Source organism: Neolamprologus brichardi, chromosome 15, assembly GCF_056152115.1.
Source record: "Neolamprologus brichardi isolate AB-2024 chromosome 15, ASM5615211v1, whole genome shotgun sequence".
Lineage (NCBI taxonomy): Eukaryota > Metazoa > Chordata > Actinopteri > Cichliformes > Cichlidae > Neolamprologus > Neolamprologus brichardi.
In genome coordinates, this window is record NC_142118.1 from 30320723 (window position 1) to 30392811 (window position 72089).

The following is a 72089-nucleotide window of genomic DNA, read 5'->3' on the forward strand; positions in this document are numbered from 1 at the left end:
TTCAGTGATGTCACAGAGGCTTAAAGGCACATGGGAAAAGGAGTTAGGTATAGCAATTGATGATGAAGAGTGGAAAGATGTCTGGAGTTATGCCAAATCAATCTCAGTTTGTAATCGTACCAAAGAAATACAGTTAAAAATCATACACAGAATGCATATATCCATATTTCGCAGACATCAATATAATCCTACCCTTTCACCCATGTGCCTCAAATGTAAGACAGAAATTGGTACCCTAACTCACAGCTTCTGGTCATGTTTGAAATTGCAAGAATATTGGTCTAATGTGTTATCTGAAATGGAGAAGATTTTCGGTTGTGAATTGGAGATGGACCCTGTGTCTCTTATACTGGGCCTCCCCAGCCCGCAATTAATATCCAAGAATAATAGGAGATTGTACTGTGTTCTCACCTATGCGGCAAGGAAGAATATACTACTCCAATGGATTTATGAAAAAGCACCAACTATTAAAGGTTGGCAAAGAGTAGTGTTGGATCTAGTGCCATTGGAATATCTTACATGTATACTGCACTCAAAAACAGATCAATTCTTTAAGGTGTGGGAACCATACTTGAATTATGTGGAACCTGATGTTTCTAATATTATGTTACAAGGATTCTCTTGAGGGTTCAAACTGCAACGTACTACTGGGACCACAGTTATTGTACTGTATTGTATTCTCTTTATTTATTTATTTATTTTTTAGATGGAACTGAGCTGGTGTTCTGTGCTTAGTTATCAGTCTGTTTGTTTTTGTTTTGTTTATTTGTTTTTGTTTTTTGTTTGTTTATTTATTTATTTTTGGTTCTGAATTGTACACTTTATTATGTTATGTAATTATGTACTATTTGTGAAAACAGAAAAACTAATAAAAATATATATTAAAAAAAAAACATTATAACAAATACTTGAAATACCTCACTTTGTATGTAATGAGTCAGTATTGCTAATTTCACATTTAATTTGAATTACTAAAATAAATAAACTTTTGCACATTACTCAAATGTTTTAAATTTTTGCCTGTATGCAATCCCTTTCAATAGAAAACATTTAAGCTGACTGGAATCTATATGTGATTCAGTTAAAATAAACTGTAAAGTGCCATGCGATGACTGTTGTGAAACGATGCCATGTAAACAAACTAAACTATTTCTAAACAATTTTTTTTAACAATTTCTGCAGGGCTCAGTTTTGGTTGGAGCTGTTTGCGGATCTTCGAGACGCTGGACACTTCAATGGAAGTTGCGAGCATCAGTGCCTTTTGAGATTTTGCTTCACTGACATTGTTCAGAAGGATCTTGATGAATGTGTGAAGCTGTGGAACACTCATCGGATTCGTCCCTCAAGAACAGCTTCATGTCCAGGAGGTGTGCCAAATGAACTGTACTACCTACCCCACAGGTAATGGATAATAATGATCAAATAATTACTTTGTGTAAACCTATATCGTGGCTCAAGAGTTGGGAGTTCGCCTTGTAACCGGAAGGTTGCCGGTTCGAGCCCCGGCTTGGACAGTCTCGGTCGTTGTGTCCTTGGGCAAGACACTTCACCCGTTGCCTACTGGTGGTGGTCAGAGGGCCCGGTGGCGCCAGTGTCCGGCAGCCTCGCCTCTGTCAGTGCGCCCCAGGGTGGCTGTGGCTACAATGTAGCTTGCCATCACCAGTGTGTGAATGTGTGTGTGAATGGGTGGATGACTGGATATGTAAAGCGCTTTGGGGTCCTTAGGGACTAGTAAAGCGCTATATAAATACAGGCCATTTACCATTTACCATTTATATTAATGCAATTGTCTTCCATTGACCACAGATATGGCTCCAGGGACTGTGGATTCCTGATTCAACAATCTGAACTGGATGCTTTTCCTGAGTCTAGGCTGTCAGTAGTTGTTGTGACAGTGATGTTAGCCCAGTTGCAAACATCAGAACAGCAGTTTGTGATTCTGCAAAAAATAAAAATAAATTAAAAAAATTATATATGTATATGTGAATTCAACACATTGTCTTGTAATGAGTACTAAAAGAAATACCTTCACAGCCTTCACAGTCAAGCAGATAGTCTGACCAGTAACCCACAGTTTGACTTTCCAGACGTCTCCTGTTACTTCCAGATGGGCTGAAGTCAGGTTTGAAAAGTCTCTCAAGTTCAAGAGCTGTGAGTTTCTTTTCCATGTGACACAGGACCGGGAAAAGCAAAGTAGGGTGTTGCTGGAGTGCACTCGGGAAATTAAGTGCTGAAAGACCTTCTTTAAATCTAAAGAACGAGGAGAACTTTGTGTCATTTACCAGTTCATAGTACATGCACAAACTATGGACACACTTTGAACTTTGGAAACCTTGGAGAATGTAAAACATTTCAGTCGGAAATTATGCACAACACCGTCATAACAATAATTCTATAGTCTCTCCTATAATAGTCTCACCTGTCAATTACAGATGCGTTTCGAGCAATTATATACCACCGGAGACAGTCAGACACAATGTCTTTCTTTTCTTCAACTGTGGAAACATGCCTTAGACCAGCGGTCTTCAACCTTTTTTGCGCCACGGACCGGTTTATGCCCGACAATATTTTCACGGACTGGCCTTTAAGGTGTCGCGGATAAATACAACAAAATAAAACTAGTACCGGTACCGAAAAAAAGAAAATTTATTCATAACACATGTGAAAAGACCCAGGAAAACCGAGTTAACGATAAAAACGATAACAAAATAACGCTGAAAACCGATAAAAACCCTGAAAACCATACATTTCACACCTGAGCCTCAACTCTCGCTGCCCGGTACCAAACGACTCACGGACCGGTACCGGTCCCAAAAATGTCTTTAAATTAAATTTATCAAACATCTGATCATTGCATACCCTTTGCATTGTAGACGAGGAATCGATGTCCTTCTGGTCCATCAAAAATGGGACGATCTTTCATGTGTTTCATTAGCAGACTCAAAAACTCTCGTTTTGGGCCACCTACATCAAGTCCTTCTTCTAGAATGCCAGCATCATCAGTAAATTTAACCAGCATGTCATTGGTTTCAGAGTATGACAACCACCTGAAACCCCTGACTGCTCCATCCCAGACATTTGCTCTTTAGATGTTGAATCTGCTGACACTTCCATGATGAATAGCACTGGATAAGTTTGCAATGATGTCAGGTAGAGTAATGTTAACATCTTCCCTGTAATCACAAAAATGAAAGACAGAATGCAAGACTATACAATTTAGCGTTGTTATTTGAAGTAGTATTTGATATTTTACAGTGCTTTGTAATCAATCGGTGAAGCAACTTCAACCAGCTCTTCATCCTCGTCCTCAATGCAGGGGGCACACAGGTCTGTTGAGAAATTATAATTCCAACATTAGAAAAACTTGTATTCACCCTATAACTATCTTTACCCATTTCACAAACCCAAACGTGTACTGTAGTTACAGGTTTAAAATTACTTATAAGCAGAGATGGGCAGTAACGCGGTACTTGTACCGCGTTACTGTAATCCGATTACTTTTTTCAAGTAACGAGTAAAGTAAGGGATTACTATTGCAAAAACAGTAATTGGATTACCGTTACTTTCCCGTAGGAACGCTGCGTTAGTGCATTACTAAAACCATGATTTTTTGCGAGAATGTCTCATGACAGTGACGTAAGCAAGTGCGACGTTTGTGAAAACAGCTGTGTACAGAGCAACAATGGATAATATATCGAGTGCGGGAGAGAGTATGAGCGTGCAGCGTTTAAAGCGTGGAAGTACTGACCTTACTTTGAGTTTGATTCCATAAAAAGTGACATAAAAATTAGTGTCCGTTGTGCGTGGGAAGAAAACTTCTTTTTACAGCGAAAAAAACCCCTAAACTTCCGTGCAAACGCAGAGTGCGCTATGACGTAATGGGAAATTCACAGAGAAACTCGCGGATTCTTCCACTGACCGCTGCGGCACACCTGCACCAAGGTAAACCTCCGCCCACCTGCTTTACAGGTGAAAATAGAGCAAAAGGACCGCTGAGTCTTTGACTTTATTTATTTTCTGCTGTGTTTTACTTGCATTTATTTGAAAGAGTGAGTGTAAACACAAAAAATATTTTATTTTATGTGCTGGAATGTGCAGAAAATAGGTTTAAATATTAAACAAATTTCTTCCAGTCAGAGAATGTTGCATATAATTAAATTTTTGCTTGATGCATAAAGTTAAAAGATTAAAACTAATAAAACAAGTTTTAAAAAGGGACTTTTCCATTTGATTACATTTTGTATGATGGATTATGTAGAAAAAGTAGAATTGGGCTGAAAGATCTATCGCTTTATCACCTATTCAGGTTGTAAATCGTGTTTTTAAAAAGTAACTAAGTAACTAAGTAATTAATTACTTTTGAAAATAAGTAATCAGTAAAGTAACGGGATTACTTTTTGGGGGAAGTAATCAGTAATTAGTTACTGATTACTTTTTTCAAGTAACTTGACCAACACTGCTTATAAGACACAATTTTATTTACCTATTGGGACTCATGACTGGATTTGTTTCGCTTTGGTGATCAAAATCCTCTGTATCAGATATTACAATGTGAAAAACAACAACAACAAAAATTGCATACTGTACATAAACATACATAGCATATTATTATTTTAACAATAGCAAAAAACCTCATGCTGACATAAATTGCCCAAATACCTGACATAGCTGTATGGTAGATGAAGGTCCTGGAGCATATCTGAAACAGAATGAGAGTATTGGAATTAAAATGTCCAGATAAGTAGCTCATACAGTTTAATATTTTTTATGATACCAACATTATAAAAATGCTATGAAACCAATAAATATTTATATTAGGACGGGGCAATAAAATAACAACAATATGTATTGCAGTATACTTTTTTCTCAATGGAAATATGAGACTATTGCAATAGAGCCATCCATCCATTTTATATGCTGCTTATTCCTCTAATCCCTCTTTTTTTCATTGACATAAGAATAGTCAATCCTTATCAAGTAGCGCAGCAACCAATCGCTCTGGGAACAGCGTCATGTCCAGTTAGGGTGACTTGTTACCTGCAGCACAGTGAAGTAGCAGCGCCACACGTGGAAATGTTTGGGCACCATTTGCATCTAAACCAACCATTAAAATAAATATACAAGGAGAGATTAGGAGAATTTTCTTTTATTTCTTAGCTTATTCATATGATATTGACAAAAACTTTGTCAATTTTATGTCTGTTCTCCTGTAAAACTTACTGTAAACTAAGATTTATTTTTAGAATCATTCTTTTTTTGTTTTTAAATGTAATTGACCAAGCAATTGAGTGATCTGGTGTTTGTTGTCTTTTAAAACTGGAAATCTTTATCCCTGACTTTTTATATAGTTTTTAACATGTACCTTTTTTTAGTTATCTGAAATGGATGTAATATGTTAATACATCTGTCTGTCTGAACTTATGACAGGAAATAAATATTTAAATATTTATGAGCAATGGCACATTTAATATGTACAAATCTAGCTGTTTAAATTGTGATGTATATCAATATTCCCTGAAATAAAACAAAGAAATATTGTGACATGAGAAAATATTGTATTGCCCAACTCTAATATATAGCAGAACAAGCTCTGAAATAACTTACTCCTTCTCTGCATGTTTACCATTAGGGGTACTCTGGTCTTGTGGTTTGAAAACCTAAGATGAAAAATATGCACTTTTCAAAGCTTTCACCAACTTCGTATCGCATTTAGATAGTTCATCAATACTTTTTTTTTAAAGAACATACAATCACACAATGAAAATAATCCACCCATGGATGTTACAGAATTATGATCATTATAGAGAAAAAAAATAGAGCACTCAGCCAGGGTCACTCACAGGCCTCTGGCATGGTGGAGAGGGAAAAAAAAGTACACACCAATGTGTCTGCCTGGTTGAACTCAGCTGTGCTTCTTGATGTAATCACAATCTCAAGGTCTGAGTCTGAGGTACCATCCTCTGCAATCAGAGCTGAGAAAATAAACACATTATTAGTTGTTGTATATGTAAACACATCAAAATATAAAATTAACAAACCTTGTTTGAAGTGGCTCTCTGGGCAAATGAAAAGAAAAATCCTGTTGTAGTTCTTTCCTATTTCCTCTTTGTAGTCTGCCAATCGGAATGGCCTTTCTGTCCCAGGCACATTTATCACCTCTGTGCAGTCGGGATACAAAAGGACATATGGTCCCTCCACCAAGTCCTTGTTGAATGTTATCATTTTTTCTACAGCCTGCTTCAAGAGGTCAGGGGCTGTAATAAATAAGGACAGTGTTTTCCCTCTTAGTGGTTTTAAGTCCGTTTGTTGTGACACCATTATTCCTATATTGATCTAGAAACAAATAATAAAAGCAAGATCACTTTAAGAATAATTGCCAAATCCTCGTGTATAAATTTACCTGTGATGGCTTACCTTGACAGGTTTACTCTGTTGCTTGAGTTTTAATTTTGCTCCACAGCTGAAGGCCTGACGCTCTTTGGATTTTGATTTTTTGGACTCCATGAACTGCTTGTATCCTCCTGACTACCAGGAAAAAAAAATGTTGTCCAATCAAAAAAAAAATTAAATCCCCCAATGTTTGTAAGGTAATTAGAAGACTGAAATAATTTTTTGGGAAAAAAAAGTTTACATTTTTTAGATATCACATGTCCACTGCAGAGGACGTTGGAAGGCCAAACATGTAAAAATACACTTTGATGGCAAATATTTGCTTCAACTCTTCACCAAGGAGAAGTTTGAACTCAAGGAACTGTAGTGGTTTCTTCCCCCAAAACTGCAAGCCATTGCTATACTGAAGCCACAAGTTGGTGATTGCCAGATCAAAAAGTAGAGAACTGCACATACTGTCAATTTCTGAGTGTGAGAGACCATCCTGTAGAAACTCAACATTCGGCAACAAGGTCCACGTCACCTATATTGGTAGTGTACTCAGCAATTGCCAGTGGACTTGGCACATGGACAAACCTTTTGTTTTTCTTAGACCATCTTGTGCGTCTGTCCTGAGGTTGATTGCCATAGGCAGAGGATGCCATGACAACTGGCTTGTTGTCCAACCACTTAATGACAGCAAGTTCAGGTCAGGAGTACCATCTCTGATGCTCCTCCTTCTTTCTTCTTCGAGGGCTTATTCCCTATGATCTTCTTCATCAGACAACTCAAGATCTGGGTTTCCCTCATCAAACTGCAATAAATTTCTTTCTGCTTCTAAAAAGGACTCCTTTTCTGGTCATTTAAAAAAACAGAACAAAATGGAGGAAATGACTACAAATGTCCACTACGGAGGACATTTTTTAAACACTTCAATACTATACTAAAATGAAGTTAGAATTAAGCATACTTTGTTTTAATGTGTTATTAAGAGACTTATTTAAAATATGTTAACAACATTTATAGCTAAAAATTGCTCAGTAAGAAGTTTTATGCACTTACTTTTCTTCTTCCCATAAAATGTGCTTGCAGCGATGGCCGCCATGTTCCTTAATGAAAAAACTAAAGTTCCCAAAGCTCCACCCCTTCACATTTGGTATCATTGGAAAGCCCTAAATGTCCTCTGTAGATACCAAAAGGAGGCAATTCTGTAGCATGCAGTGCATGGGAGATATTCAGATTTAGAAAGGTGCTCTACAGAGGACAAATTTGCATTGCTGGTAGTCAGGAGGGTATGACAGACATGTTTGTTCTGGTTGAATGAAAAACGTTTAACATCAAAACGGGGTTATAAGCACTCTCTATTACTAAACGTAGACGAGAATACAGTATAAGCAAACATAGAAAGAAACCGGAGCCAAAATGGTAAACAAACGTGCTATTTAACTGAACTAGCATAGACTGTCTGAAGAGAACAAAAAGTGAGTAATATATCAAAATGACTTTGTTCAGAATTTTCTGTTTGTTTTGATGTCCCTGGGGAGTCTGATCCTTCAGCCTGGTCTGTGTCCCGCAAAAGCTCCAGAGACCGTCCACAGGAAGCACAAAAAGGGGTGAAGAGGCTGAAGCTAACGCCACAAAACGGGCAAAACATTTTCCGGTTCTCTATGTAGTGCAGCGAGCACCGTTAGGGTAATGAGGAAGCGCTGTGAGGAGTGCGTTTCTTGACGTTTGTTGACATCCCGAACCACTTTTCTGAGCTACAAATATCCTAATCGTTGTGTCACATCCGGTATTTCAGACAATCCCTTTCCGTCAAGAATTTTTAATTTGTTGTGTTTTTTTTTTAATTTGTTGTGGGTTTTTTTAATTTGTTGCGGGTTTTTGTAATTTGTTGTGGGGGTTTTAATTTGTTGTGGGGTTTTTTAATTTGTTGCGGGTTTTTTTAATTTGTTGCGGGTTTTTGTAATTTGTTGTGGGGTTTTTTAATTTGTTGCGGGTTTTTTTAATTTGTTGCGGGTTTTTGTAATTTGTTGTGGGGGTTTTTGATTTGTTGTGGGGTTTTTTAATTTGTTGTGGGTTTTTTTAATTTGTTGCAGGTTTTTTAAATTTGTTGCGGGTTTTTGTAATTTGTTGTGGGGTTTTTTTTAATTTGTTGCAGGGTTTTTTAATTTGTTGCGGGTTTTTGTAATTTGTTGCGGGTTTTTAATTTGTTGCATTTTTTTAATTTGTTGCGATTTGCACTTCCCAGCCACCGTAGTTCTGTCATGATTGGAAGTCAGTGGATATGACCCCTGTTTAATTTCTTGAGTTTCTTCTGGTCTCAGTGTAAATACTAAAGAAGAAAATATTGTCAAAAAATAGCAAATGTCACGGAGGTTTTACCTGTGAGTGCATTCTATTTTCCTTGACAGGCACACGGGCCTATGTAGCAAGCAAACCAAGTCAAATAAGATTTTGCTCTTTCCCCTTTGCCGAATTATTTCGATTGAAATTGGAGCTGAATAAAAAAAAGGCATGGCACATAATTCTTTGCAAAATTGTGGAGCAGTGAACTTACTTAGAAGATGCAAATTAAGATATCAGCAGTAGTGTGTGTAAGTGGAAGTGCATAGTCCTTTAAAGTCAGATGCTGGATTATTTTAACGGGAACAGGGTAGATAACCTGAATCATCATTGGAATCAGTCTCAGTAACAGTAGTCACATTATGGTCACATTATGGTCACATTATGAACTTTAAAAATTTAATTTTTCTAAATCATTTTTTTATTATATTCACTTCTAACACTCACAAATGTAAACCATGGTTGGTCCATCAAATCCTGGTTTGCCAGGGGCCATTGCTGAAGGCAGAGTGGGTGGAAGTTAGATGTGTGTGCATGGGGACATTAAATATCCCATAGTGCCAGTGGAAATTAAATATAAGGGTAAAACACATAGGCTTCTTATGAACTTTTAATTTTTCTAAATAATTTTCTATTATATTCACTTCTAACATTCACAAAAGTAGCCTATGTTTGTGAAATGGAGAAACAACAAAATAACGGCAGATGAGGAAACTTCACTTCACTGAAGCATATATATATAGCATATAAGCATATAAGTTTAGCAAAGTGGGTAAAAGGGGATCTTGTGCAAAAAGAAAACTGTCAAAAGCTGAACAGTCAATGAAGAAAGAAAGACATTGAGGATGAGGAGAGAATTAATGATGTTAGTATCCTACAGGGAGCTGCTGAGGAACACTGTGGAGTTTTCTGGAGGAAATCACCTCCTTCTTCATTATTATTATTATTAGTATTTATTATTGTTATTTTCTATGTGTTACCATTCAAATCTCTCAATGAATACAGGAGAAAACACGAGAGAAGGCTAATCAAAGGTATCTGCTGAAGCACATGCTTGTTATGCCAAACCTGCAAGCAGCTCATTTACACAAGGCTTGAAGCAAAAGAACAAAACAAAACAATAATAAGACTTCCATCTTAGATAAGAAAATACATTAATTTAGATTTCATAACAATAATCCAGGCAAAAGAACCAAGAATTTCAGCACTGTCATGATTACTCTTCTTCATTCTTCATTTATATATTTTTCCAATACTGTAGTTTTAAACATGTTTTTAAACGAGGAATGTGAACTACACCTTTTTAAGTCACTGTCATAACTATTCCACAAATTGACATCTCTAACACAAACACATCTTTGCTTTATGTTTGTTCTTATCTAGTTTTTGTATTATTTTTTTAATCTGTTCCCCTCAAGTAATATCGACTCACTCTGGCTTCAAACAGCTTCTGAGTACTGCAGCAAATCATTTTATTTTGTGCTTTGTACATTATCTGTGCCATTTATTATTCAACTAGATCATACAATTCATTTAATAAACAAAATGTTAGTTGGTTCTCTATAGCTTTATTGATTCAGAATTCTTATAGCTCTTTTTTGTAACTTAAAGATAGGAAGTACATTGGGTTTTTTTTTTTTTTTTTTTTTTTTTCTTTTCCGCCTGTCCCATTTGGTTCTTTAGCCGTCAGAATTGTTGTCTGAAGACCAACAAGGATACCCAATGGATTTATTTTGCCAAATGGATCATCATGGCATTGCCGTATTGGTCCATTTGATCGACCTTTGTTTTTATTATTTATTTTATTTTCAGTTGTTACAGATGGGACAGACATGAGTGAGGGATAGGAAAGGGAGAAAGAAAGAGGAAGGAAAAGAAAAACAAAAGGGGAGAGGGACAGTGAGAAAGGGGGGAAGAAAAAATATCTCCGGGATCACCTGTTGAGAGAAAAAGAATAGAAAACAAGCAAAAAAACAAAACAAAGCAACATACTATACACAACACCATCGCATTAATCTAGCTAAGTGTAAACAGCAGTAAATACTAAATATTGAATGTTGTTGTGCAGCACGCAGGACAGACAGCGCACAATGTGCTTTGAAGTAGCAGCCAAGAAAGGTGTGATTTAAGTCTACGAACAGTGAACACCCATGTGCACACCTGTGTGGATCGGCGCGCTTGTATTCAAATGGTTTCCCCATGTAATGGTCTGCTAGAGGATGTAGAGAGCCATAGCCCCGTCCCCCCAGGGCATGAAGCAGGCATGGAGGAGATCCAGGCCCCAGACATCCAGAGGCCCCAGAGTGCAAGAGCCCAAGGAGGACCACCGGAGGGGCATCCGTGCCACCTTCATGGGAAGGGCTGAGGATCCCCAGACGAGGGGTCACCCAGTAGCCACCGGGCAGAAGCTAGAGGGGGCTGCACCGGCGTGCCCGCCGGCTCCGCCGGCAGCCAGCTGTGCCAGAGTGAACCGAGCCGCAGGCACAGAGGCCGGAGGCCCGAGGGCCCCCCGCGCCCCGGAAGAGGCCTGACCGAGCAGCAGGTGCCAGGCCCCGCCAAGTAGCCACCGGGAGTGAGCTGGTACATACCCGAGCGCCCAGCCCCGGACACCAAGAACCAACAATGCACCGACCCCCGAGGGCATCAGTCACCGGCAGGGAGTGTGGTGAGGGGAGATAGGCCTCCACACTTTGGAGGGCCTTGGAGTTCCCAGAGAGGTGGAGTCTAAGACCCGACCTGACATATAGACACAGACAAACAGGCACACACAGACACAGACATGCATTCCCACCCTCATGCACACATATAGAAACACTCAGCACTCACCCAACGTAGGAATAAACGTAAATGGACATGTACACACAATCACACTCCCCAAACATACTCTATACCCCGGGTCCAGGTATCCACCCCCAGAGATGGAAACGGCACCCAGACCCAAGAGATGTTACCCTTCCCTCCGGGGTGGAGGCAAGCAGACCGCCCCAGGCTCCGCAGCAGCAGGGAGGCCAATCGGACAGCCAGCATCTCTTCCCAGCCCCCCCGCCCCGATGGCTAGCAGAGAACGGTGGTGTGTTAAGACCCCATACCTCCCTCCTCCCGCTCAAGTGTAGTGTTGCTGCGTGTTGCTCTAAAGTGTATTTAAAACAAGGGAGAGCATGGTGCTGCTGCCAGAGAGCAGCAGGTGTTAGCACGGCCCCTCCCGAGAACCCTCAATGTCTACATGGATTTAAAATTGAGAGGTGGGCACCGGCGCCAGAGGTAGGTTTGAATACACAGACCGTCTACTGGACGCCGTTAACGTGCCCACCCTCAAGGCCCTATATATATATATATATGTGTGTGTGTTATGAGAGTGTAAGTAATGTGGATGTCTAAGTTGTGAGATAAAATTGAGGCACAGGTGGCCAGAAGAGGACAGAGGGGGGGGAATGTCTCCCCTGCACCCTGGTGACACACCCGCACCCCAAAGCCCTACCTGTGTGGGTGGGTGTGGTGGAGCGGGAAGAGGGAGGCAGCCGGGGATGGGGAGGAAAAGAAGGGAGGGGAGGGTGTCCCTCCCTAGGGCCAGCTCCCCCGCTGACCCCAATATGCACCCCCGTCCCCTGGTATCCACCAAGGCAAGGGAGCCCAGGCCCATCCAGACCGGGGCCTACGGCAGCAGCACCGCCAAGCCCCACAGGACCCGGGGCAGCCCACCCCACCCCACCGCAGAGGAAACTGTACCCACCCCAACATTCAATCATCTCCCAGACTACACAAGACACAGACACCCAGGTTAAGTTTATTCTCCACCTCTCCTATGTCTCTCCCCCACCTGCAGAGTGGACTCCTGCAAAGATGGAACAACCTCCCTGCCGGTTCAAGAGCCCCCCGGTTAGGCCGATGCACAAGAGGCCCCCTGCGCCAGGGCTGAGCCCCCGTGCACCCACCCGCCCACAACCTCGGCGACACACCGACGAGGACCGAAGCCCCCAAGGCCCAGCCAGAGCCCCAGCACGGAGTACTGGTTTTATAGGCATTGCATTACATTGGTTTTATAGGCATTGCCCCATATCTCTAGGCAATATGTCATATATGGATATAAAAACAATAAAGCGTATATCATGATTTCTAGTTTAGGACATGCTTTGTTTTGTGGAGAATAGCAATGGTTTTTGACTATTTTGTTTTCACATGGGTTATATGAGACTTCCAAAAAAACTTTTATTATTATTCCAAGAAATTTATTTTTGTACACTCTTTCAATTTCAATTCCATTAACCTTGATTTTAACCATATTTTTTAGTTGTCCGATTCCAAAAAATAATACATTTTGTTTTATTTATATTTAACAATGACTTATTTATATCAAACCAAATTTTTCATATATTTAACTAGGGGTGGGCGATATAAACAATATACGATAGAAACGATATAAATTTGGCCAACGATAGAGATTTTGACTATACCGCTCTATCACAATAGTGCATGTTGATGATGTCATCAAGCTGCGCCTGTTTTGGTCGAAAGCATCGCAGCAGCTACAACCATTATCATCTGCAAATTATGCCGAGTGACAGTCATAGCAAAGAGATGAAGCACCTTTGAAATATGGGGAAAGCCAAAAACTGCGCTTCCTCCACTTCCGTAACATTGATTCATTAATGTTGAATTCTCTCGCAGCTGCTCTATTCCCATGTTGTTGCAGTATATTAATAACTAACCTCGTATTGTGGATGAATGATCTCAGTTGTTCTCCTGACTGAAGTTTGCCCTATGTATAGCATCCTGCTATGCGATTGCATTTGTCCTAACGTTAACTTTTATCAAGTGGAAAAAAAGTTGGCATTCATCCTCCAGCTTTACTGTGCTAATGTTATGCTAACATAGCTGTGTCGCTAGCAATCACGTAGCACAACATTATATACCAGGTAGTCCAACTTCAGTAACCCTGCAAACGCCACTGCTGTTTAGTTTTCTGTCTTCATTTATGTTGGAAGTGGTAGCAGAGCTGTACGTTTTAATTAGTTTCAAAAATCTCTCAGTCAGAACATGGTATGTCATGTTAAGGTGGAAACTAGCGAGCTAACTTCCTGTTAACTTGTAACTCCATTAAATTTAATAAATTCTGTTTTCATGGATGCATGGATGTTAAACATAATTGTTGCACCTGGTAAAGCAGCAACACTGATGATTTTATTAAAGATGAAAGAATTCAGACCGTTTTTAACTCTCAGTGTTTGTTTGACTTTGGGACCTGAAGCGGACGAAGTTTTGGACCCAGATTACTCCGCGAAGCGCCTCACCACAGCAGCCGTAATGCTCTGACAATCCATCAAGCAGTGCGGCTTACCAAAGTTGTACTAAAACATTTTTAAACAGATTTCTGCCTGCCAAAATCAGTTTGAGGTCAGTAAGCACAACCAGAATGGCACACTCTCAATTTTTGAGAAAATTAAAGGATTTTAAGTGTGCCTTATAGTGTGTATATATCGTTACCGCATGTGCTTCAAATTATATCGCGATATGGATTTTAGGCCATATTGCCCAGCCTTATATTTAACTTCTTTTCCACTGTAGTCAAAAGCTGCTCAAGGTTTTGACCTGAGTAATATAGATTGGTATCATCGGCAAACAAAACACATTTTAACAGTTTGGTAACATTATATATATCATTTATATATAAAATTAATAATGAACAGCTATGCCTAGAAACATCTATCTATAAAAACTAGGGACTGAATGGCCCGTAACAATGGGCCAGATAACCCATACTCCCGAAGCACCTCCAACGGACCCCAAGGGATCCAGTCAAATTCCTTCTTCAAGTCCACATAACACATGTAGATTAGTTGAACAAACTCCCCAGCACCCATAAATATCTTTGATGGGATGAAGAGCTTATCTAATGTCAATGGGCAAGACAAAAGCCACATTGTTCCGCCTGAATTCGAGGTTTGAAAAGTGTGGGGCCCGCAGAGCCATTGCAGGGGGGGGGGTGGTGTGGTATGAAAAAAAAAAAAAAAAGAGAATGCTTGGACACTGCTAGCATAATGGACAGGTTTTTGCCCACACAAACGCAAAGCAGGAGATGAAGCATCGCAAAATATGTTTCCAAACCAACTTCCTTCCAAGCCAAAGACTTGAAAATATGGTGAAGCATATCTTCCCTTTGGCTTCACCTGAACAAGTGCCAAGGTAGGTCTCCTCTGCAGAATTGTTTTTCCCTGTGTCGGGAGCACACGCTGGGCTCTCCAAATCACGGACAAACAGTATCCCACATTCTTGATTTTTAGTTCACAAACACTTCTTGTAATGACTAACTACTGACATTTTGGAGATGTTAGCTCTTTATACAGTAAAGTTACAGTGGGATACAAATAATATCAGGCTGATCCTGCCACAATTTGTTCCCTCGGTTCAAATCATGGACAAACAGCATCTCACAGTTGTTTATGTTTTTGCACAGAGAGGCATTTTTTGAAAAATGTATTGTTAGTAATGTTGAACATTATTACTCAGGAAAAAAACAACTACACGTAAAATAATTACACCATGATGCCTCTGCCTTTCTAAATGGAGGGACAGTAACTGCGTGTGTAAATTTAAGCGTGTAAAAACAGAAGATAGTAAGATTAACAGTAACAGTATTTTGTCTCTATCTGCCATTCTGCAATTCATCTCATGTAAACAATAACGTGGCGCACAGCGTGATGTGAAAAAAGGCACATACCTTTGATGTTGCATGATGAACTCTGTATTCCTCGTCCACACGTAAACGCAAAAAAGGAGTTCAAAAAATCTCAGTTTTCGGTGATTTGACACGCCATTCACGTGTGGATGAAAGGTCCAAACGCACAGAAACAACTGCGTTTTCAAAAATACCTGTGTAGGTGTGGACGTAGCGTAAAAGAGTTAGCAGTGTATTTTATTACTACCTGTAATTTATTGCAGTTTACTTGTATTTGCTTAATAGTTTACTAAATGTCTGAGGTGTGAAATAAACCGCAATGGAGTTTGAAAACAAAATATGAGTGTGTGTGGTTGGAGGATGTGTTTGTGCAGGGGGTTTAGGTGGGGGGGGGCCCAAACATTTTTCTTGTAAAGGAAAGGGGGGCCTAGCAAAAAAAGTTTGGGAACCACTGGACTAACTGATGATGACTGATCATGACTGATAGTTTGTATAAAGACTTTCAGTTGGCCTCGAAGTGGTTTTAGTCTCATCAAATATGATAATGTGTAATGTATACTTTATTGATCCCCATGGGGAAATTCGTCTCTGCATTTAACCCATTCACTCAGTGAAGCAGTGGGCAGTTTAGCTATCCCTGCTATCTCAAACTCCTCCCATGCCCGAGCTTTTGCATTAGCAACTGCCAGAGCACCACGCTGCTTAGCCTGCTGGTACCTGTCAGCTCCCACTGGAGTCCTGCAGGCTAACCAAGCCTGAAAAGACTCCTCCTTCCAACTGAAAGTCTTGTTGCATGGTCTCTCCGAACTCCTCACACACACTGTTCAGAACCCCTACCAGTGACTGTAAGGATGCTGGGCACTGTAAACTGTTGTTTGGCAGATAGGCACAAATGACATTCAATTTCCTTTCCTAGACCCAAAGGCAAAGGGAAGCAACCGTCTTGTCCAACGGGAAAAACCTAAATGTATGTAATGGGTAAAACACATCACTAGTGACTAGGGCTGTTTGATATAGCGATATATATCGGATGACGATATAAAAACGTCTATCGTTTCATTTTACGCTATCTTTTGTTTCGTGGTGTCGCAAAATCAACTCTTTACGGCAATATTTTTCATCGTTTTGATGGTCACTGTAGTTGCTATATTAATTTCTTAAAGTTCTCTCTTTCTCTTATATTTTATATAACCACACTACGGACGGACAAGCGCCTGTTTTTATGCGTTGTCGTTAGCAACAACGACGGTAAAACCATTGCGTGTCTGCTTGTTTATGTTCCACATAAACCTTTCACAATAAAGCTCAAGATCCTGTTGAGACTTTTCAAAATAAACTGAATCACGTGAAAGAGCAGATTATTTACGGATGAGAAGTAAAAAAGAGCCGCCTGGTGCTAAAAAATAAACCATAGACTCAAACCTTAGAACAGGCTTTTCCCCGCAGCACGCCATGTAATAAATACTCACAAAGAAAATGGCGGCTGTTACAACTTATGTCTAAAAATGTATAGTTTCATGCATCGAGGTACATGACGCGCAGCTGGAAACACTTCCCGCAAGTCGAGCTGCCCGAGATTCACAGAATTTACAGAAAATGTTACATTTTTGTGATTTATATCGTTATCGGGACGATAGAATTCTTATATCGGGATATGAGATTTTGGCCATATCTCACAGCGCTACATGTGACATGACTGGCGTGCTGTCTTTGTACTGATGCCACCACTGATCTAAATTGCATGTTTAGGTAATCAATGTCAGTTAAAGAAAGAAAAATAAAATATACATATTATTATACTTTTAACTGCACTTTTCACCTCTATAATGAGGAAGGAGCCTACACTGGTGCATGGTCTTGGGGGATACCAACTAGATATAGTTTGGCTTGCATTAATTTTTTCTGTGGTGATCACTTTATGAATCACTTTACAGAAGTCTTTTTGTGCTGGTTTTCATTGTTGCTTTGTGTTGTGTTTTGTGTTGGCTTTATGTTCTCAACTATTAAGAGAAAGATTGAATGTGTCCCAATTAGGATAGGGGCTTGTTTTGGTGCCAGGGACTGTATAGGTGTATATAGTTAAATGCAGAGGTGGGTCGAGTATCCAAAAATTGTACTCAAGTAAGAGTAGCATTACTTTAAAATATTATTACTCAAGTCTTCAAAAATGTTACTCAAGTAAGAGTAAAAAAGTACTTGGTGAAAAGACTACTCAAGTAGCAATTAACTGTTTGAAATGTCGGATTTATTTTTTAAATAAATGTTATCAGACAAACAAAAATAAATAAATATACAAATTTTAGTATTTTCAACAGGAATATATGTAAAAAGATCAACAAAACAAAAATTTCCAGATTTCAGTTTTTCACAACATAAAGCTTTTTTTCACCAGTGCCTACAGTAAATAATATAAATATATAGACAGTGCAAACAATTTTCAGTGACAAGATATGCTGTAAACTTTATATTCATTTTTGCTCCAAATAGCACAGCAACCTCAGAGAAAACAGAACGAGGCATCTTCAACATATGTACATACAAGGCAACTCAGTTTACAATAAATTGTATGGGTGTGCATTTATTTCTGCATATTTAGCAAAAATGTGCCATTTCTTTACTCAGTGAAGTGATGGTTAAGCTTCAGCAGCAGTTTGCTCTCAAGGTTCTTTCTGTGAAGCTGTAACTGCTTAGCAGTGAACAGGAGTCCTGCATGACTGAGAAGTCCTTCACAAGCTCCAGACGCATGAAGAGCTGTGTTGATTTTGATCGACAGCTTCTTGATGTGAGGAACGCCATGCAATAGAACCACACCTCCAGTGAATGGACATGAAAGGTACCTCTCCAGTTCCCCTGCTTCTGGCTTTCCTAACCCCATGGATCCATCATCTTCGTCGAATAGGCCGCTGTTTGTGCTGGCCTCATCCAGCTCTGAGTTTAGGTGATGTCTGATGAGGTTGAGACCTGTGGAAAGATGTATGGTTTTCAAAAGAATTAGGTCTGGTCATTATGCTGCATACACTGCCAAGCTGCAGATGTTTGGCAAGAAGAGATGTTTTTTACTAACTCTTGTAGAAAAACAAAATCCTGTCATTCATATCCCGCACAAACAGTTTGCAATGAATTCCAGATTAAGTTTAAAATAAGAATGCGTGCAAGGCTAAGCAGTGCTAGCCAATGGGTCCTGCTGTTTGGCTGTTACTCTGGGAAAAGACTAGAAAGACATTGATGGAAGCTGAGACTGGAGCTGCGATGTAGCCTATATAATATTTATGTTGTACGAACGTGATAATTATGTATATTGTACTAACATGATAGTATGTTGTACAAACATGAAAAGTATATTGTTAGAACAATATACTTTTCTATTTTTCTTTTGCCTGGGTGGCAGCTCTACGCTTCCGTACTACGCTTCCTTATCCGAGGCTTTTCAATGTGGCCTCACAAAATTGTGACGACTACAACAACCATGAAAAGAGTTGGATGGACACTGCTGCTCAATTGCAGCTGCCTGGTCAATGTTTTCCATTAGTAATTTAGCAAAGTTGATGGTCGTGGTGTGTGTGTCTCTGTAAGACAGAGAGAGGGAGAGCGAGAGACAGATTTTGTATGATAAGCTTCATGTTATGGACGCACAGTTTGAGCACTCAGGTCGCATCAGAGCATCAGGCTGTAAGTGTGAGACCCTGCATTGTGACCTATGAACTTCTAACCCCTGCGATTCAATTGTACAGTTTGAGCAGGAGCTGAATAACGTGACTGAAAAAAATGCAGTGTTTGCCCAGCTTAATGCAGACTGTTTAAAATAAACAAGCTGCTTTTTCACATAATAAACCCTGTCACCCACAGTATTGCCTTCTGTTTTAACAGTTAAAGCAATAGAGACTAGCTGTTTGCATGTGCGTTGAACTCTTGCGTCATTAACCAGGCTAGCTGTTAGCTTATAGCTCACGCTAGCTAACCAGCGAGCAGTTAAAAAGACAGCCAAAGCTGCACAAAACACCCACAAACTTATCTCACTACAACGTAGCGCCGAAAATATGACTCGCAGCTCGAGCTCAACACAGCTGCTGTAACATAAGACTGACATCCAGCTAACCACAGCTAAAAAGATATTTAGAGAAAACTTACCGTTTCCTCAGATTACACGAGCGGAGTTTTTTCACGCTGAAAAGTTGGTTTGTTTTGGCTCTCACTGAAGACACCGACACTGAAGACATAGCTGTTCTTTTGTACTGCTTTTACTTTTTTTCTGCCCGCCACAGTTTCAAACTGGTCATGTGACTGCATGGCCACATCTGATTGGTAAAAACGTTACCGGAAACTCCACTGGCAGCATGTTATCTAATGTGTTAAACTAATTATTTTTTCAAAAGTAACGAGTCGAATTTTGCAAATGTAGCGGAGTAAAAGTACCGTTTCTTCTTCACAAATGTATTCAAGTAAAAGTAAAAAGTATCGTGCAAAAAAGGTACTTTAAAAGTACTTTTTTTTTCAAAAACTTACTCAAGTAAATGTAACGGAGTAAATGTAACTCGTTACTACCCACCTCTGGTTAAATGACAATTATGAAACAGTGCACTTCAGGTCATTTCATGGAGAAACGAAGTCTTACGGTGTGTTCACACCGAACGCGATGGACGCGAACAAAAACGCCCCAAACGCCCCTAATTTGACGCGTGCACATTCGCGCCTCAACGCGTGTCCAAGAAAAATCCATCGCGCGTCAAAATATGATATTTTGACGCGCGTGAACCGGAAATGTGGGAGGGATGTGGGAGGAAGTTGTGCCAGACCGGTATCTTTGCAAGATGGCAGCTGTCGAGTTAGCGCTTGAAGAGAGAGTCTCCCTTCTCTATGTACTGTGGAGAGCAGAGCAGCGGCGTAAAAGACGCCCTCGCCGTACCTGGGTCCATCAGGTCCTCCAGAGGCGTGAGCAGTTTGGTGAGTTTCACCATTTGCTCCAGGAGCTGCGCCTGGATGACGGCCGATTCCAGCGACATCACCGTCTTTCACTCGGCCAGTTTGAGGACCTGCTTCCCCGGGTCGGTCCCAGAATCGCCCGCCTAGACACCAATTACAGGCGCTCAATCCCACCTGCAGAGCGCCTGTCCATCTGCCTGAGGTTAGTAAAAGTATTTAATACGGTAGTCCTTTATTGATACCTGTGCTAATACATGCTAAACCATCCATTTTTACACTGCTAACATGGATGTGCTATGCTAACAGTGAATGTGGTATGGAGACGACTGTTTATAATATTTCTAGTGATACTCAGAAGGTCTCATCAAGTCCCGATTTAATTCGATTTATACTGTTATCAGTGTTTGAATGATAGCATGTCTGTGGTGTCATATCAATGTATGCGCTCGGTGTTTGCTGATATCAAACTGTAGCATTAGGACCACTGAGTTAACCTTTGTAGTGATACTCACTCCTTTTTATTTAGACCTGGTTTAATTCTGGGATAGTTGAATATTTGTATATAATCCCCGCAGACTGTTTTAGATTATATCTAATATATATCATGTAATTATCCTTATAATTACAAAAGGTTTTATGTAAGATTTATGTTTTGCAATTTGTAATTTTGGAATTTCAATAATGTATTTTGTAACTGCAGTACACATAATACTCATTTTAAACAATTTTGTCCAGGTTCCTTGCCAGCAAACAACTCCTCCAGAGAGGCTGTCCTGGTGAGGGAGAAATTCATGGCTCACTTCTCGGCGGAGGGAGCTGTGTCTTGGCAACCAAAGGAGTAGCCTGTTTGAAGTCCGAGTGACTTCCCCACAACGGCTCTTTTAAGAGCCACCCACAAACCTCTAAAGAGTGTTCCTGTCCTTTTAATTTTTTCTTAATAAATGGAGCTCTACTCCAAAATAAACTAACCTCTTTTTACTCTCTTAAGTAACTTGTCTTCACTATGTTCCTATATACAGTGTGGTGGAAAAGTTTGGGCAACCTTATTAAAAGTCATTATTTTCCTGTATGAATCGCTGTTACAATGAAAAATGTCACTTACATATATCATATAGGAGACACACACATTGATATACACTAAATATTTATTTCATTTCTCTTTTTTTGTGTCGCAAATTTATGCACCTGCTTGATTTAAACAGTTATTGCACACTTTCTGTAAACTGCATTTCACTTCTCAAATATCACTGTGTGTGTCTCCTATATGATATATTTAACTGACAATTTTTATTGTGACAACCAATAATTTGTACAGGAAAATAATTACTTTTCACAATGTTGCCCAAACTTTTGCATCCCACTGTATTAGTATGTTTTGTCATTAGTATAATATGAAATAAATTCTACTTGTGTCAAGTCGGGTGCCAATATTTGCTGTGTAGTAGAACAGAGACATTAGTCATTATAAATGTTTATTTGAAAAAATATATAAATTCATTAACAAAAACATTTATCATAAATATATGAAATTTAACTATTTACAGAGAGACAGGAATAAAAAGGACCCAGCTTGGAGTGGAAGAGCCTCAGGGAGAAGGAGGAGAAAAATAAGAACATTGTTTCTGCCCTGGAGAGCTGCTGCCTCATCAGAAAACTACTGATCATTAGGGTCCAATGTTTCCAAATTTAACACAGCTGTGCTGTTTTCAAAAACTAATTTATAAATTTGAAATTTCACGAATTCTCGTGTCTGAGGCGGCATGCTCTCCAGAACAGGAACAAGGCCGAGGAGGAAATGTTCTGTTGGAGACGGGCGTGGCCTCTTTAGGGACTCCAGGATGGCCAGCTCCACCGCCGATGGACCGTCCTGGGACCCGTCCCTCGCCCGCCTTCGAACTGTCCTCCTCTGTGGGCCTGTAAAACACAGCACAAAACAACACAAAGTAATGAGAAGGCTGCTACTAGATTTTCATTTTCAAAATTGAAAAAAACAGGATATAAACAGATTGGTTGTAGATATTTAGTAAAGGTGATCACAAGGGAATTCAAGCGAGTAAAAAGCTGTCAGTGCTTGATGTTCATACCTGTGGGTGCAGCAGCAGGAGCTGAGGGACCAGAGACTGGAGAGCCAGGAGAAGAGACAGTTGAGGACTCTGCTGCATGATTACTTGACTCTATCAAGACAATATTAGATGTTAACAGGTTGAAAACAACAGTCATAGAGAATATTATATTATTATATACTTATATACTTATTATTATATACAGTGGTCTCTCATTTATTGCAGCACATGAACAGTAGTCACAGTTCTCACAAGTTGATTCTCAAAGTGCAAACCTTTGTCGATTTTAAAACGTAAAAGTATTATGCCGTGCTTTTTCTCCGTCTGCGGCGCCACTTTTGTGCGCCTTTTTTGCTCCCGGTGCAGGTGTGTATTTCCGAATAAGGGTCATAGTTATGAGTGTTTTTGTGCTGTTTTTTTCTATTGGACGTGATGGTTATCAAAACCAAACATGATAAGTTTGGCAAGCGCAGGAGACACGACACGGAGGAGATTTGTCATTTGGGCTGCAGAATGCAATGCGCATTGTTGAAAGCTGTACGGTGCAATAAAAAAAATCAACGAAAAGGCGAGGCAGTGACGGATGAACAGCGGGACTACTGTATACTGTTTATTAATAAACAAAATATGTTCCTGTATGACAACACGCATAAATTAACTGCCTACATTAACTCATTGTAAACATACCTTCTGACTGACACTCCCCTGCTGCCTCTTCGGGCTGTCCCTGGTCCTCGGGGGAGAAGTTCTCCACGGTCCGCACCATATTTCCGCTAGTCTCCCGCGGGGTGAGGAAGGGGTCCAGAAACCCCATGACCGCGAAGAACTTCCATTTTCTCCCTGATCCTGCTGCAGACCCACTCCCCTTCTCCTTCTCTGTCTTCTTCTCCTTATTATAAGTGTCCCTGAGGCTCTTCCACTTTCTCCTGCAGATGTCCTCTGAATAAACGCATTATCTTGTTAGCGGAAAGGTATTTGTACATCAGTGGGAAAATAGCGGGACAGTAGGCGGGCTTGCTAGCTTTTGCGCGGGTACATCGGGTCAGTCTGAAAATTAAAAAGAAGAAGGAATGAACTTACCAGGTTGCCCGATCTCCTCACTTATGTGTCTCCAAGCTAGGTCCTTTTTATTCCTGTCTCGGTAGAAGTAGTAGCTAGCATCATATAACTCCGGGTGATTAGCCACGGCTCTGATTAGCTTTTCCTCCATACTGAATGAAGAATGAAGGGCTTTGGCTGGATCTGCCCCTTTGACCTAGGTCAGAGCCACGTCACCAGGCTCCTGATTGGTTGTCGCGGCGCGATTTGACGCTGGAGTTCAGCTTTTTCCAACTCGAGCGGTAGACGCGAAACGCGCGTATGCACAAAATGCAACACAAAAACTCACGCGCGTGGTTTTATTCGCGAGTCAAACGCGCCAGACGCGCTACACTGACGCGCGTTTCACGCGTTTTGGCGTTTTCGCGACGCAAATCTGCTTCCGAATTTTCGCGGGACCCACAATCGCGCGTCATCGCGCTTTTCCATTGACTTTACATGTAAACCTGACGCTCTATTCGCGTCCATCGCGTTCGGTGTGAACACACCGTTAGAAGCTTCTGTTAAGTAAATCTCTCATTGTTCACTAGCCAATTTTGGCTTTTCAGTCCATCTTAGGCTGTGTCATCAACATTCTCCGCTCAGATGAGAAATCAAGTTGTGTATAATGTGTGGAGTTTCTGGGCATTTTAAGAATCCAGAATAATCAAATGCTGTTCAAATTTCGGGGCTCCTTCGGGGCCAAGACAAGGATGCGGCCACTTGCCCATAGAAACTCATTCCACAAAGCTCTCTAAGCACTGTTCTTGAGCTACTCTGAAGACCTCATGAAGTTTGGAGGTCTGTAGCTATTGCCTCTCCACATTGACTTGTGGTTGAGTAGCTGTCATTAGAAATAAGCTTTGTGTACTACATTTTGACTATTAACAGTTGAGTGTGGAATATTTAGTAGCCAGGGAATTTCATGGACTTGTTGCACGGGTGGCATCCTATCCATCTTATTCAAACACATTACCATACTGGATTTCCCTAAACTCCTGAGTGTGACCTATTCTTTTACAAATGTTTTTAGAAGCAGTCTGTATCACTAGGTGCTTGATTTTATTCACCTGTACCCATGGAAGTGATTGGAACACCTAAATTCAATTATGGATGGGTGAATGAATACTTCTGGCAATATAGCATATATGTCCACTGGATTTTCAAGTCCAACTCCAGAAACAGGGACAGTTAAGAGTTAAGCAGATTTGAAATATAATTGAAAAGAGGTTTATTACTGGACTTTTTCATCACATCCTATTCATCACATGTCATAAACATTACCCCAAATGTAAGTATTGATCAATATTTTGTATGCTGTCGGTAGTTTTTTGACAACAGGATTTTGTTTTAGCTCAGAAAAGACATTTTTTAATTTTCCTACTTTCCCTGTATTATCCCATCACATCAAACCTTATATTCATCTGAGCTGTATATTTGTTTTATTTATTTTTAAAATCATACCTGCATCTTTTATGCTGTCAGCAAGATCTGAGTGCCTCATTTATATTTTAATCTGCCATTATGTTGCAGCAAAAAAAGAAGTCAGCTCACCATGCCATGATTGTGTTTTAAATTACATGAACTGATGCTGAAGGCTCTTCTTAGCTTTTAATTTTAAAGGTGGTTAGATATTCCAGTGCTGTCCCAAGGTAGTTGGAGGAAATGTGTTTTCTATTTGTTCCACTCATCAGTTAATCCCCAGGAGTCTTTGGAACATCATACTCTACCTGTTTGATTGCTATGAACAGGTAACAAAATCATCTGAAAGCAACTGGTACTAGTTATGGCTATCATCAGTTGACATGGGTTGTGATGCTTGATTATTTAAATGTAATTGTAGTACGTCACACTGACAGCTACTGTTGAGTCATTTTGGCATGTCATTAAAAAAGAGATGCAATGCTAGAGAGCCTTGGACGGATCTAGAGTTGAGCTCTCGTCGAATTCTCATGTAGAACCCATGCCTTGCACTCTCTCACCACAGCGGCAGATTTAGTTTTAGTCAGATGGAAAAAAAATGGTAAACAATAAACAAAGCAAACTGGTTTTTATGCTGCTCGCTTTTCTTGGGCAAATCTTAAACTTCAAGAACACCAGTCAATTTGTTTAGATTAATTAACTGCTTCCCCCTACAGCCCAAAAACATACAATTAGTTCGGTTAGGTTAGTTGGCGGTTCTAAATTTCCCATAGGTGTAAATGTGAGCGCGAATGATTGTCTATCTCTGTGTATTAGCCCTTTGACAGACTGGAGACCTGTCCAGGGTGTACCCTTCCTCTCGGCCTATGGTAGCTGGAATAGGCTCCAGTCACCCCACGACCCTGATAAGAATAAAAAGAAGAGAACGAATGAATGGAGGAACAACTGCAGTTTAGTTGTCAGTGTAAAATTCAAGTTCAGTCTTTACAATCACATTTCATGGGTGCTATTACTGTCAAACCGTACATCCCAAAGGTGAAATTATAGCCTATTATGTGAATCAGATTTTGTGGTAATCACTAGAACTACTGAGTAAGTACTTAATGATAATCTTGATTATCCACTAACACTACAATGAAACCCCAAGCCTTAAACTTACAGTAGGAATCAGGTAATAACAATGTACTTTCAGTTAAAGAGCTAAAATCAGAGCTAATATCTTAATTATATGATGCCACTGACAAGTGACTAAAGGAAAATAATATTCCAGATTAGTCGTGGTTTTAACATTGCTTGAAATGCTTGTGTAAACAGTAGCATATGCTATTAGAACAAGGTGGCATATGTGGACCAGGGACAAGAATAATGAACTACTGGGTTGCTACTAAGCATGTAATCCCAGGGAAAAGAGGTGTCAGTTTGGCCGGCAGTCATGTGTAGGTTAAAAAACAATTGCGCAAGACAGGAATGAAGTTTTTTCCATCAACTGGTAGTCTTTATTAAAGATTACGTGCCAACACACACAAAGAACCTAACCCCTCTAAAAGCAACTGGCTTCATTTATACTCTACCTATTTCAGGTGATCTGGGATAGCCCAGGTCTGGGATTAGCAAACCAAATAAGAAAAAAAAAAAAAAAAACGCCTACATAAGCAAACATCAGACCACAATAAAACACATGAAAGACATATATTTATACCAAATCCTATAAGTGATCCAATGACAGAGAGACTTCACTTATCTATAAATTAAAAAAAACCTTAACCAAGACTCCCCTAACCTGGCACATTGGTTTACTTCAGAAGTTCATAAGCATGTGATTGAGTTGCTTTTACTCCCTTGCTCCATATCCTGCAAAGGAAGCAACCAGAAAAATCTCAGTACAGTGGTCCCTTGTTTATTGCGGTATTTACCTTCTAAAAATAACCACAATAAGTCGCCAACCCCTCACTACACATTTTATACACAGGCATGAACATTTTCACACTTTTCTCTCTTGTTTAAACACTCTCAAAGTAAAAACCTTCATAGAAAAAATAAGTCCAGTATTATAGAATGAAACCAAAGGCACCCACAGGTGCCTTTGAAAATGCAAAACGTGTCATTGACATTGTTGTGTTTGTTGGGGAGAAAACTTACAAACATACCGTACAGCACTTTAGAGTCACACTGCTAACGATCGAAGTTTTATGTAAATTTGACAAGCTGAACGCATTCTGTACTGTACAGGAGACAGGGCATGAGATTGACAATGGCCTACAGCCAATCAGGATGCAGAACACAATGTGCTGTAAAAAGAATAACATGAATAAATTTTGAAAAAACATGCATAATTGCACAAAAAAAACCCTGCAAAACAGCGAGGCCACAAAAGGTGAACCGCGTTATAGAGGGAATACATATAGAAGGAATTGAGGTACAAATAAATGATGAAATGTAAACAGCTCTAACTCGTGCTCTTCTTTCCCTGGCACGGGTAGGATGGTGAGTCCCACTCTCTCTTCACCTTCCACAAGCAGTCACTTAAATACTAGCTCAAATGTCACCTGATAAACCTAATAAAGAATCACTAACCCACAAATGTATGTTTCTTTTTTTATGCAATTTTAAAATACCAATTCCTCAAATGAATAAAAATACAAGTAAGTATAATGGAACCCATAGGGCTCTGTTACATGTCCTCCCCCCTTCTCCCGGCATGACTGTATTTAAATCTTCATGCATATGTGAAAGACAGTCCATTAGACAGTTAGATTTCCCTGAACAGCAGCACTGTGAAATCATAGGATTGCAACAAAAGATACTATCTTGCAACACACATGTTGGACTTTTTCATCTTGTGTAGCCACTGGAGGGCACGATTGTCTCCAGGACAAAATGTCTGCCCAGAACATAGTACCTCAGTGACTCCACCGCCCACTTCATTGAAAGAGAGTTTTTTTTTCCCCCACAGACTCTCTGTCCTGAAGCTTCCTGCTGAGAAAAACAACTGGAGATCTTTCTCCCTCCACCTTCTGCAGCAGTACTGCTCCTATGCCTACTCCAGAGGCATCTGTCTGCAGTGTGAAAGGCTGAGTGAAATCTGGGCTATGTAGAACAGAATCATTCGTGATGGCTGACTTAAGGTCATTGAAAGCTCTGTCACAGTTTTTTGTCCACTTTTGTCAAGTCAGTGAGAGGTGCTAGCCTCCATGCATATCCAGTAACCACATATCCAAGAATGCTCTACCTGCCTCTGTGCAAGCTTACCAATTTGATCAGGTTTAGAATGCCTTGCAGGTGAGCTATGACCTGTCTTATTATGTAGATGTGACCAAGTGGTCGGCGGGGTTATAAAAGAAATAAAATGACAACGCCACCTGGGGGGGAATTCTAGCCCAGGAAATATGAACTTTAGAAATGAAATGTAATTAAAACAACAACAAGTTCAGGGATGCACACTGAGTAAGTTCAGGGATGCACACTGAGGCCGGCTCAAATATTAACACAGTTTTATTTATTAAAAAAATAAAAAACAAAACAACAAGTACGGCGCACTAAATGTCTAAAATGGTGTCCCAAATTACAAAAAAAATAAACATACAACTGGGACTTACCAGCAGCGGTGGACCAAAAGAAAACCACACAAAACCCACTATAGTCTATTCACCTGGTGCTGTACAACAAAAGAAGTGTGGAAAACAACCCGCCACCTAAGGTCCCACGGCCGCTGGTAGATCCTCAGTTTGCTGAAATAAAAGCACAAGATATACACATTAAAAAGGATAAAAACATGGGACATAAACAGGCTCTATATACTAAAAAAAAGAGATTAAAAGAAAAACAGAGATCTGCAATAAAACACACCCACATACACACCAGAGCACAGATTGGAAATACTCTACTCTGCGAGCCAGCCCACAGCTGTTACTGGTTCCGATTGTCCGTAGCCCCACTCAGTCTCGCGCAGCTCTCCACAACTGGGAGAAAAGGGAGAGGCAGTACCAGTTTAGTAACACCAGCCCAATATGCAGCTGGAGATCGCCCCGACCAGCCGCGAAAGCTGGAGCAAAACGATAGTCCAAAAAAAGGGGCTTAGCGTGAGACCCAAAGCCCCCGGGGGCGAGGCGAGACAAGCAGCAGGAATAAAACTGCCAACAGATCGGAACACAAGATGCAACAAGGCAAGACAAGACAGCAGCTAGGCAGGCATCTCGACTCGACTTAAAATCAGGCAATTGGTCCCTGAGAGGGTGCGGCAGCAATCAAACCCTACAAACAAAAGAAAAAGCTTAAGCTTCTCTAATTTACAAATACTAGCAGCTATAATATAAGCGGCTTACCCCAAGACTGGAGGCGCTGTACTGTACGGTGGACGCAACTCACGCGTCTCTCCACCACGGCTGGAGTAAAGGAAAGAGAAACAGCCACGCTGTAGCGGGCCGCAGAAATATGACTACTAGTTACCGGCTTTTGAGAGGAATCAGAGGTCAAAAGGAGGCCTACCTGTAGCAGTCACACAAGCTGATTGTATCGGTAAATTAACCAATAGGCCAGCATTTACTGCTGTATCGCACCAGAAGCTCGGGAGGAATGATCCAACAAAAAAAACAGCTTCCCTTTATACAGGTAAACACCACCCTGTAATCAATATGCAGGTGGGTTCCTAATTAACCCAATCACACGATACAAGGAGCAAGTGCAGCGGAAAGAGAGCGAGGGTGGTAGAGCAAGCGAGAAAGAGAGAAAAAGAAGGGCGAGAAGCCCATCCGGCTACATAGACACTAAAGCTGGTGGGCCTAAATGTCACACAAGGAGGTTCTTTATTATAAGGGAGAGCAAGTTAATCAGAAACCTGGGAACAGAGACTAAGCAGGTCTTAATCACACACAGTTTATTTCCTGAGGAGGAGAGCAAGTATAAACAAACACAATTGTAAAAACTTGTACAATACAATATTCTTTTTTACACTAAAATGTAAAATCCCACACAATCCCACAATAAAATTGTCACACAAACCCAAGACGAATATTCCTAATGTTTAAAAACAAGAGAGAAATTCCCCTGCTGAAGCGGAGACTACTAGTCCCAGAAAGACAAGGAGCAACCTCTTATCTCTGTCCCTCACTCTATTGGGCTCATTGCCTCACAACACAGCTGCACTCCACAACTTAAATATCTCGCTCGCTGCAACAGCAGCCTCCCTTGTGGTACCCCCTTGTAAGCAGACAGAGACATTGTCTGTGAAGTTGGCCTGGCTAATAGCCACTGCGACCCTCCCTCAACAAGGCTGCACCGGGCAAACAACAGTGGAAAGCAGTACTCACGGATGCCAGCAGAGATGCACCTATGCCCTGCTGTCGATGACATGTGTTGTTTCCCATTGGTTGCCATTTCTGTTGCTGAAAAATGGCTCGCCACGTTGCAACAATTGGCCCATCTCCGCACAAGCCGTCTTACCTGGCGATCAGGCAGCAGGTCCTGCTCCCACACCTGGCTTCTCTGCGCTCCTTCCTCCTAAATCTGTGCCTGTCCTTTTCTTTAAACAAGTCTGTTCAGCAGCTGATAGGCCACCTCTGGGCATACCCACATTTCAACAGATGCCTGCTATTGACTAATGTGTTTATTTTCAAACCAGCCCACAGTGGATTAAAACAATATCATGCAAAACACCAAAAACATGCAATACAAATATCAAAGTAAAATCATGCAAACAAAATCAAAATAAAAGAAACACAAATTTCCAATGTGTGACAGTTACAGTGATAGCATCTGATATTTGAACATGAATGTGACTTGTGTTACATGGTTAGCACAAGTCACATTCATATTAATTTTACCAGAAACAAAATGTCTGCCACTAGGATAGCTTCTACTCTGGCCTGTACCACCACCCCTTACACCCCCATCAGACTTACTTCGTCCAGCAATTCTATCTCGGCCAAAGGTGGTTCTTATGGACCCTGTTCTTGCAGAAATGAAGATCTCTGCTAGCTGTGCAGCCTCCTCTGCAGATTTGGGGGCACATTCCCTAATCTACACTTCCAGATCTGGGTGAACCATCCTCAGAAACTGCTCCAAGATCATCAGTTCAGAAATATCTTTCACTGTAGATTTTTTAGGTTTTGCCCATTTGTAAAACATATTTTAATCGCATATAGAGTTCCCTTGGCGTTTCACCTGGGTGAATATCCACAGCTCGAAACTGATAGGTTTGTAGAATAAACCTATCTGCTGGAACATTCAGGACAATTTAATTACACAGCAAAGCAGGACCCGAGTAGGCAAAGTTCTTTATGTTTCTCGTGCACGGGAGAGAACTGGACAAACGCCGTTCCTTCGCTTGACCCCAGTTTCTCTCATCCACTCCCCCGTAACACTGCTCTTTTATTGAGGTTACATGAATATACATAGGTTCATTAACATATGACATCTACATACACACAAAGAGTACCTTGCCTGTGCGTTGTGTAAGTATGTGTGTGTGTGGGGGGGGGGGCTGGGGTCAGAGTGTGACCCGATAAACGACTTCCCACACAAAGTCTTTGCAGACTATTAAGGATCTAACCTCTACCAACATGACATTGATTATACAACTCTAAGCATATATGAGTAGATATTTCTAAGCATAAATGACAATCAACAATACAGATCTAACAGAAACCTTCTTCTGTAGGTGTCGGCGGTTATCTCATACTTTGCAAGAATGGTATCTGTTATTTTATCATAGACTTCAGAATCAGCAGTGTCCATATGCACATAAACACTATGTGCTTTACGTGTGAGCAGACATACCAGTCAAACTGCCGCTCTTCTCTAGGACAACGGCAGACTTGAGCCATCTTTCTCAAAATTAGTGAGGAAATCCTCCACATTGTCATCTGGAGTGAGTGGTAATAACTTGGGATCTCTCTGATGGATTGGTTCCTTTTTTGGCGGGGACCACATCTGTTCAGACCAGCCCCCTCATTGGGTTCACCTCTCTCCTCATTTTGGCTGCCATTAACCCTCCTGAAGTCCTCTTATCCCCGCTGCTCTTCTCTCATTTCTTTCACTTGAGCTTGAATTTGCTAAAACTGGTGTTGCATGCTCGTCCATCTTTGTTCCTGTCAGGCTGATTCTTTGTCCATTCTCTTGTCTCTTGTTGCCTGAGACTATATAAATGATTTGACCATATCTTTCAGTTCATCCAGTCTATCACCAGGATTACCTCCTGGTTTAGACACTTTAAGCAACCAGGAAAATGTGAACATTGATAACCCACCTCTCTTAATACATATACAAAGAAATTTAGGTTAAAAACAAATGATAAAATTTGAAGCCCTAGCTCTAACTCAGGCTCTTTTTTTTCTGACACAGGTAGGATGGCCAGTCCCACTCTGTCTCTTCACCTTCCACAAGCAGTCACTTAAACACTAGGTCACCTGCAGAATCACTAACCCTTGGAACCCTTGGTCTCCATTAAAAGTAGTTACATGAAAATGATGTGGGACCTATGGATTCATCAAGACCCAACATCTACACAAAAATCAAAACAACTATTAGCTCAGTGTGTCAACATCTGAATGAATGAAAATTGAACTCAGCTTCCCAAAGATGTGATACACCAGTTAATTTATGTTAACTGTTGTGACATCCTTGTCTAATATTTAACCTCTTAAGCCCCAAGCCTACCTGATCTTCTGCTTTTTGCCCCCGTATCAGGGGGCGTTGGGGCTTAAGAGGTTAAATCTGTTTGATGATCTTACACATTCAAGCCAGAGAAGAGTACTTGTCAGTACTTGTCAATACTTGTCGTACCTCAATGTGCCAAGTGTGATGCTTTTTTTGGAGGGGGATTATGGTGTGGGGTTGTTTTTCAGGAACTATGCTCATTTCTTCAGTTCTAGTGAAAGGAATCATCAGATTCAGAAAACTTTATTAATCCCTAAGAAAATTCTGGAACTCTTACTGCTTCCTTATACCAAGACATTTTGGATAATTTCATGCTCCCAACTTTGTGGAAAGAGCACGGTCCCTTCCTCTTCCAACATGACTATGCTAGTCGTGACCTCAAGCAGATTGAAAACTTTAGGATGAATTAGAGTGGAAACTGTGAGCCAGTCCTTCTTGTCCTACTTCAGTGTCTGACCTCACAAATGCATATATGAATAAATGGTCAAAAATCCCCATAAATAGTCTTCTAAACCTTGTGGAAAGCCTTCCCAGAAGAGTTGAGGCTGCTATAGCTGCAAAGAGTGGGCCACCTTTATATCAAACCCTAAACGTGTGAAGACAGACAAGATATATATACAATAAACCAGCTGCTAACTGATGGCTGGCATCCAGAATAGCTAACTGAAGGCCGGACAGTCCTAATTCTCAAGAATCCCCAGAACGGACGAGTCCAGTTAACTATCTGCCAGTAACCAGCCTCAAAACAACATGGAACCTGCTATCAAGCATCATAGTGGTTTGTTTTTTGAACAGCTGGGTGGTGCATTGAAGTGAAATTGTTTACTCGGCTTTCATAAAGGATGGTTCAGTCTATCGTCTTTTGGAATTTCACCTGTCACTAGATCACTTCATCAGTTAGGAATCTTTCACAGCAAAATTTTACCATGCTGTGTCTGTTCCCTCCATCTATATTAAATTATGGTCCTCCCTCTCACCTATTTTTTTTAGTTTTCATTGTGTATTAGACTTGTCTGGGCTTGACTCCTTTTGTTTTTCATAGTACTCCTGAGTTTGTTATTTTAGCTTCTCGTTATCTTGCTTGTGTAATATTTAGTTATCATGTTTTGTTCCCTGCTTGCTTTTGTTAGGTTTATTTTGCATTCCCATTCTGTTCACCTCTGTATTTCACTCATGTCTGTTACGTGTCCATGGTTTGTGTGTCTTAGTCCTGGTCTTAGTGTTTGTTACTTCCTGTTTTATTTTCAGAGTCTCTTCTCCTGTGTGTACTATGTTCTGTTTTGCTTCCCTAGTCTTGTTACTCCTGATCTGTGCCTGCTGTGTTCCCAGCTGTCTCCACTTTCCTAAACACCCTCCCATGTTTTTATTGTCTCTGTCTTGCTTGGTCCCTTGCTCTTTGCTGCCAAAATGCAGATCATATAACTTTTTTTTTGGTGGCTCCATAATGTGCTTACAATCTCCTTTCAAACTCTTGATGAGTTTCGGAATCACCTCAGATCCAGTTCATGCAAAAAACGAATTCTTGCATCTTTCCAATATGTGATGGCTGTTACTTAAAAGTGATGGCTTTTAAAGTAATAGTTTAACTATTGCCAGCTTGTGGTACATAGCCCATTGATCATATTTAAGACTTACTTAATGGTTGGAATTCTTTGAGCAGTCTTGAGTATTTATTAGAATGAGATATAATAAACATGTTGATAGTTTGAAAGAAGTGATTACTGAAGTTAACACACAGCATGTCTTCTATCCTGTCTTCCTTCTCTCACCCCAACCGGTCGCAGCAGATGGCCGCCCCTCCCTGAGCCTGGTTCTGCTGGAGGTTTCTCCCTGTTAAAAGGGAGTTTTTCCTTCCCACTGTCGCCAAAGTGCTTGCTCATAGGGGGTCATTTGATTGTTGGGTTTTTCTCTGTATGTATGTATTATTGTAGGGTCTTCCTACAGTATATAGCGCCTTGAGGCTACTGTTGTTGTGATTTGGTGCTGTATAAATAAAATTGAATTGAATTGAATTGAATTGAAACTCCAGCAGAACTACATGAGAGAGGTGTGGAGTGGTATAAAGACAATCACTGGATTCACGCCATCCAGTAGAGAGATGATGGGGCTGATGAGGATAGAGTTAATGAGTTAAATGTGTTTTTCAACAGATTCAGCACTTTAGTGAATGCTCAGCCCCCTACTGACTTACATGCAACCAGCCTGCAATCCACAGCCACACCACTCTCAGGCTACGTCCACACTAGTGCGTTTTCATTTTGGCCTCCTGTCCACACTGAGACCGTGTTTTCCCCGAATGAAAACGCAGCGTTTTGGAAACGCCCTCGAAAACACATAGATTTGAAAACGGTGCTTTTGCGTCGTAGTGTGGACAGCAAATATGGAGATTTTCAAAAACGATGATGCATGTTAGTCATATGATGCAGTCGTGTGACCATTTCAACCAAGATAGCGGACGGCATCACACAACAGTTGTTTTGTTTGCTCACAGTTTTGGTAGCCCTATTGAAGATTAATATTAGTTTGCACATGCTCCACATATCTTTGCTTCAAAGAAGACGGAGTGTTTACTCAGAGCTGTTGTTCAGCAGCAGATCTTGACGTGAATTGCCTTTCAGACCATACATCGATCAGTGATTTCAGGAGAGACCTGGACGCTGCCGTGCCTGGTGGGATAACTTTGTGTGTGGAACGGTTGTGCTAGAGGAGTGGCGTGAGAACTTTTGAATGAACATCTGAGTGAACAGTTACAACATTACATTCAAAGCCAGACAACACAGTTAAGATCACCGGTGGACGTTGTGACCAAGGTCGCTTGCACGCTATACTATTTGAGTGACGAAGGCAGACTGCAGAAAACGGCGAACGCGTTTGGATTAGCTCGACAAACTGTGTCTAAAATAATCAGAGAAGTGTGCAGGGCTATCACGTTTCACCTGGGACCCAAGTATGTTTCCCTGCCATTCACCGAATGTGAGGTACAGACACTTGTGACAAACTTCTATGGAACACATGGCATGCCGCAGTGTCTAGGAGCTATTGACTGTACGCATATGGAGATAAAACAGCCTTCAGCAAACTCAACAGACTACATTAAAGGGAACCCCGGCTATTAACACGTTTGCGCTAAAATATGCACTGTGCTTTCAATAACATACATGTGGTATTAAAATATGCCAAATGTTTTCCTTTTAAGCACATTTTATATAAAATCGATTTACCAGTAGGCTGCCATTGTTTTTTACTTCTCAATGCACTCTGGGTAGTGACGTCACACGGTTGCACCGCATCCAGTTCACAGTTAGCAGCGCACTGGAAATGGCTTCTGTTCAACCTTTCCGGTTGAGAGAGTGAAAATAGTCAACCAGTACTTATTTTAGATGAAGATAAAAACAATCCGTCACACGAGGACGCGAGAGTGAGGGAAAAGTACTGGTGTCTATGTGGCTACTGCTTGCCAATGGCAACGGCGACTGAGAGCATTTGTTGTAAAGAGCTCAGTTTTATGGCAGCAGCTATCCATGGTATCGCATAACCACATGATAAAAACATTAATAGAATTCTAATTTTTATTATACAGTGAAATGACGATATCGATACTTTTACAGATTCTCCATGCAACACCAGTGCACCAAAACTTTGAAGGCATCGTGCCAAACTAGGTATCCCCGACAGATTTGTTTCCCCTGCGTCGGGAGCATACACTGACCTTTCGAAATCATGGACTAACAGTATCCCACATTCATGATTTTTAGTTTATAAACACTTCTTATAGTGACTAACTACTCCAGAAATTTTGGAGATGTTAGCTCTTTATACAGTAAAGTTACAGTGGGATACAAATAATACCAGGCTGATTCTACCACAATTTGTTCCCGCGTCCAAAGACGTATTGCTCCTGAAATTTTGAAGGTTTTATCTCAGTACAGTTCTGTAAAGTTACAGAAGGATACAAATAATGATCAGTCAAAATGTCATTGGTTTATTTGGGAGCATTCATGATGCCCACATATTTGCTAATTCTAACATCAGCGCCTACTTGAGAGATGGCAAGATTCTTTCTTGTCCAAACGTAATTGTGGAGGGAGAGGATCCTGTTCCTGTTTTTCTCCTCAGTGACCCGGCATACCCCCCACTGCCATATGTTATGAAAGAGTATGCTAGTGGAGGGGCTTCTCATCAGGAACAGTATTTTTGGGTTGTCATTATGTAAATGCAGAATGGTGATCGAGTGTGCCTTTGGATGATTAAAAGGCCGTTTTGGAGCACTACGGAGGGCAATGGACATCAATCTGGATGGAAATGACGCAGGCCGAATTGTCTTTCGTTTCACGCATGCGCAGTACTGGAACGTAAGCATTTTTGGCCGTTTCAATCTGGACGCACAACTTTGTGAAAACGACTGAAAATGCTAGTGTGGATGCGGACCGTTTTCAGACAAAAACGCAGTTTTCAAATCTATTCGGGCTAGTGTGGACGTAGTCTCACTTACTCCCTCCTTCTTCACATTGCACCATAGCCTCCTGTAAAAGTCCCGACACCCTACACCACCTGTCACTTTTCCTCATGAAGAAGACTCCACTCAGGCAAGTCTGCTGGACCAGACGGGGTGAGTTCCCATGTCCTCAGGGCCTGTGCCCCACAGCTTTGGGGGGGTTTCATGAATTGTTCATGATAAGTCTGAGTCTACAAAGGGTCCCAGTGCCGTGGAAGATGTCATGGCTCGTTCCTGTACTTAAGAGCCACCAGGATTACAGGCCTGGGGCACTGACTTCCCGCATAATAATAATAATGGATTGGATTTATATAGCACTTTTCAAGGCACCCAAAGCGCTTTACAATTCCATTATTCATTCACTCTCACATTCACACACTGGTGGAATATGACAGATTTACAGATGCGCTTCCCAACCCCCAGTGCCACGGTCGCCCCATCATGAAGACTCTGGAAATACTGATCATTGGCCACCTCCGACCTATAGTCACACCACATCAGGATCCCCTTCAGTTCGCTTACCAGCCCTGCCTCGGAGCTGAGGACGCCATTGTCTACCTGCTCAATAGTGTCTACACCCATCTGGACCAGCCGGCGAGCACTGTGAGGGTCATGTTCTTTTGACTTTTCCATTGGATTAAATACCACTAGGCTGACCCTCCTGGGTGATAAGCTGACAGGAAGACCACAATATGTGCATCTTCAGCATTACGTGTCTGACAAGGTGATCAGCAGCACAGGGACTGTGACCATCCTCTCCCCTTTCATCTTCACCCTCTTCACCACAGACTTCAGCCACTGCAAAGAGACCTGCCATCTTCAGAAGTTTTGTGATGACTCTGCGGTGGTTGGATGCACCAGTGAAGATGATGAGACAGAGCACCGGGCTGTGGTTGACTCATTTGTCACATGAAGTGAGCAGAATTATCTGCAGCTCAAAGTGAAAAAGACCCTATACATTTTAGAGTAAAATGTCAATGATATATATTTCATCTCTAATATTCTGGATATTTATAATTGATCTGCTTCTATATATCAGAACTATTTCTTATATTTTGTAAACTTTGAACTAAATTAAATAATAGAATAGATTACAGTCTTTTACTTTTATACTGTTATTGCTTTTACTGTAATCACATAATTTCATTAGGGATTAATGAAGTATTCTGATTCATCAGATTTTTTATAGAGTAACAAGCTCACTTTCAAGAGTAAATGACGATCATCTACATTGGTGAGAGCCATTTCCTGTGAAGCTTAAAGGATCTTTGCTTTAAGGTACGCATTTGAGAGTTGTACCAGGTAGTCAAGTACTTCTGATTTGAGGTTTTCTTTTTCAGAGGAGCCACAGTATCCAGGGCCGTATGCAATGAAGATGTAGCACTATTAACATGATAATCAATCTCTGTGCAAACCGAGTTTAGATAGCTACTCTGTAACTTTAAAAGGAGTTGTGTACTTAAATTTAGTTGCACTTGTCAAAAGACAACTACTGTACTGAAATGTATTCCCCACTCTTATGTACTCCAATATTGTAAATTTAAATGTTATTAAGAAATGATCAAGGAACACTGTTAAATGTTCAGTTTCTATGCCATATATCAGGACAACATCCGTGGTGTGATTAAAGTAGTCGGAGAGTCTAATAATACGGGGCGACCGTGGCTCAGGGTGTTGGGAAGCGTATCTGTAACTGGAAGGTCACCGGTTCGATCCCCAGGCTCTCTGTCCTGGTCAGTGTGTTCTTGGGCAAGACACTTTACCCTACCGCCTACTGGTGTTGGCTAGAGGGGCCGATGGCACAATATACCTCGCTTCTGTCAGTCTGCCCCAGGGCAGCTGTGACTACAACCATAGCTTGCCTCCACCAGTGTGTGAATGTGAGAGTGAATGAATAATGGCATTGTAAAGTGCTTTGGGTGCCTTGAAAAGCGCTATATAAATCCAATCCATCATTAATAGATTAAATGCCATGGCCAAGTATGCTAAAATCATCGATGATGACTATTTTGTCTGAACTGAGTCTAAAACAGATTAAAAATCCAGGGAATCAGTGAGAAACTCCAAGTAAAGGCCAGGTAGATAATAGATAAAAGCAAATAAAACTGTTGTTGAGTTTTGAAATTAGGGTGTTAGGAATTAGGCTTTTAAATGAATTAAAACTCTGTCTAGCTCTATAGCTCTATCTGATTAATAAGCTTCAGTTTGACTTGAAGCTGGATTTCGCATTTTCAATCAAAATTATGTAAAATAATCCTAACTAGCTTGAAATTTAACTTGGAGAATGCCTCATGTTGAAATTTTCTAGACTGATCGTTTTTCATCTAATATAACCTGATTTTATATCTGTTCAGGACTGACTGATTTTTCATCTTGTGGTCAAACTGTGTTTGACCTGTTACTGTATGTATACACTGCTATAAAGTTTTTGTTGTTATGAATAAAGTTCCTTGAAATGAAATACAAATCTGTGCATGTGGAGAAATGCAAATATTATCTTTATTTATCACTCTTATCATAGAAATGTAATAAAACGCAGCTTTGGAGGATTTCATCAATCCAGAAACTACATGTTGTACAGCTACTGCCATCATCATTGACTTCACGCTATCCATACATGATTATTCCTTCAGTGAATCATTGTGGCTACACTCTCATTTTAGCTGTCAACAGTATTGTCTGTGCCTTCAGCATCTTTGCTTGTTCTCCCAAGCAGTTCACTCACCTCCCAGTGAATTAAATAGTTTCAAATTAAGAGCTCACTGCAGCTATTCACTCAGGGGCTCTCCTTCTCCCTTTTCGTATATTTTACACAAAACACAAACCGAAAAATAAACAGTTCCCAACAAACAATCTATCAGTAACTTGCACAGGCTCCGATGTTTGGCAATAAATAAATAAATAAATAAACTGAAATGTCTCTTTTGTCTTTAGATCTTTATCAATATCTTTATCAATAGTTTAACACTTTACAAACCACATTGAACTACATGTTTTATTCTACGTACTTAAAGCACTTTGTCTACCTTTCATCCATGGACACTTTATAATCATTAATTAACCTTGCATGACTGAGCACACACATAGGACACACAAACAAACTACAGATAGAAAGGCTTCAACTGGAGTTGAACTAGGAATCGTAGTGTGATGGTTTTGATGTAGCGATTAAAAAGAGGGTACAAGACATATGTGTTTTTAAAGGCTGCCAGTTACAACCACCGAAACCAAAATCTGATTTAACAAAAATACTTAATTTCTGTTCATTAAAAATTTCAGTTAAAAACAAATTCCATGCATGTGAAAACCATCACAGACAGTGGGAGAGATGCTCTGCTATGATGGTTATGATGGTTTGTGAGCTTTTGAGACTTCTACATAAGTGGTAGTGATGTGTCGGTCGCGAACGAAATGGCTCTTGGAGCCGGATCTTTGACGTGAACGACTGAGCCGGCTCCTTATCACAAGCAAGGTGTGAAATTTCCTGCGTTGTCTTTCTTTTCCTTTAGAGTGTTGGGCCTGCTGAGCCTTGTCCACAAAACTTGTAAACCTCTTCTAAGATTGGAGAGCTAAGTTATAGCTTGCCTTCAAGACTTGGAAAAGGACAAAATCATTGACCGCCTTACTTATCACCGCCTTTACCCAGGGGATGCCATTCCCTGCATTTACGGACTTCCTAAAATCCACAAGGAAGCTGTCCCACTCAGACCCATAGTCAGTAGCATAAACTCAGCCACTTATAACATTGCAAAACACCTTGCTACCATCCTTGCTCTTCTTGTGGGGAACACCCCACACCACATCAAGAACTCCACCGACTTCACTGACAAGGTCCAGAAACTTACCCTGGATCCAGATGAAACCATGGTGTCCTTTGATGTAGTCTCTCTCTTCACGTGCATACCCACCACGGAGGCAGTGGAGACTGTCAGAAAACGACTACAAGAAGACAGCTCTTTGGAGGACAGGACCAACTTCACACCCGATCAGATTTGCACACTATTAGACCTCTGCCTCACCACTACATATTTCAAATACAACGAAGGCTATTACAGACAAAAATATGGCTGTGCCATGGACTCCCCCGTGTCACCTATTGTAGCCAACCTTTACATGGAGGAAGTGAAAAGGAAGGCTCTTGGCTCTTTCAAAGGAAGAGTACCCAGCCACACCTGGGTCAAAATCAAGACACAAGAAGTGGAATCCTTCACTGAGCACATTAACGCTGTGGATAAAAACATCAAGTTCACCAGGGAAGACACAAAGGACGACTGTTTGCCTTTCCTGGACTGCGTGCACATTGAAGAGAATGGCAACCTCAACATCGAAGTTTACCGGAAGCCCACACACACGGACCAGTACCTCCTGTTTGACTCCCATCACCCTCTGGAACACAAACTTGGAGTAATTAGGACCCTACACCACCGGGCAGAACATGTTCCCTCTAAGCCTGAAGGGAAAAAGAAGGAACACACACATGTAAAGGAAGCACTCAAAACGTGCGGCTATCCTAAATGGGCGTTCTTAAAGTCAGCAAAGAGGCACAGAAAAGAAGATCAGACACCAGCGAGGGAGGATAAGAAGGACAGACGCAACAACATTGTCATCCCCTATGTAGCCGGTGTATCAGAAAAACTCAGGAGAGTTTTCTCCAAGCATGACATCCCAGTGCATTTCAGACCCAGCAACACGCTCAGACAAAAACTGGTTCACCCGAAAGACAAAACGCCAAAACACAGACTTAACAATGTGGTGTATGCTGTACAGTGCAGCGAGGAATGCCCAGACCTCTACATTGGAGAGACCAAACAGCCACTTCACAAGCACATGGCACAACACAGAAGAGCCACCTCCACAGGACAAGACTCAGCAGTCCATCTGCATCTTAAGGATAAAGGTCACTCTTTCGAGGATGCCAATGTTCACATTTTGGACAGAGAGGACAGATGGTTTGAAAGAGGAGTGAAAGAAGCCATCTATGTCCACTGTGAGTGACCATCTTTGAACAGAGGCGGTGGTTTATGACACCAACTCTTTGCCATCTATAATCCAGTTTTGAGATCCCTTCCCAGACGCCTTAACGCCCACTCACATCCTGGGCCATCTGACCTCAGGAATTCGCATGATAAGGTGGGGCCAGGTTTCACAATGAACTCACCCGAAACTCTGGCTGATTGGGACCCACACCCAGTTTCACACCTTGGCTCAGGCGATTAGAGGATCATCAGGGGGTCCTTTTGTCCCTCTGTGGGGGAAACTCCCACTAGGTTTATATCTGGGACTCTCCACCATTTGACCTTAGAACTGAAGAAGCTTCTCGGATGAGAGGTGAAACTTCTTCAAGTAACTTAAAGAAGTCCAGACGCTTTTCTTTGCAAGCTCCTTTGACTACGATGACCTGGATGACTGAGAACCTTCACAGACATAACAGTAAATACTAAATATTAAACATTATTGACCCTCACATATACTAATGTGCCACAAACAGGACTTTAATATCACCAACCATTCCCATTTTATTACGGTGTATCCATATTAATGGCCCACCCTGTAGTTAAAAGTTGAACTGTGAATAGTTGGTTTTTGTATTATTTGATTTATTTATTACATTTTATGTGGAGTGAATAAATAAAAGTATATTTACGGTGGCCCCTTGAGACAAAGCACATACAAACTTCAAAACACGTACAAACTCTGAAGCACGTACAAACTCTAAAACACGCAAAAACTCAGAAGCATGTAAAAACTCAGAAGCACGTAAAAACTCCAAAACACGTACAAAATACAACAGAAGTGTGCCAGGTTGCTAGGGCGCAGTGTTGAGCTTTTGTTACCTAGTGGCTACACAAGCCAGCAAGTACCAATGACCGGATTTGGTGTGTGGTAGTAACAAGTAAATGAACATTTTTTTAAATTATTTGAATATATATGAGTGCTTGTGTATAAATACACAAACCATACACATGTGCTTTCAATTTAAGTGATCTAGGTAGCTCTGTTTTGGAAGTTCAGTTAACACTGGAAATGTGTTTTGGAGTTTGTACGTGCTTTGTCTCTAGGGGCCACCGCATGTATTTATATATAAAATACCACTTTTTTTACATTAGTAATTCCTTTTGTACATAATTTTATATTATTGTTAATAATAAATTAATTAAAGCAACAAAACAACCTGAAGAGCCGGTTCGGAGCCGAAAGAGCTGGCTCTTTTTGGTGAAAGAAAGAGCCAGTTCTCTAAAAAGAGCCGGAAATCCCATCACTAATAAGTGGTGTGATTTTTTTCCCATTTCAAATAAATTGCATTAAACATTTTAAGCAATAAGTTAAAAAAAAATGCCACCAAATATGAGACAAATTAAAACTCATATGCAAATTATTATTTATCTGTCAAAAAGGCCAGTACATGACAGTGGACCCAAGCTCAGACACCAAGCACAAACAGTGATAAGATCAATACATTTTACTGGAAACAAGGAAAAACGGAGGTTGAAAGGTGAGTGAGTAGTGATGTTACATCTGACACTGAAGTCCTGTGTCAAGTAAAGGGGGACGTGTCCAAACGAAGCCTGTGTCCAGGCCTGTATTGTTCTTCAGAATATTACATGACCAGAGATAAATGAGGCCAGCTTGCAAGGAGATTGTAGGCACATTATGGAGCCACCAAAAAGGTGAAAAATATCATCAGGGAGCATTTTGACATGCTATCACCTAATAATAAGATAAGTCTTATATCAATCTCAGAGAGGATGATAAGTGGGTGGGGTGCATATATTTATATGATATGGGATCTTATATGGGTATTCTGCTGGTGAGCAAATCAGTGACTTGATGATGAGAACTGTTGACACAGGTAAACCGTGGTAAGTACAAAGCATGAGCAAAACACAAGATGCAATGAAGCCTGGTTACCACCATGTGATACCTGACAGACTAGGGAAGAAATGATGGCAGCGCTGGTCTCATGTACTCTAAAGCCTCGCTCATTGCTGTTGATGGATGTCCGTTAGGATGCCTGGGTCGTTGACCCAGAGGTTTGAGTTTATTATATTATTTATCATTTCTAGTCTTTGGTTTCTTTGTCTGTGTTCTGTCTTATGGTTTACGTCTCGGTTCCCTCTGGTGCAGTGCCTGCGTGTGAGTCTGTGTCTTTAGTTCAGTCTGTGTTGTTTCCTGTTTTATTTTGAAGGTCCATGTCTGATGTTAATGCATCTGGTTTTGCTTCTCCTGTTTCGTTAGGCCTGATTTGCCCAAGCTGTGTTTCCCTCCTGTTACTCATTTCTTGATTGCTCCTCTGTGTATTTAAGCCCTGTGTTTCTCTGCGTCTGTGTTGCTATCTACCATTTTCTATGCTGTGTGTTCTGTCTGCTTGCCTGAGTTTATTTGGAGTCTCAATTGTGTTACCTTTTTTTGAGTTCAGCATTAAAGCTGTTTTGACTTTACATTGTGCCTCCGAGCGTCTGCACTTTGGGTCCACCATTCCTGCCTGCACACAGCCTTCACATAACAATGTCAGGTGAACAGGGTGAGGTGAAGAACTAATTTGTCAGAAGGTTCAATAATACTCAGTTTTCATTGTTTGGGCTTTACAGGAGCAGGAATTAATCCTAGCCATTTTCTCAAAATAATTATTACATTTCCATTGACCAGGTGGATAATATCTTGCAAAGACATTAACTAGGTTAAAAAAACAGCTGTAATCTGTGGTGTGTGTGTGTGTGTGTGTGTGTGTGTGTGTGTGTGTGTGTGTGTGTGTGTGTGTGTGTGTTTAATAGGGACTTCACTGGGGGGCATGTTTAAACACAAATATAGAATGTGTAAACATAGAATTTGTACAGAATATATTGTACTGGACATAGCCATTTGTATTTCAAATGGCTTTGGCCGGCAATATACCTGCTTTGAAAGTGCAATACTCCTTTCACAAAGATTATCTTAGCACACTAGAACCACTTTTATATCATTATAAATGTCCTATTTTGAGAGATCAAGCCAAGTCTAAAGCCTATGTCCAGACAGGAGTGATGCAGCTGGTTATACAGCTAGATAGGGCCCTTCAACTCTCTCCTCTTGAATCTCCTTTATTGTCTTCACTTGTAGTGAAAGCCTTCCAAACTGAGCTGGATAGTGTAAGGTAGAGCGATGAGTAGTGGCAAGAAAAATAAGAGGATACTGTTGCCTTGTCTTCAATAACTGCTAATTCATTCGTGAAACATGGAGGAAGTCTAATCAGTCTTGCAGGATCACCCGTGGATTCTGTTCTGTTTCCAACAGCAGCATCTGCTCCAGCTGTACAAAGCACAGCACCCTCTTCAGCATTGCTCTCTGCTGTCTGGGCAGAAAAACAAGTGCTACCGGTGCCCTCTTTTCCCCTTAATACTGTCAAAACACTATGTAATTATGTTTTCAAAGTTCCAATTTGAGAAAAGAGGCTCATGTTTATTCCTGTCTTTCAAGTCCCAGCTGCACTACTAATGTCTTGTAAAACTCATGAATTGCTAATATAAATAATGCCTCGAATGATACTAAAGTACACTAATCCTGAGAGAGCAGCTGAATGTTGCAGACTAAAGTCTATTTTGGTCTCAAAAGTATAATAACACTAACACTAAGTTGTCACGTTTGTGACAAAATCAAAGAGAATCATCACCTTATTATGAATTTTTTTCTTACTCTTAGTTTTACACCCCAAAATATTGAAAGGATGAAGCTAGTAAACAAGCTAGGCCCCAAAAAGTGAGGGATGTACCGATCTAATATCTATATCAAATGTTGATCTAGACTCAAAAACCTAAACTGGATTTTGTGAAACCAAGGGCGTAGATTTGGTTTTGGCATTGGTGGGGACTGATGATTCAACCACCGAACCCTGCCCTGTTTCTTTTTTTTTTTTTTTTCCTTTTTGTTTTTGCTTCTTAATAAAAAGAGGAGAAATATACTTGCCTACATATGCTATTCTACATGCTTTTAAACCATTTAAAATCACAATTCATAGGTTTATATGTGAATTATATAATGTTAAATTACTATTAAACAAATGACTAAGTATTTTAGGCTTTAGTTTACTTAAGCCATAATCCATATAAATCGGGTATCATACAAAAATAAAAATAGCTTCAAATACAGTAATGACAATAAAAGAATATGACTTTAAGGACTTAACATCATTACTTCAGTTATAGTGCACCAACATCTCTTATATTTTGGCACTAAGGGAACACTGAATGACCTGGTGGTTTTTGTCCATAAAACTACTCATCTAAGATTTCCACAAAGTAAAAGATCTCTCAGCAAAATTATGCAACAGTTTAGGCACACAATTGCTCCGATCAAATCAGTGAGCTGGGATTTTTTTATTCTAAACATAAACACTACTGTTACAGCAACAAACATGGACTACTGGTGTCCCACACAACAACTCAATGTCCACTATGTGAAGGAGCCAAACACATGCCTGCTCCTCTCGTTAACTGAGATACACTGCTGGCATATTTGTTTTACATCTATACTGTCCAGTCTCTCCTGGTGGACATGGCATACAGCAGCATTGTTTAATCTCATTCGAGTCATTGTTAACCTTAGCCATCTTTTTAGTCTTCTGAGAGCACTGAAGCTTCTTTCAGCCTCAGCACATGCGTTTTATCCTCAGATTACAATTTTTATTCTGTGCTTGATGTGCCTCACCTTTGGCCCTGGCTCTTCCCCTCTGACTGCACTAGGACATATTGCCACCTGATAAAATAACACATTGATTCGTGCCATATAAAAAGTGAGACATGTCAGTTCAGATTCTTTGTCAAATATACACTAATGAAACAATTTACATCAGCAGCCTAACAACTGTCATGATAATAAATACTAGTTAATCTTTAGCACCAAAACATCAGTCAGTCACCTGTGACCTCGCATCTTCACCTCTGTCCGAGCTACAACATGGCAGAGCTGCCTCTGTCACCTGATAAATAACAGTGAGACATTCCAAATACATGCAGTCACATATGTGCCTCATGATCCAATTTCACCTGTGATCTTGTATCACCATTGCTCTCTGAGCTTTCTGTTGGTTCTTCTGTCATCTGACAAATAGGACATACATAACAATAAGAATAAAATGTGTAGCTGCTTCAGTGTTTCTGTCAATTTGTGCAGATCTTGACTCATCAGTAATGTGTGTAGGGTGAGTGCATTTTTAAAACAATTTGTGCAAACTGCACTACAAGGTGGATATTTGCAAAATCATGACTACCTCATGACATTTTGTCTCAAAAATTAACCCTATGAATATGTCAGTACCATTAGGATGTAATTATTGTGTCATATAATTTTAACATTCTCTGTAAACTAATATCCTGGCTTGCTCAAAGCTGCCGTTTTCTCTGACAGTTTCAATCAAAATTAGAAATGCTACTCTGGGAGACTGAGATAACTAATAGTGCTGCCTGTTGTGCAGTTAGTTTCCAAAACACGTTATTCGTGGTTACATACAATTTTAGACTAATGCGGGCCAAAGCCTAGCATAGCCTGTAACGTTATTATGACGGACACATTTTATGAGTTAATTTGGCTTTAAGTGACTTGCAGGTTTCTTTGAAAAATACTTATATCCAGGTTCTTCCTTTTTGCTGCCATCCTCCTCTCCTCCTCGCAGCGCAGGCTTGCCGCTGCTAAAACTAAACAGAGCTCGCTGAAAGGCACAGCCAATCACATTGGCCATATTTGTCACATGACGTAGGACTCCAGTAGAGAACGTAATTTAACTCTTTCTGCACCGCTGGGTGAATGAGACGTTGACAGATCGTTTTTTGTTTTTTTTTTCTTTCTATCGGGTTTGATTTTCTTTACTCGAATAGATCAAATTATTGGTGGGGACAATTCAATAATCGCTGAATATTGGTGGGGACATGTCCCTTCCGTCCATGCCAAATCTACGCCCTTGTGTGAAACAAAGCTGATCTACAGATTGATCTGTTCCATTAAGTTACTTGTTATTAGCACACCACATAGTACATAGTGGGAGACATAACATATCCTGGGGAAATCCGACACCAACGACGTTTGCGTTTGTTTTCTGGTCAAGTGAGATAACATAAGTTTTAGATGTTTTCTGGCTATTGGTAATCAGCCATTTGCTATAATCAACTTTGTCTGCCCACAGTCTTCCTAATGTTTTAGTGCTGCTGAGCTAAACAATTCATTTCTTCTTAAAGTATTTGCTCTCAGTCTGATAGATTGACTTTTGCTTTTTCAGACATTTAATCTTTCACATGGAATAATATCTCTTTGGACCCAATATTGAGATACAGTGGAAAAACTGGCAAATACAAGTTCAATGTTATGTAGTAAAGACTTTGACATTTAAGCTGAAATGAAAAAAGTGCAAATATTATCCTCCTTAGACCCAGGCTATTCATTTATGTCCTTTTTTTTTTTTTTTAATTGTTTTTATTGGGGTTTTTTACAAATTTTTTTTCAGCAATAACAGGAAAAGAAAAAGAACACAAACTTAAACTCCTCCACTCGGGGCAAGAACTCGTCCCTGATCTGGAGTGGCTACTCCACCCTTTTCTGGCTGAGGACCATGGCCTCAGAGTTGGAGGTGCTGATTCTGATTCCCACCACTTCACACGCAGCTGCAAACCATTCCAAAGTGAGCTGGAGGCCACCACCCGATGAAGCCAACAGAACCACATCATCCACAAAAAGCAGAGATGAGACCACCCAACTTAAAGCTGTGGTGGTGCGTGGTCTGCGGTGCCGTGCGGACTTGCCTGCACAGCATTTCGCAATCACGCCCGCCGTGTTAAAACACGGGGACTCAGGGGTTGGTGGTTGTTGTGGTGGTGTGACAAATGTTGAATAAAGATTGCTCACAACATAGATCTGTGGTCCCACCATGCCTTAATACCACCACAAAAGCCTTCCGCCACTAGGCGTAGCCCGAACCACCTCAACTGGCTCCTTTCAATATGGATGTGCAGCTGCTCTACTCTGAGCCCCTCGCGGATGGCCGAGCTTCTCTCCCTATCCCTTAGGGAGAGGCCAGCCATCCTTCAGAGAAAGCTCATTTCTGCCACTTGTATCTGCAATCCTGTTCTTTCAGTCACTACCCACAGCTCGAGACCATAGGTGAGGGTAGGGACATAGAGGGATCACATAGAGGGACTATGCCTAGAAATTACGAACAGAATCGGTGACAAAGGGCAGCCCTGGCAGACTCCATCACCCACTGGGAATAAGTCCGACTTATTGCCAGCTAGCCGAACCAACAATGGGCCAGACACTCCATACTCCCAAAGCACCTCACACAGCACACTCCGAGAGACACAGTCTAATGCCTTCTCAAAACAAATGTAGACTGCTTGGGCAAACTTCCATGCACCCTCAAGTATCCTCGAGAGGATAAAGAACTGGTCCACGACCAGAACAAAAACCGCATTGTTCCTCCTGTATCCAAGGTTTGAATAATGGACGAACTCTCCTTTCCAGCACCCTGGCATAGAATTTCTCAGGGAGGCTGAGATACAGGGGCTGTGATCCCCTGTAGTTGGAACACATCCTCCAGTCACTCTTTTTAAAGATGGGAACCACAACCCTGGTCTGCCAATCCAGAGGTTCTATGATTCTCCATGCAATATCAACCAAGACAGCCCTAAAACATCCAGAGTCTTTGGGAACTCAGGGCGGATCTCATCAACCGCAGGGGCTTACCACCAAGTAGATGTTTTACTGCCCCAGTGACCTCGCCCCAGAGATAGGTGAGTCATCTCCCTCATCCCCAGACTCTGCTTCCTCCACGGAAGACGTGCCAGTGGGATTAAGGTCCTCGAAGTATTCTTTCTACTGCTCGACAATCTTCTCAGTCCAATTCAGCAGCGCTCTACCCACACTAAACACAGTGCATGTAGAGCATAGCTTTCTCCTCCTAAGTCACCCTACGGTTTGCAAGAATCTCTTCGAGGCAGTCCAAAAGTCTTTTTCCATGGCCTCTCTGAACTCCTCCCACACTCAAGTTTTTGCTTCAGCCACTGCCCGAGCTGCGTTCTGCTTGGCCTACTGGTACCTATCAGCTGCCTACGAAGTCCCACGGACTAACCAAGCCCGATAGGACTCCTTCAGCCTTCTGGCTCCCTTCACCTCTGGTGTCCATCATTTGGTTCAGGGGTTATCACCACTACAGGCACCAAACACTTTGCAGCCATGGCTTCGGCAATGGAGATGCTGAACATGGTCCATTCAGACTCAATGTCCCCAGTCTCCCTTGGAATGCTGTTGAAGCTCTGCCGGAGGTGTGCGTTGAAGATTACGCAGACCGGGGCCTCTGCTAGGCATTCCCAGCACACCCTCACTATACGTTGATACGCACCAGGTCTTTCCAGCATCCTCCCCCGCCACTTGATCAAAATCACCACCAGGTGGTGATCAGTTGTCAGCTCAGCCCTTCTCTTTACCCGAGTGTCCAGAACATATGGCCGCAGGTCTGGTCATAAGATTACAAAATCGATCATTGACCTGTGGCCTAGGGTGTCCTGGTGCCACATGCACTTATGGACACTCTTATGTTGGAACATGGTGTTCGTTATGGACAAACTGTGGTTTGCACAGGAGTCCAACAACAAAACACCACTCGGGTTCAGATCCGGGAGGCCATCCTCCCATTCATGACTTTCTAGGCTGCCGAAACGGGCTCCCATTAGCCAACACCACTGCCACACACACACACACACACACACAGTCACACAGTACCACACCTAGGTACCACCAGTCAATCACACATACACAACTAAGTAGAGATCAAAAGATTTCACGTTTGCACAGCTGTTTTATAAGTACGTAGCCAGAGTGTCTTAAAGAAATATCCATACGCCACAACCAAGGGGGCGGGGGGTCATACTCTTTACATATGGAGTATGTAACGGAGCAGAGAGATAGTCTCAATATGATAGAGAACACTTTTGCAGGAAAAGGAAAGAGGTTTACAATGGCAAGGAGCTGGGAAACACTAACTGATTCACATTGAGTGAACGCCACAACCTCGTGCTTGTCTGTTGCTGCTTTCAAACTGTTTCACACTCTCCACACAAGTTCCACAGTCCTGAGGAAGGGAAGGAGCTCTCTGTTAGATAGTTGTGTCAAAGGGCTTAGCTGGACACGTAAACACAGCAGGGTCTGAACAACATGTCTCTTCAAATGAGTTCTTTAAATCTGGATGAAGTATGGTGTGCCAGTTTGAGGCCACAAAAAGATTTGTCTAGTTTGAAACTCAACTTCACTATTTGAGAATGTTTGCCAACAAAAAGAAAAAAAGGCTTTCTGTTCTGATGGCTGTTTTCCTTAAAAATCCTGTGGTCATTTCTGGCACCAACAGGCATCCACCCCTTCTTCTTCTGTGGGCAAAAAGTGTGAAAATGAAGCAGTCAGATAGCAGGTACTAGATAAGTCAATTTGGTTTGTAAAAGTGTTAAGGGAAAATAACATTAATGCATCAAACATTTTCTGGAATTCATACTTGGGCACAACTGGGCGTAACTGCAGACAAAAGTTTTGGCCTGTCTCAGTAATATAAATCCCCCAGCACCAGCATGGAGGAGAGGAAGGGACTCACATCGATTAGTAATGACAACAACATTATCATCCTTCTGGCAAACAAGGGTTGGTGCATGGTTTTGCTAAACCAGAAAGACTATTATGTTTCAGGGGCTCATAAGTATTTTTATCACTGAGCAGTGACAAAAATTACTTATGAGCCCATGAAACAAGACCCAGGAAGTGGTTACAGGAAGAGAACGACAGATTGTCTGAAGCAGTTAGAACAAGACAATGCTATTGACCGGATATCAAACCACAGGCTATCCCAAGGGGAAGGTACACCAAGTCTGTGTGGTTTATCGAAGATACATAAACAGGGTTTACCTTTAAGATCAATAGTCTCGATCACCTATAGCATCTCGAAGTTTCTGGTTTCGTCCTTCAACCCAGTGGTAGGCAGCTCTAAACACCACATCCAGAACACCATGGATTATGGAGAACAAGAACACCTACAGAAAGGAGTTGGAGGAGAGATTACAGGCACACAGGGTCGTTTTGAGAGGGTTGAGAGATATATTTGGCCTCCAGAAGAAAGGTATGGGTGAAACTGTGGGGGATGTGCAGAGGGCAAATGAGTGAAACCAGTTTTCAACAGGTTAAACTCCATCTCCCCCTCCTCAAACGTCAGAACCCTCAGCTGCCCACCTCACCACACTCACTTCTACTCCCCACCAGCCAAGCCCATTACCAGCATCCCATCAGCAGCCCCAGAGACCATCTCACCCGCCATCAGCCAGAACTGCCTGCATATCACACCTATTCAGGTGAGACGAGAGATGGAGAGGCGCAGACAGCAGAACCCAATGTCATCAGTCCCAGAGTGCTGAAGTCCTGTGCTAGCCAGCTGTGTGGAGTACTCCATCACCTATACAACCCAAGCCTGCACCTCCAGAGAGTCCCAGTGCTATGTATAACATAATTCCTGGTCTCATTGTCTAAAAAGCATCATCCAGTGGCACTAAATGACTACAGGCCTGTAGCACTGACCTCTCATATCACGAAGGTTATGGAGAGATGTATCCTGGAACACCTCAGACCCCTGGTGAGTAACTCATAGGACCCTTTGTGGTTTGCATACCAGCCCCACTTGGGGGTGGACAATGCAGTGATACATCTGCTGCACAGAGAGTATTCCTCCCTCAATAGAACCAACACCACAGTTCGGATAATGTTCTTCGGCTAGTCTAGAACCTTTAATATAATCCAGCCCGGGCTGCTGAGCAAGAAGTTGGAGGATATACAGGTGGAGGATCCACTGGTTGAGTGGGTACCTGATGGGAAGACGACAGTTTATGAGACTGCAGAGCTGTGTGTCAGAGAGTCTGAACAGCAACATAGGAGCACCCCAGGGAACTGTACAGTCCCCTTTCCTCTTCACCATCTATATGGCCAACTTAGGGTACATCACAGAAACTTGTCTCCTCCAGAAATTCACTGACACGGCCATTATTGGAAGTGTGGGGATGGGAAGAGAAGAGGAGTACAGAGAACTGATTGATCGCTTTGTGAGGTGGTGTGAGATGAACCACCTGCAGCTGAATATGGCCAAAACAAATGAGCTGGTGAGGTGGTGGACTTTGGCAGAAACAGATCCCAATCCTCCCCTGTCTACATTGGTGGGATTGATGTCAAAATAGTCACATTCTATAAGTATCTGGGAGTCCTGAAAATCCTGAAATCCAGAATCTTGAAAATTAAGAATTGCAATAATCTAACCTAAAAGCCATAAATGCATGAACTGGTTTTTCAATGTCACTCTGAGACAGGATGTTTCTAATTGTATTTGTAAGCCTTTTAGGGCCGAGTATAATAGCCTCAGTTTTATCTGAATATAGAAGCAGAAAATTAAAGGTCATCCGGGTTTTTTATGTCTTTAACACATTTCTGCACTTTAACTAATTGGTGTGTGTTACCTAACTTGTCACGGTGGTTTACTGAGTGGACTCAGGTGTGGAGCTCAGAATAAAGACAGTGCATTTATTTACAGTGAAGAAAGGTTGACAACAATTCGAATGTGCAATAATGATAGTTAGTGCGTCCTTCTTCCCGTGCTCAGACCGTGCGTGGTAGTGAGTGCCCGTCTCTCCTCCAAGTGCTTCCTTCTGCCAGTGGATCCTCCGTTCCAATTCCTGGGTGCACACAAACAACAGCAGAGATGAATACGTTGAGCAATCAACACTGAGAGAACGCAAGCGGCTCGTAACACTACCAGGCTTAGTGCAATAATCCAGTGCTGTCTGTCGCTCAGCCACACCATTAAATAGCCCTGCCCAAGATGGTAGATGATTGGCAGCAGCTGGTGAATTGATTGCAGGTGCGGCAGCACCGGGCGACAGAACTTCCGGGTCGGAGGTCCCCTGTTGCTGGGTTACCTCCGTACACACCACAGCGGAGCTGGAGGGGAAAGACGGAGTGAGAGGAGAGGCACACACAGGAGAGGCACACACGCACACATATATACACACCGTCCGGTCGACCGGTCGGGGCACCGTCAGATCTTGACATAACTTAATGGATAGATAAATGTGGATATAATCTGCATAGCAAATGATGAAATGTATGCTTCTAAATATACTGCCTAAGGGAAGCATTTATAATGTAAACATAACTGGTTCTAGCTCCGAACAACAACAACGGGTTTTCCCCAGAAAGTTTCCCAGTTATCGATAGAGCCCACATCATTTTTTGGACACAATCCAGACAGCCAGCAATCTAAACACAAGCAGGACAGAACCCTGCTGCTGCATGTTTTTGGCTTTGAAACTGATGGTGCAGCTTCTCTGATATGGCAATAGAGAGAAGCAGTCACACTCCTGGGACACATTGCTGATAAAAAACAGAAGTGATGTTTTCATTGTAAATGGTTAAAGCTGTACTTAATGCAGAGAAAGTAAGGTAAAAGATTGAATTAAACTTTTCATGCTACTGTGAGATATGCAGGAACTGAAAAGGGAGAAATGAAAATGCTGAATCTACTACTGGAGGGAAATACAAAAAAAATGTAACTCAGTTATGTTTTTGTAAAGAATGAAATATACATTGATTTGGGATGAAGGAGTTCTGTCTTTAATCCATGTAATCTCACGAGGCTGGCTGACCCACCACAATGAGATATGGGTAAGAACCAATGATAGTTGAGACCAATCACCCAAGAGGAAGCCACTCTGGATATCAAGCCTCTCTGAACTCATCAGGGAGGGATAGATGGATTGTTAGTGTTCAGGAAATGAACATGAATGAAGTAATTGAGAAAATGACTAACAACTTTAGGAGAGAAAGAATCATATTACAACTCTCAGGGAAGTGTAGTTTGTCAAACTAAAACATTGGGGGGTTTTATAACATTTTTTGGCCTTTTTATGGTTTTATTTGATAGGGACAGTAAAGACTGACAGAAAAACAGAGGGAAGACATGCAGCGAAGGGCCGCGGGTCACACTCTCAATCAGGGAGCTCATCACAGTGACCGGCACCCAAAACAAAATGTTGTTGAACTGAATTGTTGAAACCACACAGTCAGAGAGTGGGTGTTATGTGGTTATATATGGCATAACAGCTTTAACGTAAGCCAATTTACTACACTGAAAACCAAATATATACAGGTTAATAAGGTGGGGTTATAAAACTTTTTGTGTTTGAAAGGGTTTTATGATGAGTGTAGACTTGGGAAAGGAACATTTTGTTTATATGTTTTAAATGATAGCGAAAGAGACAAATAAAACCACACCAAACTGAGCAATTGGAAAAAACTTATTACCAAAACAAATAAATAGAATTATTTGATAACATCATTTGTAAATGTTGCATCGCCCTTTCCATTTGCAAAGTGAATTGTTTGATAGATGTCCTTTGTTGTATCATACTGTTGTTTCTGTGTTTAACTGCAGTATAACAGTGATTTCACAGGAAGAGTTCTTTCCATAGAACAGGGCCTGACAAGTTCTGATAAAAGTGCTGATCTACTGCTTGTACATAGGAATAGATGTCTGCTCCTGGCCACAGAGAATACAACATCCCTTTGGAGCTGGAAAATAAGCAATTTTCTACTTGGCTTAGGGCCTCATCCATAAGAAGCATGGATATATGTGACCTCTGCTTGACAGTTTTGCTGATGTGCTGCTGACACTGGCATGTATAAATGATTCTCAATTTCCTTTATTAATTTCAAATGCCACTATAAATTTGCCTCTAACTGGACCTGACCCAACATTTTAGTTCACCATCACACACAAGAGGAGATGACCACACACACACACACACACACACACACACACACACACACACACATATTTTGGTCATAGCATTGAAAGTATAGAATAGTACTGCAGGTAAGCTTAGAATAGGCACATCTACACCTGTCCTTCACCTGCTGCATGTGGTTAGAGTAATCCTCCAGCTCACAGCAGGTCTCCCAAGCAGAACTCCCATTTCTGGGGAATGCCACAACAGCAACCTGATCAGCCTGGGGGCAGGGAAACATAAACCAGGCAAAGTGCTATGTTTTACTCCCAGCTAACACCAGTAAAGTGTTCTTCATCCATGTGAAAGTTCATGTGATAAAAACCCAACTGCTAATGTGCACTGGTTAAAATAAATTCCCATATTGGATTATTTTGACTGTGTGATTTCTGCATTGTCATTTGTTTATTCAACTCCGGCAAGCAAAATCGACACTCAAACTTCAACTCCATTGCCATAGCTGGGTTTTTTTTCTGTGTTTTTTGCCCTAGTTTAGCCCTAGTTATTATCTTTAAGACTTTCAGGGAGCAGCTGAAAGAAGAAGATTCTCCTCACCATATGTTGAAATCAAATGTTTTTATACTCCTTCAGCAGGGACAACAGAAACTTTTGTCTTAAATACAGTGATTGCACTTTGTAGCAATAGTGTCAATGAACAAAATCAAATTAGAAGTGTGTACAAATATCTTCAAGCAAGAATTCTGAAATATATATACAGTGGCTTGCAAAAGTATTCGGCCCCCTTGAACTTTTCCACATTTTGTCACATTACAGCCACAAACATGAATCAATTTTATTGGAATTCCACGTGAAAAACCAACACAAAGTGGTGTACATGTGAGAAGTGGAACAAAAATCCTACATGATACCAAACATTTTTTACAAATAAATAACTGAAAAGTGGGGTGTGCGTAATTATTCAGCCCTCTGAGTCAATACTTTGTAGAACCACCTTTTGCTGCAATTACAGCTGCCAGTCTTTTAGGGTATGTCTCTACCAGCTTTGCACATCTAGAGACTGAAATTCTTGCCCATTCTTCTTTGCAAAACAGCTCCAGCTCAGTCAGATTAGATGGACAGCGTTTGTGAACAGCAGTTTTTAGGTCTTGCCACAGATTGTCGATTGGATTTAGATCTGGACTTTGACTGGGCCATTCTAACACATGAATATGTTTTGTTTTAACCCTTTAAAACCGGTCGGAGCAGACATGCTCCATTTTGCGTAACTATTTTTAAATCCCGGTAGCACTGCAAACACGTAAGCTAGCGCAATAATTTTTTTTGCATATGAAACCTGAGGAGTTGTACTTACATCTTATGCCATCAGCTTGTCCTAAGTCACAGTTTCCTTCCACATATAGCTTTGCAAAAACTGCATAAAAAGCACTTGCAGCAACAAAAACATAATATTCCAGAAACATGATTTGCCGATCCGATCAGCTGTTTGTAACACTTCCTACATTGGATAAGACGTCAGCACGAACTATCGCATGTCCGCCATGACCTGCCCGAAACCGGAAGTGACGTCATTTTCGCGGAAATGTAGTTTTTTACCATCCGGGCCTCAATGAGCCTATACTGGTGTTTTTAAAAGTTATGTTTGACTTTATGACTTTCTGTGTCGTTTCTGGGATGCTTAGGACTCATATTGCACTGCTGGAAATAGTTTATTTTGATTCATATGCTGCTTTTTTGCAAATTTGCATTATAATATTTATTTTTGTTTTTCCTGCAGTATATAAAAATTGGTGTATTTCAAAAATAAAACTATGAAGATACTCAAAATAAATTTCCTGTGGTGGGAAACTATTTTGTGCAACTTTTTTGTATTTACAGTTTTGAGGGATAAGCCTCTTAAATTTCTCTAACTAGAAATATATGTTAAAAAAACAAAACGATTTTCAATTTTTTTGTAGTTTATTGCACTTTTTTGCAATGTATATAAGTACTATGCACTTAATGCAGACATATTATTAAAATTTAGGCTGTAATGGTTGTATTGATGTATAGCAACTTGAAATGCTCCCAAAAATGGCTCCACAGCATGTATTTATATAATATGAGCTCTGGCGGACTTGGTTCTATGGTAGGTCTTAAAGGGTTAAACCATTCCATTGTTGCCCTGGCTTTATGTTTAGGGTCGTCATCCTGCTGGAAGGTGAACCTCCGCCCCAGTCTCAAGTCTTTTGCAGACTCCAAGAGGTTTTCTTCCAAGATTGCCCTGTATTTGGCTCCATCCATCTTCCCATCAACTCTGACCAGCTTCCCTGTCCCTGCTGAAGAGAAGCACCCCCAGAGCATGATGCTGCCACCACCATATTTGCATCGCTGTGTTCTGGAACCTAAAGGCAACTAGAGCAGCAGCAAGCCCCAGCACAGAACCAATATTATATTGGTGTAGTGTAGTGTAAATAGGGATGGGTATCGAAAACCGGTTCTTGTTGAGAACTGGTTCCCACTGTTTCAATTCCTTGGAATTGTTTGCCATTTTTGCAAACGATTCCCTTATCGATTCCAGTCGCCCCGAATGACATCACCACATTGCGGAGCGTCATTTACCTGGCAGGAAACATGGCGGCTCAAACGCTAAAAAGTTTGGTTATACTTTACGAGAATGGATGACAACAGGGCAACTTGCAATACTTGCAAAGTGGATATTTCATTTAAGGGAGGAAACACTACGAATATGCAAAAGCATTTGCTCACAAAACACACAATAACCTTAAATGAATGTGGTGTTTTTAAATCCGCTCCGGACTCGTGAATCTCAACCCAGCAGCAGCGGTAACGTTCGCACGTCCTCTCCCGTTAATGCGGCAGGTAAATAATCAACTAACAGTGCATATTATGTTAGCGCGATCTGCCTTATTACAAAACCTGCTATTACTGTGCATTTAGGTGACCATGATGAGAGAGACAGACAGAGTCTGGCTGGCTCAGATGCTGGCAGTTCTCGCTGCAGTCTACCGGTAGCATCTCCTTTCAGGCCAGGATAGACGAATGTCACCGAGCAGTGACTAAGTTTGTGGTAAAAGGCTTGCACCCATTTGCAGGCAGGGACATTACTGGATATTCTTGTGTAATTGCTACAGAATAATTTATGTTATACTTCGTTATTGCTACAGAAGAATATTTATTTTATTATTTTACATTTACAATTTTTTTTCCTGGGGACCCTGTGACACCCCATTGAAGAGCCGTAGGCAGTGGATCACTTAAGATCTCACTGTTGGGTTTGTAAGGCCATGTTACTCCTAAATTTCTATCTTGTTCAAAGAGAAGATATAAAACAAAGTTCTAAGCTATTTGACCTTAGTGTTCTCCTTTTTTAAAAAGAATCGATGAGAGAATCGATAAAGAGTCGAATCGTTAAACAGAATCGAAAATGGAATCGGAATCGTGAAAATCTTATCAATACCCATCCCTAAGTGTAAATAGCATACTTTATTCAAGAGTTGTCAGTTGAGTGTGCAGAAGCAGACATGGGCTGGTACTGACATCAACCAATGTGTTGGGATTGCTGCTGAGATTAACTTCATGGTCTGTCTGAACTAATGTTTGAATGCATATTTTGACCATTTTTAGCTAGATGAATTTTTGAAAATCAAATGTACATTCTAAAAAAGTTTTAAAACATGCTGTTAGATACATTAGAGGGATTGTTGCATTAATTTTAACATCTTAACTCATTCTACGAGAGATTTGGCCTTGGACTTTTGTTCCCAACAGTTTTTCTTGAAACATTCTTTTTTTAAAGTCATGATGTTGTGCAGAATTGTGATATGACTGCAGTTTATTTTCAGTGTACAAAAATATAAACCTGACAGGCAAAGAAATGTCCAGCTCTACTTATGTTCCATAAAGGTGGATATACTGATACATACAGTGATTAAAAACATTAGTTGTAATAGTTTGAACATATCTGAACCACCTGTAAAATAGAAGAAAATTAGGCTTTTCAATTAGGTCAAAGTAAAACTCCAGCCAAGAGTGTTTCCTGTTGTCAAAATCACTATGGTCTGGCTTTGAAGCTAGCTTTGGCCTGTTTGATTCATGGAAGGTTGGCCAAAAACAGGATAAGGGTTTGCCTCTTCTATATGTATAGAGACGGACGACCACATGTTTTCACACTTTAACACTTTTTATTCCGGTTGCAGTTTCTCACTAATACACGGCCGCAGCTTTTCAGCTGCATCCTACACACCACCATAACAGCACCTCTTCTTTTTATGTTCTTTTTATGCAGGAAGGCGTGATTTCCGATGGAGCTCCGGTGAGTTGGCCTCCCCTGCAGCTGTGCCACAAACCACGCCTGCCACAGATGGCATCCATCTTTCAAGCAGCAAACTGTTCATTATTGGCACTTTATGTAACTGGTTGTTCAGACATCAGTTGTCACAGTTTATCAGTGATACCAAGGTAGGGTCAAAATAAGCAATTGCCAAATCCCCTCAGCTGCAAAAGACTTGTGTAGAGAAAATGCTGGCACAGAGCTCTGGAATCTTTCTAAAGCCGCAGTCACTCTGGCATCTTTACAGTTTAACCTCACAGTTGATTACGATTCATGTCACCAAATAGGTAATAATTATTTTTCAGGAAATTGAAAAAGTGGTGCATATGAAGTGTTTAGTGTAAACAAATACATTTACCCTTCTTGCACTTCAACGATGGAGCTTTTCAAACTGTCAGACAAATTATGTGGTCATTTCCAGTCGTACTAATGAAGCAGCTCGCTAGTAATTATTATATATACCATTTTATAGTACATTTTGTTAACTCTGCTGAATTCAATAAAGACAACTCAGCAACATAGCAGTTCTATCAGCACTGAAAAATTAACCACATGCTTAGTAGTTGATTTAAAATGATTATGAGTATATTGGATTTCAGGAAGGAAATTTTATTTGACTTATTTTAATGCAGTGGGTTGTTTTTACAAAATAAAACTAATGATGAAGTGTTATATCTTATACACTCTTTTTCATTATTCAACCTTTTGTTGCAACTTTTTTTCATTGGTTTTTGTGCAGGGCTACTTATTTTTATTTTAGTTTATTACCAAATGCTAATTTAGAAAGCCAAGGCAAGACTGAGGACAGGAAAAATGTTGGTCACTTAATATACTGTTTTATAGTTTTTTTGATTATGGTTGTTTGTTTGTTTTTTTCAACATTAATAAGAAAGCTGTTCATTGACACCAACATCACTGGTCAATGTGAGGTCTGCTATGATAGCTGATAGTAGAGTTGGATTTAAACAGAAAAACTCCCTTGGTGTCAAACTGTATTTTCAAATCGCAACATGGCATGATCTGCCATTGACTGAATTATAGAGAAGGGATTTATTCCTTGCTGAACTTGAGAGCCACAAAAACATTATCAGTAGTCACTAAAGGCCTGCAGGCTTCACTTAGTGAACCCTGGGATTAAGAGCAACAAGTGAAGAATTGGCTCCATGAACTGATTTTCTTGATAAACCACCTATAGAAATTTGTCAACAGAAAATGACAACGATAATCTTTTTCTTTCATATTTTTTTCTTGAAATTTGATTCCTGCACTACATTTCAGTGAAAACTGAGCTTATGTCAGGTACATCAGTGATCATGCTGTGTGGAGCATTGTACGCCACAGACTAAAAGCCTGTGGTCAGACAGAGAGATGGTGCTAAGGGGTGGCCATAATCCTCCTGAATCCCTGAAAGGTTGTACAGCTGACCCAATGGCATTAAAAAAGAAATTAGTTCCTTGTGCTCTAACAATTTCCATGGGTAACTTTAAAATCCTTCCTACTTTTTCATCGGTGTTTCTTTAAAAGCATTCCTGCAGATACTCTGAGCAAAATTCAAAAACAACAAAAATGCCCTTGATCCCGTTGGAGACCTTCACCCACTCTTGAGACTACCACAGTCTGTTCTTCTGTGTTCTCCCCTTGATAATATCACCTGCTCAAGGGTATGGATATTATCCTATCTTGCTCATCCATGTGCTTTGATACACAACACTGATGTGCTCATGTACCAGCTGCTTCCTCAGCAGAATGTTCTGTCTTTATCACAGTCACACATTCTTAAATTGGTGAGTGCTGTCAGAGTGCCAACCGAAAAGATGCCAGGAATAACTGATTGCATTAACTTGTTTGTTTGTGATGTGGAAAACAGCTGAATGTTTAAAGTATCTTCAACCACTACTCTATAAATCCTATCATTCAGCACTGTTTTTGGATTTACTGTCATTGAGACAGCCATGTAAAAGAGCTTTAGTGAATGATTCTTTATCAGCGGTACTGTGAGAGTATACTTAGATGATGTCACAAGGCGATGTGAGCCCTCTGTTAACCTGTTCTGTTTACAATAAAAATATCAAGCTCTTAAATGAGAGTAAAGCCGCTCCTGCTTTGAACGACTGTGTACCAGTGATTTGTTTTCTTAATCATATAGTCCAAAAACACCAAATCCACACACAAGCCTGTCAAGCTTGTGGCACCAGGTGAAATGTATTGTTTGCCAAGATGGATCCCGAAGGAGCTCTATGCAGAACTATCCTACAACTTTTGAAACTATCCAGCAGTGTTGCAATTTGTTTAAATTTGACCCATTTCCATGAATGATGTATATTGCTACACTCAGCTTAGAAGAAGAAATATATGAGAAAACAAACAAGCAAAACAAGGACTCGCTAATGGTGGTTATTGTCAGAGTGTTCGGGTTTAATTTGATATATTTTAGAGGGAGATGTACATAAACTCATAGAGCAGAAAATTAAAACCACCAGTCAATGCAACTGTAATGGTAAATAGACTGATTCTTATATAATGCTTTTCTACTCTCCTGGAGTACTCAAAGCACTTTATACAACATGCCACATTCACACAAGCATTTACCTAAGATTCACATTTGAGCAAGTTGGGATTAGTATCTTGCCCAAGCATATTTGGCAAGCACACTGGGGGAGCCAGGGATCAAACCACCAACCTTTCAATCAGTAGATGACCTGCTCTTTGAGTGCCCCAAAACGGTCGCACGACTGAAAAATTGGCTCAAAATGGGTCCAAAATCGCACAGTGTATGCCCAACTTAACTGTGTACTAATGCATAGTGGCAGGAGAGCCATGTTCAGCATTAAGATAGTGTTTTACATACTTTGACATTCTTCCTATTTCATGTGCGAACAGTCATTTTCTGAAATGTGACTGAAAAGTCACATTTCTGCTTTTAAGATGTACCAGTGCCAATAATGTTGCACAGTCTCTGATAACAGCAGTAAACTTTATTCTCTTTTTAGTCAGATATGGTTTTAGCCTTTGGATCATGAAGATATTAAAGTATGGTGGAATATGAATTTAATCTACTTTGCCTTTTTACACACCGCCACCACCACCATCACCAAATAAATAAATAAAAATAAATAAAAATTCAAATTGATACTCACACTGTCTGCGTGTGTGTTCTTGCTATCTTGGTGGGGACCAACAGCCCTCATGGGGACAAAAATCCTGGTCTCCACGGGGTTGAAGGCATTTTTCACACTCAAAATGTGGTTTTAGTGTCAGGGTCACAGTTAGGTTTAGGGTAAGGGTTAGGGTTAGGATAAGGGGCTAGGGAAACCATTATGTCAATGAGATGTTCCCACGAGGATAGCAAACATGACGTGTGTGTGTGTGCGTGTGCGCGCGCGTGTGTGTGTGTGTGTGTGTGTGTAGCAATGACTGGTGAAACAAATTCGGATTAACAACAGCTCAGTTCCTGTAAGTGTTACATTGAGCTGTGACAATGAGCCAACATCCAACACAGCTGACTTCCCCTAAATAAAATGAAGCCATCATTGATAATTAACTTTTCCTACTATGACATGTCAAATATTCTGCTGTGATGCCGGTCAGTTACTATTTACTAATAAGGTTTTAAAATAAAATAAATTTGCTGCTTGTCTCTTTATTGATAAACATATTCAATTGTCTTGTTGTTGATTTTATTTGCTCATCAGGAATTCACCATCTTCACACTGCAGCATGGATCTAAGTTTTTGACCATACTTACTGTGTCATTTTTACATTTTTAGGTGATTGATATATTATCAACCTTCTTATCACTTCCTGTAAAAACATTAAATGAATAAAGCTAGCCTGTCTAAAACTGACTTAAAACTTGCTACAACTATTACATGGACATTTATGTCTTTTTAAAAATGAAAACATTCAGCATTTTAAAAAAAATAAGAAATAAAAGTAAAATTAAATTCAGTAGGGCAAATGAAGAAATGTGTGGGGCAGCTGGGTATAATCGTTTTGCCTCATTAAACATAAGAAAAGTTTATTAAGCACCAAGCCCATCACAGATGTATCTCCACAACAACATTAAAAGGGTCTAAAAACTCTCCCAAAAGGTAACATTAGTATTAGTGAATGAAAAGGTTGGCCAGATAAATCTGATCGGGTTCATTACAACATGTGAGAAACTCATCACACAGAATGGAAGGGATGGTAAGGCAGCATTGTCCCACCTTGCTACTCCTCTCAAGACAGCATATCAACTGTGATACATTGGAGGAACAATGCAGAAAGGTCACTCTCAGCTGGTTATCTGTGGTGGTACTGCCACCACCAACTATGTAGGGCTGCAGCTGTTTTGTCACCCTGTGAACAGGAAGCAGTTAGAGGGGGCGCAATCCAATTAAAATCAACTCTTCAAGTGAGAACAGAAAGACATCACATTGCTTGACACTTTTACTGGACTTAAGCCATCCTTTCAGGTTTAGCTCTTTGATTCACTCTACTGAGTATTCAGCCATTTGCACACTGCTTGCTCGTACTAGTACTAATTAGACTGTGGGATTATATTTTCAGGTTATGTATTTCACCTGTCAAATAAATTCAGCATAAGTGAAAGAAAGATTTAGATACATTTTAAAATGACTTGACAGCAGTTCCCAGTGTCTAACCTGTTTACTTGTTGGGGTTAGAGGGAAACTGGCAGCGACAGGAGTTGTTGTATTTTTTTTTTTTTTGTTTGTTTGTTTGGATTGTTTTTTTACCATTCACTCTAATGAAATAATGCAAGTTTTCTCGGGGAAAAGATCTCCATAACACCAAACGGCAGTGGTCGTGGCACTTAAAAGCCATAAACGCAAGATAAATGTTCATCAGCTGCATGAGTGAACCACAATCAATCATCCAAGTTGCAAGAGGAAAAAGATTATTTAAAATGTAGCAGAGTGCTGATGGTGACATAAGAATGAGTAAATGAATCCATCCTAATTGTGAGGAATTTCTTTGTAAGTGGCATACAAACAGATGAAATATGCTGGCCTAATATAAGTGGAGAAAAAGAGGGAACTGTGACTGATCGCTATTAGGCTCATCTGAAAGAGAGGCCAGCTGTTGGAAGTACAACAGCAACACCCTGTGGCTGTGATAACTCATAACGCTGACTCCTGACTTGAAACATAACCCAAATTTTTTCACAGTGACGGTATATTACAATAATACATATTGACAGCCAAAACTAAATCAATAAAATCATCTTTGGCTCAGGAGGTAGAGTGGGTTGTCCACCACTTGGAAGGTCAGTGGTTTGATGTCTGTCTTCTTGACTTTGCATGTCAAAATTACCCCAATGTATCCATGCGTGCAAATGTTAGACAAGATGATATATACAAGATGGTATACTGCACTCTGTATAAATGTATGTGGATGAGTGAGGCTAGCAGTTAAAAGCGCTTAGAGTGCTCAGTTACAATAGCAAAATAGTTTATAAATATAAAAAGAGTAACTTTAGACTGATAATGCTGTGCAGTTTTTGCCTGCTAATGTAGTGGGTTAGATTTTGTAGATGTTCTGTTCATGCATGGGGTCTGTGAACTCAGCATGAACGTTCCATTTCTCCCTTTGCTCTCTAAGGGAGCGCTAACACAGTCCAAGGATCTACCTCTATAAACAGACTACACAACTACCATCACCACTGTGCAAGACTTAATTTACATGCAATAACCCACACTCTAAATGTATGACACTATTCTGTCCCAGTTTGTATATTTGTACATTTTTAAAAAATATTTTTCATATGTATATAGTGCTTCAGAACTGTGCCCCCCCCCCCTTTTCTTTTCCTACATGTTTGCGCTGAGTAGGAGATGCTCTGTATCTCATTGTACATGTGTGTAGTGACAATAAAATGCATTCTATTCTAATCAGTGGCTGGTTATAAGAAGCAGCTGAGTCCTGGCATTTGGCAGTCATTCCTGCCGTAGCTGGCGATGATCACAGCCTGTTATTAAGCATTGCAGATTAGATTCATTTCCCCAGGCAATTGTTAACCCTTTAAAGCCGGTCGGAGCGGCACGCTCCGTTTTGCGTAACTATTTTTAAATCCCGGTAGAACTGCAACCACGTGAGCTAGCGCAATAATTTTTTTTGCATATGAAACCGGAGGAGTTGTACTTACATCTTCTGCCATCAGCTTGTCCTAAGTCACAGTTTCCTTCCACATAAAGCTTTGCAAAAACTGCATAAAAAGCACTTGCAGCAACAAAAACATAATATTCCAGAAACACGCTTTGCCGATCCGATCAGCTGTTTGTAACACTTCCTATGTCCATCAGTGCGAACTATCGCATGTCTGCCGTGTCCTGGCCGAAACCGGAAGTGACGTCATTTTGTGGAAATGTAGTTTTTTACCATCAGGGCCTCATGAGCCTATACTGGTGTTTTTAAAAGTTATGTTTGACTTCATGACTTTCTGTATTGTTTCTGGGATGCTTAGGACTAATATTGCACTGCTGGAAATAGTTTATTTTGATGCATATGCTGTTATTTTGCAAATTTGCATTATAATATTTATATTCGTTTTTCCTGCAGTGTATTAAAATTGGTGTATTTCAAAAATAAAACTATGAAGACACTCAAAATAAATTTCCTGTAGTGGGAAACTAGTTTGTGCAACTTTTTTGTATTTACAGTTTTGAGGGATAAGCCTCTTAAATTTCTCTAACTAGAAATATATGTTTAAAAAAACAAAAACAATTTAAAAAATGTTTGTAGTATATTGCACCTTTTTGCAATTTATGCAATTACTATGCACTTAATGCATACATATTATTAAAATTTGGGCTATAATGGTTGTATTGATGTATAGCAACTTGAAATGCTCCCAAAAATGGCACTACAGCATGTAAAAATATAATATAAGCTCTGGCGGACTTGGTTCTATGGTAGGTCTTAAAGGGTTAAGCTGTGTACCTTTTAAAGGGTGGTGAGTAGGATCCTCATAGATGGTCTGCATTTTGACTTATAGTCAGTGCTGGGACTAACGCGTTATTAAGTAACGCGTTACAGTAAGTACATTATTATTGTGGTAACGAGCACGGTAACTAGTTATTATGCCAAAATCAGGAACGCGTTAATCGTTACTGGGATTTAGATAGGCTTGTTATTCGTTACTTCGTGTGGTGGCTGGCGCGCAGCTTCCACAGATTCAGTAACATTAGCAAGTGGTGGAGACCAGCAGGTGGATGAGGGAAAGGGGAGGCAAGAGGAGAGACCCGAAGCGGCCGCCGGTCCGAGTGTGAACTGAACTTCAGGTAAGAAGTTATGACCTGCAGTCTATCTGGGTCAGATATAAACCAAGTTTAGGTGGAGTTTATTTTCGTTTGTACTGCGTACTCGCTAGCATGACAGAGTTTCTATACAGCTGGGTGGGTGCTATGATGTTACTGATGTTGAACTTTATTTTATTCATAAGGTTAGTTAGTAGAGTTGCCAACCATCCCGTAAAAAACGGAATTGTCTGGTATTCAGAGAAAATATTGCGCGTTTTGTATTGAGGTGAAAAGAAACACAGTTTGTCCCGTACTTCAGCTACAATGAAAAAGACACAAAGCTGGAGTTATTCTGTCTTTACGCTGCAGCTGTTTCTTCTTCTCTCATTCTCTCCCCCTCCCTCTCTCGTTTCTACTTCAATCATGAAACTGATCAATGATCAGCTGATCGGCTTTTCTCTCTTATTTGTTTATCGCCCACTTCGCGCCAGAAAGAAGAAACCAGCGGATGTCGCGCTAAACAACAGCAGCACGTTTAAGCTTGATCAGCTGTTGTTAGAATTTATTTAATATTAATTTCTAGTATCAGCTGATGTTTGCTGGAGCCACAGCTGTGAAAGCCGCTGCTCATGATGTCGGTTTGGTTATCTGGTGAGAGGGAAACATGAAGATGAAACCAGGAGATGTAATTACTGAATCATCAGAGCTCAACAGGTGATGGAGAAACTGGTTTATCTTTTAGCTGACATTAATGAGTTGAAGGGAAGTTATGAACTGTTTATGAGAGACAAATAACACCAGCATCCTTTTTTTACGTAGCTGACAGCTGGTAACTGTGCAGGGGCGGATCTAGCAAAGTTTTGCCAGGGGGGCCAGTTAGGGCATTAACAGGGAAAGGGGGGCACAAAGAAATACTTTTCTTTCTTATTCTCATTTAAAATCTCTAGCTTTTAAAAAATAATTATCTGAATCATTGATAGATTGATTCATATATACCATCAAAACAGTGTACATCACTGTCACAACAGCGTTTGTTTTCATTCAAAGGCTTTATGATTTTTCCTATAATGGCGGAAAAATCCCCGGGATGATTTTTTGTCCGAGTCCAGCCCTGTATGCAGCTCATCTGCAGTCTGGTGTTACCTACATCTTCCTATTCAGAAGGCAGAATTTCCAAGTTCTGAGTACAATCAAAGGACCATGACTGCAGTTTTGGTGTTGGATGTAAAAAGCGCACATGACGCTGTGACGTAGGCTAGAATCATGGTGGTGGTCAACGACGGTCCAGGTGTGGGATTTCTCTCGTGGAAATATGCACATTATTTTTTTCCTTTCTATTGGTAGAAATAAAAAGGAAAAAGAAATTGCTTACTTGCCACAGTGCACTTGTGGCAAGTAAGCAAGCTAGAAGACTGGCAATCTTGCTGGGTATCCAATTACGGAAGCAACACATTTACAAGAGAATTCTGAGTAAAACTAAAGTTACTTTCCCTAGTAACTAGTTACTTTGAAAGTAACGAGTAACTTGAAGTAACTGAGTTACTTTTGATAGAAGTAACTAGTAATGTAACTAAGTTACTAATTTAAAGTAACTTACCCAACACTGCTTATAGTAGGGTGGACCCCAGATAATTGTTCTTCTCTTCCTTGTTACAGGCCTACTCTGCTGCTATCTTGTTGAAGGCTGATTGTTGCTTTGTTGTGTTGTGTTGTGTTGTGTTGTGTTGACTTGCATGTGACTCTGTGTGTGTGTGTGTAGACAAACTATTGTATAAATGGGTACATGTGGCTAGCAGTAAAAAGTTTTTAGTGTTCAGATGGAGTACAAAAAGTGCTATCTGAGATGCCAGTCCACTTTGCTTTGTTTTGGACGTAAAAATGTAGTTTAAAGAGTGGATATCACCATTTATAACACAAAATCTTGATTCTTTGCTGGTAAGAATATACTTCTTTCTTCAGGCATGGATGCAACATGCAGTCATGTAGTTCAAAAATTGCCAAATTTAGATCAGTTGTAATTTTGGATTATTATTGGTGGAATCCCAAAATTTTATCAACACACCTCATGCAGCACTGATGCTGATAAAATAGGGCCACAGTGGCTCTCTGATATAGGCGGGTGCACATGCACAGCTTAAAAGCTTCACTGAGGGGAAAATAATTTTTTCTATATCACTCCCGCCATCAGGATGTCATTAGATAACTGGGGAAGCTCTTTCCCTGGAGTATAGAGACTAGAGAGAAATATATCAAGAAACCTAGCTCATCTTATGGAACTGAAGGCTGCTTGTAAGTATGATCCTTGTGAATTCAATGTCAAGGATTTTTAAATTAATCATCCAGCCCTGAAGACAGATCAATTGTCCTTTTAAAAATCTCAGTAAATCCATCCCTAGCTACTACATGAAACTTTGACATTGAAAGGGACTACTCAACTTCTATTGTGATGCTGCTGGATGATGACACATGAATTCAAGGACATCTCTTTTGTAAACAACACAAGTCTCCTGCGCAGAAGTTGTGGAGGAATCAGTCTTGAAAAGATTTTAGGCAACATGCACCGAAGTTTTGACTGTGCTCTCAAACCATATGTCTATTGAGGTAGGTCTAAAAAAAAAACCTTCCAGGTGAGACCATTCTAATCACCTTTGAAATGAGTGATTAGAATAATTATTTCAGGCTAGAGGGATGGCTCCTGCTATTAACAACCCTCTGTTCAATATCACAACAAATTAGTTCATGCTCATTAGTATGAGTTGTGCTTGCTTAGTGGTTTGGAAAGCCTCCATTGGGAACATGCTTTATTACTCCCTGTGTGTAGAGCATGTAATTAACATTCATCAAATGCTGTGTTTATATAACGTCCCTCCTCACAAATGTAATTTTGACATTATGTAAGTGTTATTTTCCTTATCAAGGAGGGTCTTACTGCTAAATTTGCTAAATTGTTGCATCAACGATCAGCAGAATCTGCATCTGTAGATAGAAACTAGCAAAGATACTTTAAACTAAAACACTCTATTTGACACAAAGTTGCATCAAAACCCAACCAAACACTGGCAAGTATTCAGATATTTAGTTTTGCAGACAATTGTGTGCAATATACAATCACAGTATTTGTTCAATAGCTTTTCAGAAATTCTGGGTGAGTTTATGGCAACTATCCGGTCGTTAAGTCTGACGTCACTAGCTGTGTCTGGGCCTAAACTCCGCTGCAGGTCCATATATCAAACGATCACTATGGCATTACTGAGAGTTGAAAAACTGTCTAAAGTCTTTCATCTTTAATAAAATGATCAGCGTTCTGCTCTACCAGGTGTAACAATTGAGTTTAACATCCAGGCATCCATGAAAACGGAATTTATGACATTTAACGGAGCTAGAAGTTAGCAGGAAGTTAGCTCTCTAGCTTCTATCTAAATACAATATAGCATGTCCTGACTGCGGGGTTTTGGAAACAAATTAAAACGTACAGCTCTGTTATCACTTCCAACATATATGAAGATGGAAAACTAAATAGCAGTGACATTTGTAGGGTTACTGAAGTTTGGCTAACTCGTATATAATGATGTGCTCCGTGACCGCTAGCAACACAGCTATGTTAGCATAATATAAACAAGCTTACTTTTTTTCCACTCGATAAAAGTTAACGTGAGTGTTCTCGGTGGTCAGGAACAAATGTAATCGCATGGCAGGATGCTGTAAAAGGACCAAACTTGAGCAAGGAGAACAACTGAGATAATCCCTCCACAATACGAGGTTAGTCATTCATGTACTGCTGCATGGGCTGGGCTGTAGTTACATCCTAAGGTTTTAAAAACTGAGCTTAAATAAATGATTAGCGGTAATAAAAGCCGAGGGAGGTCAACAATGATCACTGACTGTTTTAGGAGCTTTTTGAGATTAAATAGAAGAAAATACAAAACATTAAACATGTTAACAACACAAAAGCCATAATAAACGCAGACTACTTTAGGCCCGGAAGTAGGATTCGTCACGTCATCACTTAACGACCGGATTAGACGAACCTAGGACATTCTTGCTATGAGACAACAGTACTAACCCCAACACAAAAGACAAAATTACAGAGACATTAAACAATGTTACAAATAGTATAAAATAGTAAAAGAAAAGAAATGAAATGACAGATTTAATTTATTTTCTTCTTGAAGAACGTGGACTTCTTCAAGATTTTAATGGTAAATGAGAAGAGGAGCACCGTAGGGGCAGAAAAGTGTTGATGATGATCCCTAGAAAACAGTAGAAGAGTCAACTAGTCTATTTTTTTATAACTATAAACTACAGCATATACCATATTTTATTTTGTGTTTGGTAAAAAACAAGTGGTCCAAGTGCACATGCTCCTAGCTGATGCTGAGTGCTAGAGCTGTAGATAGTAAAGTGGTTTTATAGTCCTGCAAATGTGTCTGTCAGCATGCAGCAGTGCTGTGTGATACTGCAAATTTGGGCATTGATCCAATACCCAATAAATACAGGGTCAGTATTGCCAATACCAATACTGATACTGATATGTTTTTAACTTCTATGGGCAACTTATGTAGGTGAGAGCATTGCGATTTTTGCTTTCCATAGTAATTAGTTAACACAACAAGACACACCTTTCAGCTATTCATGCATTTTGAAACTGGGTTTTTTGGAGACCTGGAATGTAACTGTGCCTATTGTTAAAGCACTTTGGGTCAGCATGTGTTGTTTAA

At 40.6% G+C, this 72089-nt stretch overlaps 1 protein-coding gene, 2 long non-coding RNA genes and 1 pseudogene across 4 annotated transcripts; 1 reads left to right on the forward strand and 3 right to left on the reverse strand.

Moving 5' to 3' along the window:
- Positions 1 to 2848: 2848 nt before the first annotated feature.
- LOC148098568 (uncharacterized) lies at positions 2849 to 6504 on the reverse strand (annotated as a pseudogene).
- An 11112-nt stretch (positions 6505 to 17616) lies between these two features.
- LOC148098569 (uncharacterized) lies at positions 17617 to 19629 on the reverse strand. The gene is made up of 2 exons (XR_015720725.1): positions 19517 to 19629; positions 17617 to 18349 (listed from the first exon to the last, which is right to left on the reverse strand). It is a non-coding gene; the product is annotated as an uncharacterized LOC148098569 (long non-coding RNA).
- Positions 19630 to 20006: 377 nt separating this feature from the next.
- LOC148098570 (uncharacterized) lies at positions 20007 to 21286 on the forward strand. The gene is made up of 2 exons (XR_015720744.1): positions 20007 to 20510; positions 21044 to 21286. It is a non-coding gene; the product is annotated as an uncharacterized LOC148098570 (long non-coding RNA).
- Positions 21287 to 21763: 477 nt separating this feature from the next.
- Positions 21764 to 23942, reverse strand: LOC148098571 (uncharacterized). 2 transcript variants are annotated; one of them, XM_087852648.1, is made up of 4 exons: positions 23452 to 23942; positions 23059 to 23310; positions 22393 to 22428; positions 21764 to 22222 (listed from the first exon to the last, which is right to left on the reverse strand). In XM_087852648.1, the coding sequence occupies exons 1-4, from the start codon at positions 23579 to 23581 to the stop codon at positions 21963 to 21965; spliced, it is 678 nt and encodes a 225-aa protein (XP_087708774.1). In that variant the 5' UTR covers positions 23582 to 23942; the 3' UTR covers positions 21764 to 21962. The 2 variants fall into 2 exon arrangements, with proteins under 2 accessions (XP_087708774.1, XP_087708773.1); XM_087852647.1 differs by having other exon boundaries at positions 22393 to 22482.
- Between the last annotated feature and the right edge of the window lie 48147 nt (positions 23943 to 72089).

What these genes read in the sequence shown, in the direction of transcription:
- LOC148098571 (XM_087852647.1), bottom strand. Translation starts at nt 23,581, where the DNA reads ATGGAGGAAAAGCTAATCAGAGCCGTGGCTAATCACCCGGAGTTATAT. An exon ending in AGGGGAGTGTCAGTCAGAAG is followed by an intron (nt 22,483 to 23,058) that starts GTATGTTTACAA and finishes TTGTCTTGATAG; the next exon opens with AGTCAAGTAATCATGCAGCA. An exon ending in TCCTGCTGCTGCACCCACAG is followed by an intron (nt 22,223 to 22,392) that starts GTATGAACATCA and finishes TGTGTTTTACAG; the next exon opens with GCCCACAGAGGAGGACAGTT.